Source organism: Brachyistius frenatus, unplaced genomic scaffold (assembly GCF_029030835.1).
Source record: "Brachyistius frenatus isolate BFR_SWC_R1_liver_20210118 unplaced genomic scaffold, ASM2903083v1 Contig_321, whole genome shotgun sequence".
NCBI classification, from domain to species: Eukaryota; Metazoa; Chordata; class Actinopteri; family Embiotocidae; genus Brachyistius; species Brachyistius frenatus.
In genome coordinates, this window is record NW_027210920.1 from 39,313 (window position 1) to 110,390 (window position 71,078).

The 71,078-nt window shown below is 44.8% G+C and overlaps 3 protein-coding genes across 7 annotated transcripts in view; 2 read left to right on the forward strand and 1 right to left on the reverse strand.

Annotated features, from left to right (window-relative positions):
- Window positions 1-3,684: 3,684 nt before the first annotated feature.
- Window positions 3,685-5,128, forward strand: LOC138635655 (histone H2A.Z). Its single transcript, XM_069723251.1, has 4 exons — window positions 3,685-3,849; window positions 3,928-4,041; window positions 4,170-4,299; window positions 4,922-5,128. The coding sequence occupies exons 1-4, from the start codon at window positions 3,751-3,753 to the stop codon at window positions 4,981-4,983; spliced, it is 405 nt and encodes a 134-aa protein (XP_069579352.1). The 5' UTR covers window positions 3,685-3,750; the 3' UTR covers window positions 4,984-5,128.
- A 13,619-nt stretch (window positions 5,129-18,747) lies between these two features.
- mllt3 (MLLT3 super elongation complex subunit) lies at window positions 18,748-45,768 on the reverse strand. 3 transcript variants are annotated; one of them, XM_069723224.1, is made up of 14 exons: window positions 45,650-45,768; window positions 44,625-44,805; window positions 32,810-32,892; window positions 32,135-32,278; window positions 31,118-31,156; window positions 30,033-30,161; window positions 27,209-27,775; window positions 25,361-25,430; window positions 24,136-24,189; window positions 23,610-23,742; window positions 22,632-22,728; window positions 22,464-22,532; window positions 21,091-21,162; window positions 18,748-19,949 (listed from the first exon to the last, which is right to left on the reverse strand). In XM_069723224.1, exons 1-14 carry the CDS (start codon window positions 45,659-45,661, stop codon window positions 19,818-19,820), a joined length of 1,782 nt encoding a protein of 593 aa, XP_069579325.1. In that variant the 5' UTR covers window positions 45,662-45,768; the 3' UTR covers window positions 18,748-19,817. The 3 variants fall into 3 exon arrangements, with proteins under 3 accessions (XP_069579325.1, XP_069579326.1, XP_069579327.1); XM_069723225.1 differs by lacking the exon at window positions 24,136-24,189; XM_069723226.1 differs by lacking the exons at window positions 44,625-44,805; window positions 45,650-45,768 and adding an exon at window positions 44,360-44,557.
- A 3,426-nt stretch (window positions 45,769-49,194) lies between these two features.
- Window positions 49,195-71,078, forward strand: part of focad (focadhesin) — a 27,211-nt gene continuing 5,327 nt past the window's right edge. For 2 of the 3 annotated variants that reach the window (XM_069723216.1, XM_069723219.1), the window contains exons 1-30: window positions 49,195-49,257; window positions 53,191-53,262; window positions 54,520-54,594; window positions 54,855-55,009; window positions 55,529-55,627; window positions 58,381-58,482; window positions 58,726-58,951; window positions 59,480-59,686; window positions 59,775-59,862; window positions 60,659-60,852; window positions 61,340-61,600; window positions 63,135-63,239; window positions 63,895-63,996; window positions 64,075-64,208; window positions 64,499-64,625; window positions 64,769-64,903; window positions 65,713-65,763; window positions 65,917-66,000; window positions 66,245-66,386; window positions 66,498-66,686; window positions 66,818-66,939; window positions 67,560-67,652; window positions 67,906-67,994; window positions 68,337-68,378; window positions 68,496-68,604; window positions 68,744-68,860; window positions 69,472-69,710; window positions 69,836-69,925; window positions 70,472-70,619; window positions 70,955-71,074. In XM_069723216.1, coding sequence (XP_069579317.1) covers window positions 53,206-53,262; window positions 54,520-54,594; window positions 54,855-55,009; window positions 55,529-55,627; window positions 58,381-58,482; window positions 58,726-58,951; window positions 59,480-59,686; window positions 59,775-59,862; window positions 60,659-60,852; window positions 61,340-61,600; window positions 63,135-63,239; window positions 63,895-63,996; window positions 64,075-64,208; window positions 64,499-64,625; window positions 64,769-64,903; window positions 65,713-65,763; window positions 65,917-66,000; window positions 66,245-66,386; window positions 66,498-66,686; window positions 66,818-66,939; window positions 67,560-67,652; window positions 67,906-67,994; window positions 68,337-68,378; window positions 68,496-68,604; window positions 68,744-68,860; window positions 69,472-69,710; window positions 69,836-69,925; window positions 70,472-70,619; window positions 70,955-71,074 — 3,702 coding nt within the window. In that variant the 5' untranslated portion in view covers window positions 49,195-49,257; window positions 53,191-53,205. Of the gene's footprint in view, window positions 49,258-49,591; window positions 49,756-53,190; window positions 53,263-54,519; window positions 54,595-54,854; window positions 55,010-55,528; window positions 55,628-58,380; window positions 58,483-58,725; window positions 58,952-59,479; window positions 59,687-59,774; window positions 59,863-60,658; window positions 60,853-61,339; window positions 61,601-63,134; window positions 63,240-63,894; window positions 63,997-64,074; window positions 64,209-64,498; window positions 64,626-64,768; window positions 64,904-65,712; window positions 65,764-65,916; window positions 66,001-66,244; window positions 66,387-66,497; window positions 66,687-66,817; window positions 66,940-67,559; window positions 67,653-67,905; window positions 67,995-68,336; window positions 68,379-68,495; window positions 68,605-68,743; window positions 68,861-69,471; window positions 69,711-69,835; window positions 69,926-70,471; window positions 70,620-70,954; window positions 71,075-71,078 lie in introns of those variants that run through there. The other variant, XM_069723218.1, reaches the window with a different exon arrangement.

Sequence of the window (71,078 nt, forward strand, 5' to 3'; positions counted from 1 at the left end):
CATAATACGCACGCACACGTACACACACAATACACACACACACACACACGTGTTTCCATCACTTCTGAGGACATTGCATTGACTTACATTCATTTCCTGGAGCTCATCACAAACACGAACACTTACCTTTATTTAAAACTATAAATTAAATGTTTTTACAATGAGGACTTTTATAATCTTCACAATGTGACATGAGTAAAACACACACATGTACACACACACATGTACACACACACATGTACACACATGTACACACATGTACACACACACGTACACACTTCTGCAGTCATAATTTTAAACTAAACTTTCACCATAAATGATTCACAACATGTAAACTTGTTTGTTTTTGTTCCCACACTGTAACTGTGTGAACTGCTCACAACATGAGTAACACATGTGCATACACACATACATGCACACACTTCTACATCCATTAGCAGGGTCCCCTCCCTCCTCCTCCCCTCCTCCCCATTCATCCCTCTGTGGGCCATGTTTCCTCCCTCCTCCCGCTGCACCGTCCCATTGGACCATCTGTCAAAGTCCTGTCAGACAAGATGCCTGCTGCGACCACGTCCATTGTGTGTGTGTGTGTGTGTGTGTGTTTTATTTTTAGGGAGGGGGGTGGGGGGGGGGTGTTAACTTTCACTATGTGCACTCTTGTAGATCCATTAGGGTCACTGTTTAAGTCAGCTCATTCTGTCCACTGTATTTCTATCAGATTATAATGAAAGCATATCACCCCCCCCCACACACACACACACACACACACACCACCACCAGGTCATGTATGTTTTGATGTCAGCTTTCCTTTGTTTGTTCCATCTCATGACTCTAAAGTCTACAGAGCAGCATCAGAAGAGAACCGACTGAAAAGATGTTTTTAATGGATCATTTATGAATTAAAAAAATTCACAGATCAATCAGAAAGAAAAGAAGTTCTTCCAGAAAAGAAAAGAAGTTCTGGTGATTTCGTGGAAACAGTTAATCGATAGTGTGCAGCAGAATATTCAGCTGAAGCCTCGGTGCAGAAATGTTTGCACTGCAGGAACTTGTGTGAGAAAGTTTTGAGGAAACATGACGATCAGCGGACGACAAACTTTTCTCAAGTTTAGGATGAAAATGAGCCGCTGGTTCAAATTCTTGAATCTCAGCGGCACAAAACCAGAAGAAAAGTTTTTGGTGACATGCAGCTGACAGTTAATCCATCAGCACGACCTCATCTTTACGTTCCTGTACAACCAAACTGCAGCAGGAGAATCATTTAAAACGTCTGTCATCATGATGAGGAAACACTGAGGAAGTGAGCAGCTTCACTGAACATCAGCTGTTTATAAAAACACAGAAACATGAACTCACTCATACGTGTGAATGTTCATCAGCCCACGTGCTTCAGGGATGATGACATCTGTTTACAGTGAAGAGCTGGATGTTGGTTATTTACTGAGATTAGAGCCACAGATCCGTTCGCTGCTTATGTTCTGGACTGATTACATGTTTTTATCTTCTTTAAGAAGACGTGTGTTGTTGTCTGAAGTCTTTTCAGACCGGCGACCCGGTCAGCTCGTCTCCAGCTGAACAGATCGACACTATTTCCCACCAAACTTTTATTTTTTCCTTTGAGTCCCAGCAGACAGACTGACATCACACTCTGCTTCTCACGCTCTCTGTCCGTCCCTCCTTCCTGTGTCCGTCCCTCCGTCCTGTGTCCATCCCTCCTTCCTGTGTCCGTCCCTCCTTCCTGTGTCCGTCCCTCCGTCCTCTGTCCGTCCCTCCTTCCTGTGTCCGTCCCTCTGTCCTCTGTCCGTCCCTCCTTCCTGTGTCCTCTGTCCGTCCCTCTGTCCGTCCCGTCCTCTCGTTTATCCCACGTTGGGCCGAGGAGACGTTTTTAGGTCCCCGTCTGTCTCAGGTAGAACATTTGTTCAACTTCTGCATGAATCGCTGTTATTAACGTATTTAAATCTATATCCTGTTTCTATATTTTTCCACCAAAGAGCAGATTGTTGCTCAAACTCTCAAAACTGACAGTTCAACTCTGACATGCTGTTATTTTTGCAGCGTGTCACTTTTCCTTTCTGGTTCACTTATATCTCCAAAAATGAAACCTAAAGAAAGGAAAGCTACCAGTGGAAGAAGTCACTGCAAGGACAGTAGAGAAAGACTCCCAAATGTCCAACAGTGGATCAGTAAGAGCTCGGAGCCTGAGAGGTGACGGACGATGACGCTCCTCTGAAGGAGGCGAGCAGCAGCGAGAGCTGGAGGTCAGAGCTGAAAGGAGAGTCGGCCTGAGAATGAACGGTATGTGATTTAGACGTGACCAGCCCACCACCAGCTGTGCATGTTGTCTGACACACACACACACACACACACACACACACACACACACACACACACACACACACACACACACACACACACACACACACACACAGCTTGTCTTATCACTCCCTGACTGCTGGAGCCTGTTCCACATTAACACTGCAGTCTGTTGACCGCTCAGTGTTCCTCCAGCTGCTGGTTAGTCCAACCTGTCCCGTCTGAGAGAGGACACGATAACTGGTGTAGGTGGTGCTCGTTAGATTATGAAAGTTAAAATGAGTCCCTTCACTGTCATGTTATGGTATGGTATGGTATTTACTTGATTGATGTTCACGGTTATAAACATTCACACGCAACTTTTGGTTCAAAGAAAATTAGATGATTCTCAATTTTGAAACGAGAAACAAGCAGCGGTCTCTTTATGTGACCTTCATCACTATAACGTGTTTGTAGTAAAGTAACTGTCACTGAGTGTATTTTGAGCACAGAAACTGCACGTGCAATCATCAGTTGCTACTGCCCTCACGTGGCCAGAAAGTGGAACTACAACAGTAAAATGTCAATAAATGGATGGATGGATCATAAATTAATCTAAATATTCCAGTTTAAGATGATAATGAGTAAACACAGATAATACAGAGATTCATCATACGGTCTCTTTCAGAAAAGGGAAGTCGACTGGAAAAATTACTTTTGAATGGAAGAAAATACCATGAAACAAAAACCAGCACTTCTCAGAGAAAATGTAAATTGTGTTGATATCATGTGCGGTGATAAATAGAGGCTCAAACAAACAAACAAACAAACAAACAAACAAACAAACGATGTCCATGTTCTTCTGTAAACATTTTAAATGTGTCTGATCATGTGACAACTTCATATATGATGCATATTTCCTTTTTCTAGATTAAATAATGGAATAAATCAAAAGAAACTACTTTTAAAATGATTTATAATAACCTCCTAACTTGATCTTTCATTATGAAAAAAACCCACAACGCCAGAGAGCCACCCGTTGGAACTACATTACCCACAATCCCCTTTACCGGAAATTGACCACACTTCCTGCAAAGAGGCATCTTTTCTTGTTAATTGGCTGAACGCCATGAAAGAGAAATACATGACGAAGCGTGATTGGCTGACGTGCACGCTGCAGTTACCCGGATGAAGATGGGCCATAAAGTGAAGATAATTGTGGGCGGAGCTTGTAGTTCAAAAACAGTCGTCGGAGCGAAGTGTTCTTGTGCTGCGACGTCAGAAACGGCTCGTAAAATGGTGAGTAGCTGCCAACAGTATGGCGGCTGTTGTTGGAAGAAGATCATCAGAAGAAAAACTGGTGTATTTCTTTCAATAGCTAACAGTTAGCCGCTAACATTAGCCGCTCCAGTAGCGTAGCATGCTGCGGGCTGATGGTGCTGATGGTGCTGATGGTGCATGTCGGTGTCGGTGTTGCAGGCTGGAGGGAAGGCTGGCAAGGACTCCGGGAAGACGAAAACCAAGGCTATTTCACGCTCGCAGCGGGCCGGACTGCAGGTTGGTGCCGCTGAGGTTTCATTCATCGCCTCGGTGCTGCTAACCCAGCTAACCCAGTCACCTGTCCTCGTCCTGCAGTTCCCCGTGGGTCGGATCCACAGACACCTGAAGTCCAGAACCACCAGCCACGGCAGGGTGGGCGCCACCGCAGCGGTGTACAGCGCGGCCATCCTGGAATACCTGACCGCCGAGGTACCGTCCCCCTCCGGCACCGGTACCGCCCGTCCCCCTCCGGCACCGGTACCGCCCGTCCCCCTCCGGCACCGGTACCAGCTGCTGTTGCTCCTGCTGGCGGATCTTAAAGCCTCGTTTCCTTCCAGGTTCTGGAGCTGGCAGGAAATGCATCAAAGGACCTGAAGGTGAAGCGCATCACCCCGCGCCACCTGCAGCTGGCCATCAGAGGGGACGAGGAGCTGGACTCGCTTATTAAGGCCACTATCGCTGGTGGAGGTGAGGATGCTCTGCACCTCCACGATCATCTGCACCTCCGCGGTCATCTGCACCTCCGCGATCATCTGCACCTCCGCGGTCATCTGCACCTCCGCGGTCATCTGAAACATCTGCAGTACATCCACTCTAGTGTTTATAATGCTGCACTTATCATCATGGAGGCTTCAACTTATTTAACTGAAGCTGCAACAAATCAATTCAAATCACAACGCAGGTTATTTAACACATTAAAGTCCTTTACAGCATCATTCAACTATTCACACGTACACTAGGAAGGAAAAACTCCTTTTAATGGAGAAAAAACTCCTTTTAATGGAGAAAAAACTCCTTTTAATGGAGAAAAAACTCCTTTTAATGGAGAAAAAACTCCTTTTAATGGAGAAAAAAACTCCTTTTAATGGAGAAAAAAACTCCTTTTAATGGAGAAAAAACCTCCTTTTAATGGAGAAAAAAACTCCTTTTAATGGAGAAAAACCTCCAACAGATGGAAGGAAAAACTCCCTTTAACAGGAAGAAACCAGGAAATGAATTCTGTTGCATTTAATTGAATAGATGTGAGACTGCGATGAGGATAAGTTGTGAGTTTGTGTTGCGGATGGTAACGCTGCCTCCTGTCCTGCAGGTGTGATCCCTCACATCCACAAGTCTCTGATTGGGAAGAAAGGCCAGCAGAAGACCGTTTAATCATCTCAGGACGAAGTCTGCATCAAGTGGTTCCATGTCTTTAGAGTAGAACACCTTTAGGAGTTGTTTTTACGGTTGAGCTTGCATTTACTCACCTGGGGTATTTTTTTAAAAGTGGCTTCAGAGAAGCTCTTTGTGTGTGTGTGTGTGTGTGTGTGTGTGTGTGTGTGTGTGTGTGTGTGTGTGTGTGTGTGTGTGTGTGTGTGTTTTGCCTTTATTTTTTCTGGTGCTACAGTTTTTGTGTTCGAACTTGCTTTTGTTCCACGTCTAAAGTGATGTTTTAATAAAGCTCTTATTGGGCATTTGCAGTTTGTTCTTTCAGTTCTTGCTTGTTCATGAGCTTCTTGTTGTATTCCAGTGTGGATGGTGTACATGTGTTTTAGCGTACGTGGTTTACTCTTCCCAGTTTGAAACACCCCCCCCCCCTCCCCCACCAGGCAACACAAAGCGAAGGACAACCACAGCGTGCACGTGGACAGCTGTGGCGTGCTTTGAGCACATCTGCAGCTCCAACCAACCGTTTGTCTTGTGTAGTTGCATGAATTGAAAAGCATGTGTGCCGTCAGTTTTACGCTGGACTGACATGAAATGGGAGAAAAATAAACCTTGTAGTTGTTTTTTTGGAGTCCTGAATAAAGACCGGACTGGCAGTCAGAACATTTTGCATATTGTGGTGTGTGAACGGATTATTCTGTTGAAACCAAGTCGGTCCTGAACTCGTGGAAATCTACAAATCAGTGTTTCTTTCATTTCTTTGCTTCAAAAACATGGAAGTTATGTGAAAAAGTCCAAAGACTGCATGTACACATTTGAAGGTGGCTTTTTGATTTATTTTTAAATCAATTTAAACGTCAGCTCTTTAAGTGTACGACCTGAAGTCATCCGGTGATTCTTTGGAACTGTTAGAGGACAAAATCTTAAAGTGCTTGTGTTTTTAAATTTTTTTTAAAAAGGAGCAAAACTGAACAAGTTTAGTGTTCAAATCTGAGTTAATTCTATATTTTGTTCAAAAGGAATTCAAGGAGCCGCATTTAACGTTCACCAGCTGACTTCCACAATTTAGGTTTTTATTGACGGATTATTCCAAATTTGTGATGTGACACATTTTAATCTCAATACTCGTATTTTCGTCCATCGACAGGAAATGTTTCAACCTACACACCACCTCTAGATGGCGCTACGACACCACAAGCCTCCAACTGTATGAGATGCCAAGTGATGAATTCTCATACAGGAACAAGTGATTTATTATCCGGGTGTTTCTCAGGATGAATGTCGTCAGCAGCAGTGACACTGCTAACAGGCAGAGTTCACAGACACATGGACATCCCATAATTCATGGCAATGAGGACGTATTGAACATGGTTGTCCTGCCTGGGTTACTCGTCCATAAACTCCTCTGACTCTTTTAAATTTAGATTTTGCCTGTCAGCAGTTTTTAATGAACCTAAATTATGGCCTGCTAAGAAATAAAAGTCTTCCTGATATTCAAATCACGACTCTCATGTCCTCAAATATATACATGAACTTATGTTGAGTCTTTTTGAACCCAAACAAACGACTCTAGTGAAAAAAACCTCAAACATAAATGCCTCAAAACGATGCTGTGAAACTGCATTCAGAAGAGTAAAATACATCACATGAAGCGAACGTACATCTTCATCAGATGTAGAGATTAAAACCCCAGAATAACACATTGAATGTCCAGAGTGATGGTTCCATCCTGCTCAATAAAGTTCTACAAATAAATAAATATATATATATATAGCAAATGTATGTATATATTTATTTATTTATACCTGCAATACAGTTACTTACTGGAAAAGGAGGTGGAGAGGAGGACACTGAACAAACTATTGTCCATATTGGATAATCCTGACCACCCTCTCCACCTGCTGCAGGGACAGAGGAGGACGTTCTTCAAAAGACTCCTCCAGCTGCTGTCACAAGGACAGATACAGGAGATCATTCCTGATACAGGAGATCATTCCTGATACAGGAGATCATTCCTGAATACAGGAGATCATTCCAGATACAGGAGATCATTCCAGATACAGGAGATCATTCCTGAATACAGGAGATCATTCCAGATACAGGAGATCATTCCAGATACAGGAGATCATTCCTGATACAGGAGATCATTCCTGATACAGGAGATCATTCCTGAATACAGGAGATCATTCCAGATACAGGAGATCATTCCAGATACAGGAGATCATTCCTGATACAGGAGATCATTCCAGATACAGGAGATCATTCCAGATACAGGAGATCATTCCTGATACGGGAGATCATTCCTGATACGGGAGATCATTCCTGATACAGGAGATCATTCCAGATACAGGAGATCATTCCTGATACAGGAGATCATTCCTGATACGGGAGATCATTCCTGATACAGGAGATCATTCCTGATACAGGAGATCATTCCAGATACAGGAGATCATTCCTGATACGGGAGATCATTCCAGATACGGGAGATCATTCCTGATACGGGAGATCATTCCAGATACAGGAGATCATTCCAGATACAGGAGATCATTCCTGATACAGGAGATCATTCCTGATACAGGAGATCATTCCTGATACAGGAGATCATTCCTGATACAGGAGATCATTCCAGATACAGGAGATCATTCCAGATACAGGAGATCATTCCTGATACAGGAGATCATTCCAGATACAGGAGATCATTCCTGATACAGGAGATCATTCCAGATACGGGAGATCATTCCTGATACAGGAGATCATTCCTGATACAGGAGATCATTCCAGATACAGGAGATCATTCCAGATACAGGAGATCATTCCAGATACAGGAGATCATTCCTGCCCACTGCAATAAGACTGTACAATAACTCACCTCTGACAAAATCCATCACAGTACAATAACACTGTTGACTGTGTTTCTTGGTTTGTTTGTATATAATATATATAGATATATAATGTACTGTATATACTGTGCATTTTATATTTTATATTTATATATTTTACTGCTATTTTATTTTATTGCTTTTCTATTATTATATTATTCTATTATATTCTATTATTTTATTCTATTATTTCTATTATTCTCTTATTGCTTCTGTATGCTGCTGTAGCGAAAAAAAATTCCCCTCTGGGATTAATAAAGTAAATACCTACCTACTTGCGACCTGGTGAAGAGATGTGATGATGAAGAGATGTGATGATGAAGAGATGTGATGATGAAGGGATGTGATGAAGAAGAGATGTGATGATGAAGGGATGTGATGAAGAAGGGATGTGATGAAGAAGGGATGTGATGATGAAGGGATGTGATGAAGAAGAGATGTGATGATGAAGGGATGTGATGAAGAAGGGATGTGATGAAGAAGGGATGTGATGATGAAGGGATGTGATGAAGAAGAGATGTGATGATGAAGGGATGTGATGAAGAAGGGATGTGATGAAGAAGAGATGTGATGAAGAAGGGATGTGATGAAGAAGGGATGTGATGAAGAAGAGATGTGATGAAGAAGAGATGTGATGAAGAAGGGATGTGATGAAGAAGAGATGTGATGAAGAAGGGATGTGATGAAGAAGGGATGTGATGAAGAAGAGATGTGATGAAGAGGGATGTGATGATGAAGGATGTGATGATGTGATGAAGGGATGATGATGAAGAAGATGTGATGAAGGGATGTGATGAAGAAGGGATGTGATGAAGAAGGGATGTGATGATGTGATGAAGAAGAGATGTGATGAAGAAGAGATGTGATGAAGGCCAGGTGAGGAGCGACGTCACGGAGCGTACAGATGGCGTCATCTCTCAGAAACATGAAAGTGGTCCTGTCTCACCAACAGTCCCCGGATGTTCTCCAATCTGTCCACAGAATCCATTAACTGTCACGTCCAGTGTGGACAAGCAGGTTATGTCAATAGCACGAGCTCACCTGCTAACATGTTACACAGGCAGCAAAGGGACGGGCTATGCTAACACAAACAAGCACCGAGTTAAATAAGTCACGTGTACAAACTACGGTTTCAGTTCATAAAACACAAACATGCCAGTTACCTTTACAAACGCACACAGGTCCATTCATGCTGCTTCACCTGTCCCTCATCTCCAGTTAGGACGTTTTTTCAAGTTGCATTTTGTCTCCCGACACACAAGGTGACTGTGCTCTACCTAGCTGATGTCACGTCCCTCACTGACCCGCCTCCTTTACGTTCTGATTGGTTGTTATAAATCATCCACCAATAGGCTGTTAGATCAATGCACCGGGTTGCATGTTGTTATTTGAGCCCACATTTGTCTCCCGGCGAAACATTTCGTATTCTGGAGTCGCGAGGGGGCGTGGCCAAATGGCTCGCGAGCGCCCCCTAAAGAGATGCCCCGGCGGCCACATTTACCTCCGTGCATGAAATCCGGTGGACACGTGTATTACACCGAGACGTACAAAAAAGTTAAATTGCACCATGACGTCAACTCGACAGGAAGTCCGCCATTTTGAATTTAGTCGCCATTTTTTGCGATTCGCACATGTTGTAACGAACTCCTCAGAGATTTTGTTGGACCGACTTGAAGTTTAGTCTGTGCACTCTTAACAATGAAAAGTTATCAAAATAATTTGTTTCGTCGATCGGTGAGCCCGTGGCGTGGTGGCCAAAAAGTGACCCAAAAAAGACTTTCGGGCGGACATGTTATAATGTTATTTTAAGTGGGGGATTCAAACCTCAGACCTTCTGGACAGAAGGCAACAGCACCAACCACTACACCACCAATCTTCACAGGGGGAGGTCTGCATAATGACACATCTTTGGCTCACTGCAACTGTCAGCACATTCATTGATTTGCAAAGAGAGTCCAGGAGAATTATTATTCCTCAGTTCAGCAATTTATTTAAGCATTAGAGAATCAAAATCAGCATGTACATGGATCTTTTCTGTTCAGAAAACCACAGACTGCAAGCAGTTAACTGTAGTCAACCTTCCAGAGAAGAGTCCCTACCTTAGGTTACACAGTTTTGAATGAGAATGTGCTTCTATCTGATTGGTCATAAAAAGGTGGGGAGGCGTGGTTTAGACTTAGCTCTCCCTTCATTGGTGCGTAGGCTGGTCTCACTTCTGAGCCGCTTCTCTTCGCTTCCACCAGTCACAGGAGACAGCGTCCTAAAGGGGAGGAAACCCTACACTGTCTGGTGCTGCACCTGTTGACTGCAAGGTTCCTCTTATCTGGTCAGTAGTCATAACTTTATCAGAGAGCACCGAATGTCCATGTCATGGTGTTCTCCTTGAGCTGCACCTGGTGTCACAGACAATAATAAGTCTTGTGAGAAACAGTAGGACAATGCCTTAATTTGTGCAAGCAATAAACTCTGTGTGCATCAGTAGTTTATTTGTAATAAGTAAAACCTTGGCTCATTGGTTTGTATAAAAGTATACAGATCTAACACAACCTATAACTCCCAACATCCACAAATATTCATTCAAATGCGACCAAAATTGCCACAGACATTTTTTGGATAGTAGATATACGTGTTTTCAAGGGGGTCTGCAGTGATATTAAATATCTTCTTCATCTAAAGGTCAACAACAATACAAAAACCCCTAATACAAAATATGTTTTGCAAAATAAAAATCATAAACCATTAAATAAAAAATGTACTTTTTTTTTTCATATTTCAGATGACTTACGTGTGTGTGACACATTGGTTAGAGCAGTTGCCTCAGTGAGAAGTAACTTGAGGTATGCATGCATGTCAGTTCAGAAAAAGGTCATACTCCAAAAAGTGATAAATAATTTATTTTTGTATATAGTATATAGTATAGAGTATAGAGTATAGAGTATATAGTATAGAGTATGTAGTATAGAGTATATAGCATAGCGTATATAGTATATAGTATAGAGTATATAGTATAGAATATAGAGTATATAGTATAGAGTATAGAGTATAGAGTATATAGTATATAATATAGAGTATAGAGTATATAGTATAGAGTATATAGTATATAGTATAGAGTAGTATATAGTCTGACCAGGGCGATGTGGTTAAGTTTGATGTTTTGCTGTGACACAGGAAGTTGATGTCTAAGGTCAAACGATGCTCCAAACCTCATGAAACTTTGCACATCGTCAGGCACCAACTTTCATGAGTTTTTGAAGATGTTAAAGCCGCCAAGAAAAGCCAATTTTTTTTTTAATAATGAATCAAGATCGAGAAAAAAAAACTTTGCAGTTTTTTATTTTTTTGGCTTCATTGGGCAAAAAAAAAAAAAAAAAAAATCCATAACAGCATATTTCTGCATGTCCTCCAGTCTCCATTCAGGCTGGAGAAAATCCAGCCTGTGACATTAGACCTTGGAGAGACCAGCTGCTGTGGGTGGAGGGACGGAGGCCAAACAGCTGGAGCAGCTCATGATGCTGCCTCCACCATGCTTCACTGTATTGGGATTTTATAAGCAGAACCTGGTGTTTGTCTCAGTGCTTGAAGATCTGCCCAAATAGTTGCTGAACTTTCCTCTAAAAAATATTTGACAAACTCCAAACAGGCCGTCACATTCAGTCTGTCCAACCGTGCGCTGCTCTCTTTTGGCCTGTTTCTTCTCTGCTAACTTTGTTCCCAGTTAAAAGGAGGGGAAAAGTATAAAACTGTCAAACTTATGATCAAAATAAAAAAAAGACCTCCCCTCTCAACTGTCGGGAGCCTGAAGAACCGTACAAAAGAAAACGGTTGTCTTTCCACCCTTTGTGTGCGTGAAATCAGATGTGACATTTAAAAATAATGAACACAACTTTTCAGTGAGCCACCGACTCAGCTGGCACGCAGCGCCGGAGCCGGACGTCCAAACCAATCAAACATGGAGAAGACCGACGTCTCTAACTGGACAAATGAGTCCAAACATACCTGGCAGCGTCAGTTATGAGGACATAACGAGAGAAATAATTAGTAAACTGATTCCATATGTCACCAAACAGTCTCAACTGGAGGCTGTTTTTAGACTGATGCAGATATTTTACTGTTTGGATCTGTGGTGTGAAACTATCTGGACTTATTATTTATTATAACCAAAAATAGCTGTTAGAAGTTAAGAGACACAGCTGCACATGAAACATCCACCAACACGACATTCAACTAATTTTATTCTCCGTACTGAAGCAACCTCACAACGAAGGACCTCATGACTGCTGCTATTAAACCACGGCTTCATATCTTAACATAACATCAGTTTAATAGAACATATGAGGAAGATCTTCATTTCAAAACTGATGATGACTGCTGGAAAGAAATGCGTGTCAGCAGTTAAAAGCTTCGAAACAATCATAAACAGATTTATAAAGTCTGTGGTATTTTTTCAGGCAGCTGATTCCCTGTACTTCCTGTCTTTAAGCATATGCTTAATTCTTTATATATATATATATATATTTTTTTTTTTATTTTTTTTTTTTTTTTATTTTATTTATTTATTTAATACAATTCAGTGAATTTTGAGCATTCATGACAGGAAGTCTGGGATTAAAATGTAAAAACGTTTCTCCAAATTTATCTCATTCTGCTCCTCTTTGACTTGTTTCAGCTGCTATTGGATAACGAGCCCCGGTGGACGGATGTGGACGGATGACGGATGTGGACGGATGTGAACGGAACTAGTTTTCAGGACCGGATCAGAAGTTTCTCGGATCAAAAGCTTCTCCTAAAGTCAGAACGGCTGCAGTGACCTTCTGATCCATAATCAACCTTTGGAGTCTTTAACGAGCTCATTCAGTCTGATGAGCTATTGATGATTTGATTTGTAAGTCTGGCGAAAAGCTCAGTGAAAATGAGAGGGAACCCCCCCCCACCCACCCACCCACCCACCCACACACACACACACACACACACACACACACACACACACATCATCTCCAGCCAGGCTGGCCAGCGCTCAACCATTAAGTCAATTAAGAGTAGACTGAAGAGGGAGGACGAGGGAGGAGGGTGAGGAGGAGGAGAGGGGGAGGGGGCATGAGGAGGGGGGCTCCTTTTCATTTGGTTCTAATTAAAGTGAATAAAGTGAAGCGGCAGCTCTCGCTCACCTTCCTTCCTCCCGACTGCACGAGCTCTGGAAGTCATTAGTACATCTGGGCCCAGTGGACCTTCAGCTTTCACTGCTTTTTACACAGAACTCAGAACAAGAAGTTCCCGTCGGTGCGGCGGACCGCTGCTGCAAACACTTCCTGTTGGTGTGTCTAGAACCGGGACTGTAAACATGAGCAGGAACACGACTTCAGCAGGTAGATGGACCGACTTTAACTTTAAATTCAGGTTGTAGCCTCGTCAACATGTAGCACGACAGACTGTGTAGTACACCCGTCGGTCCATTAGAGGGCGCTGTGTCAGAGCTACGGTTTGCATGTATGACCGGGGTGGAAGAAGGAGGTCATGTAAAAGTTACAGTCAGATATCTGTGTTGTTTTTTGGCCTCAGCACACAAAAAGCTCCAAGTATGAAATGTAACGTTCGCCAACTTCACCAGAAGCAGATGAAGTGTTGGTTGGATAAGAGACTCGGAGAGGACGGAGGCGCCGGGACGGCTGACAAACACATGGTTTTGTTCTTCCTCTTTCTTGTTTAAGTTTGCACTCGGGTCCATCTGGTGGCAGGTGGTTCAGAGCAGCTGAATAGGCGGCGGTCCAGACTCTCCTCCTCGCCCATCACACATGGCTAACTTATCAGAACAGACACAATGAAAGCAGCAGCAGCACTCAGCGGCTGTAATCTCTGTCGGGATGAGACTTCCATTCACAGACGTTTGCAGCACATTCGTCCACATTTTCTTTTTTAACCTCGGTTTTCCCCTCCTGTCCTGTTAGGGTCTGTGGAGGCTCGGCTTTGTCTTGATGTGTGTGTGTGTGTGTGTGTGTGTGTGTGTGTGTGTGTGTGTGTGTGTGTGTGTGTGTGTGTGTGTGTGTGTGTGTGTGTGTGTGTGCAGACGGGGTGGGCTGGCAGGGGTCACGGTTCGCCGGCCCGCCTAGATCCATCAAGAGGAACAAAGCAGGGGGAGAAGGAGCAGCGCCAAGCCCCCCAGAATCAAAGACCAGGTTTGGGATTGGGATTCACTCCAAAGGGCTGGACCCATTTTTCCCGGTGCAGCGGGTCTCAGGGAACCAGAGGGAGGAGGAGGACCGAAGACAATAATGTGAGGACGGGCCGGTTGAGAGCGCTAGCTGAAGCCTCGGCGTGCAGCATCCCTCCTCGTCACGCCCCCTTTGAAGTCTGCTTGCTTTTGTCCTTTACATAACTTGATCTGATTTTTGAAAGGCTAATTTGTATGCATTTTGTGAGCGGGTGGGGTGGGGTGGTGGTGGGGGGGGGGGGGGGCAGAACCTGCCCGCCACCCAGAATTCCACGGGGGAGCTGACAGGAAGGTCAACACGATTGGCCGCAGGGGGACACGGGAGACAGACACACGATAAGTGTCTTTGAATTATTGCAGCTCTGCAAATGTGATGACAACAGCTGAGTGTTTGGGGGGGGGGGGGGGGGGGGCTGCGTACGCTTTGGTGGTCTTCAGCTTCCCCATCGGAGGAGACAACGATCATCTGAGGAGCTAAACACTTCAGAGGAGCAGAGCTGGACCTCCATACCTGATTTTCATACCTTATTTTTAGATATTTCATTATTCACTGAATTCGTTTTGAAGAAGTTTCAAGATGAGAGACACATTCAGGATGTCCTCCTGTCAATTAGGAGCTGAATGACGGACAGAAACATGACGATGTCACAGTTGACCTTCGACCTTTTGGATTTAAAATGTCCATTATTCATGATTTTATCCCGAAACTTTTTCATAATTAACAACAAAACCAACATGTTTTGTGGAGGTTTCAGTGACCTTTGACCTTTGCTGTGTCCCTCCTCTGAGTTCACTCATACATGTTGGTGCTCTGATGTGTAATAACCAAACATATGAATAAATGACCTGCAGCTTTAAATAACCCAGAAACATTCACACAATAAACATGATGGCTTCCACACTGGACTTCTGAAAAAGCTGCAGCAGGTAGAAAACAACACGTCTGTGGCCCCTCCCCCTTCTGCTGACAGACAAGGTGAATGATGTCTCCCCCCCTCTCCCCCCGCCTCCCCTCATGCTTTAACTCCTGAAGGTTGTGTTTGAGATTTAACTCAATAACTGACACCAACAGGTGAAGACAGTTTGACAACATGAGTGTTTGCAGAAAGCAATTTGTCCAATAATAATAATAATAACAACAATAATAATGATGTATGAAGATGATGTTTCCTTCAGCTGCAGACGGCTCGGGGAGGTAGGAGAGACTTTTCATGAACCTTGAGCTCTAATGACTTCCTCGAGGTGGTTTTTGACTGCCATCCAGAGCTCGGTGGGGGGGGGGGGTGTCTTTCTGTTCATTCTTGGCCTCGTTCCAGGGTGACAATCAACGTCTCTGTGTCTTCGGTGGGAGATTACTTCCAAGGTCTCCCCCTTTTATTGGAGGAAATGCTATTTGGAAGCTCAAACAGGACGTCCTGCTGGCTGACTGGACCCTGAACCCCCCCCCCCCACACACACACACACACACACACACACACACACACACACACACACACACACACCCCGGCTCCATTCTTCCTCTGCCCCCCCCCCCCCGACCCCCACCTATTCTCTCAGAGGAAAATATCTTAAATTAATCCAGGGGTCTCAGCAGCTCCTTTTTCTTTCCTTGTGTGTGATGGAGGAATGTGAAGACGTGAAGGAAGTCCTCCACAAATAAACTTCCAGTTCGGACCGATGCCTCATGAACAAATTATTACAATTATTTCTATGACGGACCAGAAATAAATCTGGATTTGTTGGATTGTTTATTTCATGTTAAATTACAGTTCATTTTAATGTAATACATTCTGAAAAGTTAAATGTCATAATAATTTAAAGACTATTTAATCTGTGCAAAAGTGATTTTATGATTTTGCAGAAATTATTGTCAGAAAAGTTGTCTTGTGAAATTGTTTAAAATGTTCTTGTGTCCCCGCCTCCATCCTTCATCCAGCTCAGTGACACGCAATAGAAAAGTGGACGTAGCTATAACTATATTAACTATATTTATCATTTGATCAAAACTGAACCAAAATGAGGTTCATTGTGAATAAACAGTTGATTCTGAGTGAATATGTTCCAGATGTTTGTATTAAATCATCCACTCATCTTTTCAGGTTCAGAGTTCACACCAGGAAACTTTGACATGTTGTGGACAGGAGGAGATGGAGGCGGGGCCACAGGAGGAGCTGGAGGCGGGGCCACAGAAGAGGATGTGATGATGTCACAGAAGAGAATCTGATGATGTCACAGAAAAGAATCTGATGATGTCACAAGAGGATTTGATGATATCACAAGAGGATTTGATGATCCTGTTGCTTTTACCCAGATGAATCCGTCTCCGCCTCCGTCGTGCTTTGATTTGTTGTTGTTCATTGATGAAGGATGTTGAGTGAGAATCGTTTGAAATGAGATCTGTGATGATGAAGTGTTTTTCCTGCAGGATGACGTTCAACCTGCAGCGTAACATAAATGTGATTTCTCCCTTCAAACCTGTTTTGTCTGTAGCTCACTTCGTCCTTTGTTCTGCTGCCCCTAGAGGGCGCTGTTACAAGAATGTACACGTGCTTTTGGTGCACACGCTTTTGCAGAAGTGATTTAAGGAGTCATTTTTAAAGAGAGTTCTTTTTTTTCAGATTAAAAACAGATACATGTACTTTAGGAATTAACAGCAAACTGGCCTTAAGATTTAGATTTGTTTGTATTTGTCCATTCAAGTGGACATTTTATTAACAAATGAGACACGTGAGAACACAGACAGAGTCGGGACATTTGTCCAGATCTGTCCTGGTGTTCCCGATACACAGAATATCACAGCGTTGAAACCGACTACAGCAGCACAGATTTGCAGCGAGCCTAAATATAGGAGAATACCAATAAACACCTACTAACTCCTCCACACAGACATTTTTAACATTTATCCTCGACTCAGCAGGCAGGAACAGGTTGTTCCTGTAAGATGCATGACAGGAGGCTGATGAAAGCATGAGATCTGCTTAAAAAAACAGAACGGCACAATAAATGGAGAAACTGGATGACTTCCAGCTTTCCTTCTATCAGACCACCCACTTAGACGGACATAAAAAGAGCATAAATGGAAGTCTTTGTGATCATGAGGAGGCGGAGCAACATTTAGATCTCAGGATCCAATCATCGAACACACTTACTGTCGTCCTAAACCTTCAGCTGGGGTTTAACTACCAGACGAGACACATCATCCTCATATCTTCAGGTCTGGTCAGAACTTTCATTGCATATATGAAGACCCTGTTTGTGCTGTGGAGCAGTAAACTGTGTTTTTGATACGGCTGAGTTTCAGTATGAAAATATCTTCTCATTTTCAATCTGACGTCAGCAACACGTTTCTATAAGCTGTTCCAGGATCGTGTTCACCGCTGAGCTGCATCACCTCTTCTTTAACAACACTTTGGAAACGTTGGGGAACTGAAACATTTCACTGAGCGCCGATAACAAGCTGGATGGTCCCTCTCCTCTTCAGCTTTAAGGAAGCGACATTCATGATTTTCAATTTAAATTGCATTTAATGCAATGCAATTGATCCTTTTTTTTAATATATCCAATCATGTTACTGATCAGTTGCCATGGTAACTTGATTAGTTGTCAGATGTTCCGCTGGATGTTTTTTTACACAACTTTTCCAGTTGTGGGTTTTGTTGAACCCGTCACAACTTTTTAGAGATGTGTTGCTGCCTTCAAATTCAAAATGAGCAGATCTTTTTCATAAAACAATAATATTTCTCAGTTTTGTGCTATCTTTAGTATATTTTTTTATATTAAATATGGGTTTACATGATTTTTATTTACATTTGCATGAAATGAAAAGCTCATCACAAGTGTGTCATCTGTACATCATACAGAATATTTATTGAATGTCCTCAAAATACACAAGAAACCATTAGACAGAGCACAGGGCGAAAAAACCCCTCGAAGGTCACCATCAGAAGTTCATCAGACTGGCAGAGCTTTGATTTAACAATTCAAACTCCCACAAAATAAATAAAAGATCTTATTTTCTCAGACCCAGACCCCATAGCACAACACCCCCCCCTCCCCCCCACTAGATTTAACCCAAAACATTTCCTCACACATTTCCTCAGCGATGCAGAACACAGGTCTGCAGTCTGTTCTGCAAATCTAATTCCCCCGATGCAACGACATCATCGCTTCCTTTAAATCATATTCTGCAGACAAACGATAGTAGTGTCCTACGTCAACTGATCCTATCCACTATGCTTTTGGCATGTTCCATCGGCCCTGCAGCAGAAAACGAGCCGACACAACAAAGCTTTCTTTAAGGTGAGCAGGAGGCCGGAGCCGGTTTGGTAAAAACGCATGTTTACGATTCTCATGAGAACGTTCACCTCAGCGAGTTGTGCTCAGCTCAGTCCAGAACCACCGCTGATGCCCGACTGTGTACAGTGCTGAAGACAAAAAAAAAAAAAAAAAACACACTGGGAATCAAAAAACTGCCAAGTGTTGGTGCTCCTGAATGAAACTGTTCAACATTCATTTAGAAATCAACATTCAGCAGCTGATCTCTCGTTTCCCTTTAAAATGGATCGGTTCTGCACAAAACAGCAGACTTTAGCGGAGAGCTGCTGAAGAGGGTCATCGCTGAGGAGGAGGAAGATGCGGTCATGTGCTTTGCAGTGTGCCAGTTTTTTTAATTAATTAATTAATTAATTTTTAATTGCTACCACAGGAGGGCGCCAAACTGCATGAGTTTGCAAATTATACGTAAAGGTCACAAACCTACAAAAAGTTTTTAGCTCAAACTGAAACGCAGTCAAATGCTTCAGAAACTCGTCCAAACTGAAGACCTGAAACGCTTCAAACAGCAGACGGAGGCGCTGCGTCCCAAACAGACCACACGAAGAGCCGAGTGTCGGTGAGGAGCTCAGTCTGAACCAACACCTTCTGTTGTCTTGGAAAAGAAGCCTCCAAATGCTGCTGGTTCATTTCCACGATGCCAAAATGGGTCTGACACTGTCTGGAACCTAAAAGCTGGTTTTATTTTGAAACTCCAGCACATCTTCTCACCCACCTCCTCCACTCAGGCCTCCAGCTGGATTCCCGTAGACACAGACGGTCTCTGCTGAGAGCAGGTTTTTGGAGTTTCACAGTTACAAACAGGATTTATATTTTGAAACCAAACAGACTGGAAATGAATGAAACGGTTGTCAAACGAACACCTGATGACAGTTTTTAGTTCCCAGTAAAGTGATTCAGTCGCATCTTTGATTTCAGTTCCAATCAGTGATATCGAAACGCTCAGCTGTCTCACCTGCTGTGAAGTGCTTCAAAAAAGTCTCTGCTGTTTTTTTTTTTTTTTTGCCATTTCAAATACGCTCACACACACACACACACACACACACACACACACACACACACACACACACACACACACACCTGCAAATTAAATTCAATAAATAAGACTTACAATGTTGTAAGGTGATGCCGACCATGCATTTGTCACGATGAACAGAAAAAACAATATGCACATTCATTAAGAGCAACGAGGTGCCACTCCTCACTGTTGTTTTTTTTCAAGGCTTTGCGGGTGATCTCCTGATCCACAGGGCTCATCCCCTCGACACCGGCCTCCGCTTCCTGCAGCGGGACCGCCTCTTCATCCACGGAGCCTCGTCCCAGCAGCAGGCTGCACACGGCGGCTGAAGCCGGCCGCGGCGCCGCATCCCACCATTACCGAAGAGAAGCGGAGGCAGAGATCCAGCAGCCAGCTGCTCGCCGCCTCAGGAGAGCCCCGAGGTTTCCAGGTAGCTCTGCAGCTTCCTCACTGTGCTTCTGTCCAAGGAGCAAAGGTCAAAGTCAAAAGTAGTGTTTGTGATGTGGAAGTGTCCGGTCTCCTCGATGAGGTTCACGATCTGCAAAACAGAAGACACGACTGGTGAGAAACGGGCTTCTGTTCAGGACGTCTGACCTGACGGTCCAAATGCTTCAGTTTAGTTGGTTTTTTCAGTTTAGTCCATCTCCATCTTTACGTGACCAGAGAGTCACGAGCTGAGCTGCAGAATATGAAGGAAACGAGCAGAAAGAAAAGGAACCGGGTTGTGACGGGGTGAAGACGGTCGGAGGACCTTCTCGGAGGTTGTTTCCTCAGAACCTCTCCAGTCGTTGGGTCTCTGCTGCCGGCGTCGGTTTCCTCTTTAGGATTGTTTGAGTGGAAACTTCCCTCCTGTCTTCAATCAGAGTCTACAGACCGTCTGCATCACAGCTCTGCTCCTTAATCATTTCCATCTCTCGTCACAGGAAGTGGAGCCACTTGGTGAACTCTTGTAGATTAACCTGATTACTGCCGTTCGGACGGGAGTTCGTCTTTCCTCGGAGCCAGACGTCACGACAGCGAAGCACAACTTGGCAGCCGCCGCCGGGAAGATCTATTAATGCCGTCATATGATCGGCCTCCAGAATATGGAGCAGAAAAACGCAATCTCTTAGCAGGAGAGGTTAACCAAATAATTCATCGCTTCCAGATGAAGCTGCAGATTACAGAGGATCACATCACAGATCCTCTTCTGGTCCGAGGTTCCATTATCACCATCAGCACCGCCAGGATCTGAAATCTGGAGACTGATGGAGGAAAAGACCGATCGGTCTCGTCTGTCTGCAGCTCGGCCGGTCAAAGAAAAGAAGTCCAAATCTCAGCTGCGAGATCATTTAACATCTAACACATTAGATCCACTTCATGAAATCCTAAAAATATTGACTGATGACGACCCTGAACACATGACAGACGCTCATTCAAGAAAACCACGTTTTTCTGGAGGAACCAGCAAATCTGTTGATTTTAGATTCTTCGTTGTAGAATAATTTTTCTTTTCACTTTCTCTTCTTCGCTCCGACAGACTGAAAGCTGCCGATTTTAATTCCATCACTTTTCAGGAGGAATGAATCATTTTCTTCAGAGAACCAACTCGTTCATCCGACCGCGTTCAGCCGCGTCCTCCTGACAGACAGCTGTCAGTCACACGTCGTCCCGCCCTGCCGACACCGACGGCCGCTCACCTGTTGCAGGATGTGACCTTCTCGGAGCGTCATCAGTCGTTTGTGCAGCTCCACCAGCTCATCCAGGTACGCCTGGAAACAACAGGAAGGTTCATGTATCGGACCAACACACAACCCCGATGTCTGAATTCAACCATTTAGAAATCTATTCTGTTTCTTTATGTTGAGCAGAAATCTGCTTTCTGAATAACGCCGAGTTGACTCTTCTTCTTCTAACATGTAAAAACAGCTCTGCCGTGTTGACGAGGTTAAAACGTGACTTTCACTGCAGGTCTGAAGTCACGGATGAAATCCGGGTTTTATAAATACAGCATGAATGTCAATCAATCATGAATCAATGTCAATCAATCGATTCTAGAAGAAGTAACGTAACAAAACAAATGAACGTTGATGCTCTGAAGACGTTTTCAGAACAAACAGTTCAACACTTTTTTCTCTAATTGATGAAATACAGTTTTCAGTTTATTTGATCTGCTTGAAATTCATGTTCATATTTGACCTGTTTGAAGATCCAAAGTGTTTCATTCAATAAAAAAAAACATGGAACGGTTTAAATTGATCATAATTACATTTAAGATGTATGAAGGGATTCACTTGAAGCCTCGTTATGATCCGCTGTCAGTTACTGCTTCAAGTGTCAACACACACTCAACACTTCCTGTACGTTTTTCAAATTAAAAGCCCCATAACATTTTCTAAGAAAGAAACTCCCCATGAAAAGCTTTCATGGTGAAACATCTGCAGCGACGTGTCGTGCCTGAAGTCAGACGATCACACGGCTGAAATGATTTCCTCTGCTGTTTTAAACAGCTCTAGTTTACCGTTAGCTTACGGTTGTCTGTGCTCCTGTGTGTGTCAGACGTTCCTATGGTAACGGAGGAGAGTACCCAGGCAGAAGGAGGAGCTAAAAAAAGTCCCACAAAACGTAGTTATAGGAACGACAAAGCTTAGCTCCTAATGCTACCTGAGAAGTTGAATAACTCTGGAGATAAACGGATTACAATCGACTTCAGTGGTAGAGGGGCGGGGCTTAAAGGAGGCTTTACAAGATTGAATCCTCTGATGTAAGCTGCCACAAAGAAAGACAGTTGTGTCCCAAATCCAGCAGATTTATGGGAGAAGAGGGAACAAAGCAGGTTGGACACAATTAGATCGTGATTAAGAACAAATCCTGAAGAAGGAAAAACGTGATCACTACACGAGAAACTTCTTCTGGATGAAACAGCTCAGATTTTTTATTTCCTCAATTCATTGAGGCGTATTTTGGAATATTATGGCCATTGTTGCATAAATAAATAATACGAAATTTTATCGTTGACGTTTAAACAATCACATTTTTTGTGAGGCATATATACTGGAATGGTCTTTTGTACCTTGTCGCAGTCCATGTTTTTGTTCTTGTCCTGCTTGCTCTGCTTGGTGGGACTCTTCATGTCCAGGATCTGACAGAACCAGAACCAGAACCAGAGTCAGTGACCGACTCGGACCTCCACACAGTGAACAGCTGCACATCAACATAAGGCCGTGTGGTATCAGGTTACCTGGTTAGTAGTAGACTTTAACAAGGGCGGGGCCTCGTGACGGGAGGGGGCTGAGTGGGAGGAGTCATCGCTCTCGCTGCCATCACTTAAACTGACCCTGAAAAAAAAAAGACAAAGAACAGAGCCGTCAGAAACACACTTCAGTAAACTGATAAATGTTATTTACCATTTAATATTTGAATGTACTTAAAAATTTATGAGTTTAAGACTTTTGATGAACATCTGTATTTCTAGTCCTGACATTATGTAAGATATAGTGCGAAAATGAAGTGCAGTAAGCTGCAATACCAGCGAGTGCCACTAGAGGTCGGCTCCAAAAAGCCTCCGGCTCCATAGACTCCCATTCAACTTCTCTCATCAAATCCAAAGTGAATAAAATGTGTCCATCAGTTATCTCGGTGTTGTTAGCTAAAGTCACTCCTTCTTCTTAGTTTTCTGGAGGTCCATCTGAAAATAATCCCTCATTCATTAGAAAAGAAGATTCAAGAACACCTGTTTTTGGGGGCGTGTCTGTTTGATTGACAGGCCTGTGGTGCAGTCAGGTTACAGCTGTCGGTGGGCGGGACGTAGCATTGTCAGGTTTCCAATCAGATTAGTCAGATCCACTGCTGGCTCCTCCCCCAGCTCGTCCAAATATGGTCACGCTCACATTAAATCTTTAACACTTATTTTGTTGAAAAATTAATAACCAAATATTTTTTAGTATTTTTTCATATCATCAAGAATATTGTTATTGCAAACAGTGATATTATTTCCGGGACGTATCTCCCCACCCCGACTGTCCAGACTGAAAACATGTCTGTAGACGGGTACATTAAGGGTGTTATACCGTGAAGCACCTGTAGGGTTCAGTACAGAGAGGACGCTGAAGGAAACATGAGTCCTGCTCTCTCTGTGATTATAGCTCACTTCATTCTTCTGGTCTTCAGTGTTCGCTGTCTGCGTCCATATGAAACCTGAGCGTGAGCCGTGACTCACCTGCGCTGGTGGTGTGTGAGGTGTGTGTGCGCCGGCCGCTCCGAGTCAGAGTCCATGTCGTTGTCTTCGTCGTCCTCCGAGTCGTCGTCATCGGAGTGCAGGTCCTGCATCACCGACTGCAGCGGGCCGAGCACTGAGGGAGACACACAACATCACTCTGAAGTAAACACAAGTCAGGTGATGCTGTGTGTGTTTGGGGGGAGGGGGAGGGGGGCTGGACGATCCAGTGGAGCTTCAGGCTGCAGTAACACTGAGGTGAAGAACCGGTCTGGTTCTTTTTAAAAGAGACATCACACATTCACAGCTCTGCCTCTGACATGAAGATGAAGGTGAGCTGAGTCATGAACGTCGCGGGACCGACCGACCGTCACGGGACCGTCGGGACCGAGCGACCGTTGGGACCGACCGACCGACCGACTGTCGGGACGCAGCATCACATCCATCATATCTGACATGACTGGGAGGAGGTGCATGGAGATTCATGCAAACAGACAAGCAGTGAAGGGAGCGTCCATGCAGCGGTTACCTGTGTGGGTGGTGGCGGGAATAGCCACCCGTTTCCTGATGATGAAGTCCACCACTGCACCCAGAGACAATTACAAACACAACAAGCAGCACAGGTCACCCTCAAGGAAAGATGCTTCATCAGCCAAATGTCCGGACGGTACGCTGCAGACTCAACACACCTCATTCTAAACCGCTTTTTAATTCAGAGTTTGAACGTCATCACGTTGACTCTCATCAGTCCAGAAGGAAGCTGACAGCAGTCCAACAGGTTGAACTCTATTTTACACAGCGGAGACTAAGTTGGACGACAATGAAGCTCTACAGTCCGGAGGTGACAAACAGCTGAACATTATATTAATAATATTCATGTTTACCTTCGTTTACTCTCAGATACAACTGAGTCTCAACTACAGACTGGATATAAAAGAGTTCGTAGCTTCAGGTCTGTAAAATGGTTCCGATCCAGAAGTGTCTTCAGCTGCAATACCAGCGAGTGCCACTAGAGGTCGGCTCCAAAAAGCCTCCGGCTCCATAGACTCCCATTCAACTTCTCTCATCAAATCCAAAGTGAATAAAATGTGTCCATCAGTTATCTCGGTGTTGTTAGCTAAAGTCACTCCTTCTTCTTAGTTTTCTGGAGGTCCATCTGAAAATAATCCCTCATTCATTAGAAAAGAAGATTCAAGAAGACCTGTTTTTGGGGGCGTGTCTGTTTGATTGACAGGCCTGTGGTGCAGTCAGGTTACAGCTATCGGTGGGCGGGACGTAGTATCGTCAGGTTTCCAATCAGATCAGATTTCTGTTTTAATAATAAATTACAACTTTATCTCCTAAAATTTGACATTGCTTTTAACACATTTTAAAAAACATATTCAAATATTATGATTTACTTTTTAAAATCTCTTCAGCACTTTGATCAATAGATTTTCTGTAGATTTCATATTCTAAATGATCAGCCTGGAAGTATAATAATATGTTTAAATACAGATGTTAAGGATGCCAGTTTGTTTCATCAGATGTGTTCAGTGACATTAAGGGAAATTAAAAGTTTGACAATAAAAGGTTCTATTGAGGTGCTTTTTACAGGAAACTGGAGTTTGTTCTCATCCGAAAGCTGAAACGTCCTGAAGTGTGTGTGTGTGTGTGTGTGTGTGTGTGTGTGTGTGTGTGTGTGTGTGTGTGTGTGTGTGTGTGTGTGTGTGTGTGTGTGTGTGTGTGTGTGTGTGTGTGTGTGTGTGTATTACCTTGCCGTTTGTGGTGAGTGGGAGCGAAGCCTGAACTGGAGCTGGAACTGGCCGGACTGGGTTGTTCAGACTGGGAGGAAGAGGAGCAACAAAGAGATGAAGAAAGGAGACACGGAGGAGGCGTGTTGTCTGAATACAGATTTGAACACCATCCGTGTTTATGTCTCCACCACATTCACAAAATGATCCACGTCTGAAGTAACTCAGTTATTTCACCGCCTGCCAAACGAAGAGGGCCGAAGCCCAGAAGGGACGTCTGCCAGCAGGGGTTCCCAGACTGTTATGATGACGGCAGTGGTGCATGATGGGTAAATGCAGTGAAGCCAGGCAGCTCCAGGATTTCCCTCTTTCAGGATTATTCTCAGGCAAATTAAGAAGAAGCCTCGAAGCTCCTCCTTTATGAATAAAGTTATAAATGTTGAACAGGACGAAGTGATTCTGGTCCAACGTCAGAACAGAAGACACAACTCGACTTCCTCTGATGGAGGAGCATCACAACACACCTTTCTAGGAAATCATAAATAATAAAATAATAATAAAAGATTGTATCAGCTCCACGTAGAGCAGATTTAAGATGATTAAGATAACGGAGTTCTCTGGATTATGGCCGTGTTCTAGATTAGTGAATGTTTCCCCTTCAGGAGGTTTGAGATGTCACTCAGACGCCGTTTAACGGAGCTTTCAGAGATGCTGAAGGAAACTTGTTTTTCTTAAATAATCCACGTTTCTCTTTCTCGCCTGCGTCACGACGTCCCGCCGCCGACCGCAGGAAGACCGAGCGGTGAGAAGTGACCTCCGGCAGAAACACCAGAGGAGCAGAGAGCAGCGAAGACAAAAGGCTTCGATGGCCGCCGACAAACAGCTGGTCTGTTGTTTCTGGGAGATTCTTCAGAGACATGAATCGGTTTCAGGGCTTTGATCCCGTTTCACTCCGAAGAACCGAAGCAGCTCTTCAAAGACAATAAAGAGTCTTCATCTCATCTTCCTCCTCTCATCTTCCTCCCAGGCTGGACGGCCTTCAGCAGGATGCTTCTTGGTTGTGATTATTGGAACAATATTTACTGTTCTGGGATTTATTACCTTTTAGTTTTGACCTCAATTCAATCATTTGTAGTGAAGCAAAATGGGATGATCCCCAAAAAATATAGATAATGGCACCTCCTCCTGCTCTCCCCTCACGTTACCGCCTCCTCCTCCTGCTGCTCTCCCCTCATGTCACTACCTCCTCCTGCTCTCCCCTCATGTCACCTCCTCCTCCTCCTCCTGCTGCTACCCCCCTCAGGACGTTTTTCCCTCTTTCAAAAGCTAAAAGGATTAAAGGAGAACCATTCACGGCCGGTCTCTCCTTTCTCCTCAGGTGTTATAAAACCATAAATCTTTCTCGTCCACTATTTGGCTTTTAAACCAGCTCCTTCTTTATGGGGAGCTTCTCCAGTAAATGTGTGTGAACCAGGCAACCCAGTCGAATGTCAAACTATTCATGAACACAGCTGTAGTTTTTCCAGATGTGGAGATACAGAGATTCTCTACGTCCACATTTATGTTCCGTTATCTCCCATAAAAACATTCAGAGAATAAAATCATCATTTCCTGCCAGTAAAGCAGTTTAACTGAATCTTAACTCCAGTTTTGTCCACTTCCTGTTTGGCCACCCAGACCAATGCAGCTGAACTCCCACCTGGTTTATTGGTCTCCACCCCTTCTTCTAACACCCCCCCCCCCGCCCTCCCTCTCCCCCTCCCCCACCACCACCATTAAAGAAGACTGCCTCCCTGCTGCTTCTTTGATTTTACAGTTGAAGAAATGAGCACCAACTAACCCTCCTCCTTTAAAGCGATCTGTACTCACGTCTGACTTGGCGGACTGGTCGTCCATGTCCGAGTCGTTGGGGTCCGCCCGTCCCGGGAACGGCGGCAGCGTCGACACCTTCCTGCGCTCGGCCTCGTCACCGTCCGGACGTAATTTTCGCGATCTGTCCTTCAAGAGTTTCTTATCCAAATGTGGAGCTTCTGACACCGACGTCTGCTTTCCCGAAGAGTCCACGAATCCCTTTTTGCGTTTTTTGGTCATGTGATCGTCACCGTCGGGGGCGGACAGACGCTTGTGCAGCCCCGCCCCGTGGGTCACCCCCTCGGTCCGGTGCTCCTTGGACAAAGACTTGGGCTCCTTGAAGCCCATTTTAGGATTGAGATCTCGAAGTGGTTGGTTCTCTTTGGGTTTCCTGGAAGGTTCTTTGGGGACTTTGCTGGTTTCCCAGCCAGAGTCTCTGAAGGCACTTTTGGGCTCTTTCAAGTCTTTTGGAGGCTTGTCTTTGTGGTCCTTGGAGGGTTTGTGGAGTTTGGAGAAGCTGCTGCTGTTGGTGCTGGTGGTGGTGGTGGCAGTGGTGAGGAGGGTCGCTCCACCTTTGGATCCATCCTGGGAATCAAAAACAACAAATAAATGAATAAATGATGTCCCATCTCACGGACCGGCCACTTGTTTTGGATTTCAAGGTAACTGATGGTCCTAATTAATGTTTATGAAATATAGATATTAAACTGAATCAATGAATCTACAAGAAAACTCTGCTGTAATATCTAAAAAGTGAAGTGACGCCAGCAGTAACTCAGGCTTTTCTGTAAAAGCTTGTCGTGTCCAATAATGAAACTCTCCTGTTATTACGTTGTGTTGACTGAACTTTAGCCGACATGTCCAACACATGGAGCAGATTGATCTTTGGTTCCACCGTCTGAGAGGAGATCCATTCATAGAAAACATCTTGGTCCACATCGACGGGCTCAAAGAGCGACTCGGGACTCCTTCTGAGCCGGTTCAGTGGGGGTGAAGGGTAACGTGGACAAAGGAGGAAATGTATTGGCTCAAACAACAGGGGCCATTTGTCCCCCTCCCCCCCTCCAGACCCCTCGTCAATATTTTACCGATGCAGTAAACCCATTAAAGCAGTCTAGACGACGGGGTGTGTTACAGCTCTGCCTAACCACCTCTGAAGCCTTTCATGGGGTCTATCTGCTGCTGACCCCGGGGGCCTCAGGATGTAAAGCTGCTGGCACGTCCTAAACGTCAGCCTGATCCTCCGCGGCAGTAAAACCACTTCCCTCCCAGAGCGGGACAACACGGAAAACTGCTTTTCTGCTGCTTTTTGAAGAAACTCTTCCATTGTACAAAGGAGTTGTTGCATCAGCTGTCTGGGTGGCGGTCGCCAGACCATCAGACCTTTGGACCATCGGAGAGTCGGCCCATTGGTCCATCGGAACGTCGGCCCATCGGAGCGTCAGACCATCAGACCATCAGACCATCAGACCATCGGAGCGTCAGACCATCAGACCATCAGACCATCGGAGCGTCAGCCTGAGCTGGTGGGAATCTGAACTGAACTGATTATATCTTGACTGCGTATATTATCATTTTATCGTACTCTGTAACTGTGCTTTTAAAAGGTCCAGTACACAATGTTTATATATATATATATATATATATGTATATATAAACTTTTTCCACCTATAACATTACTACCATCTGTGTTGGACTGATGTGTCATTTATTTAAAAAAAAGATGCCAATGTTAAAAAAAGAAAGAAAAGATCCCAGCTATTCTGCATGACAGCACTTGGTCAGCATTTGCACATCTGACAGACAATATTATGGCTTATGCTTTCCAGATATGTTTCTGTACACTGATGTGCAAATCTGTACATTATTTCGTATAAATATGTTGTATAATAGCTCGTTTTCATTGACTTAAAATAAGTAACATAGTTTTTGTTGAAATGCCTATTTATATATATATATAAAATTGAGTCTAAGGTACTATAATCTATATCATGCACGCTAAAGCCATTTTTATCACTTTTTTTGTTTCATTTTTATTTCATACTTTTCTTATGTAGATACTTTAACCACGTCTTTACCTGGTAGTATAATAATAAATTTAAAAATAAAAACTTCGACTTTAATAATTACTTGAGGAAACTCCTTTTTTTTCATCAAATGGTCAACAGAAACAAATTATCCATGTGTTGTAATACTTGAGCAATAATTACAAAATGTGATGGAGAGAGGAGAGTGGTTGTGTGTGGTGTGTGTGTGTGTGTGTGTGTGTGTGTGTGTGTGTGTGTGTGTGTGTGTGTGTGTGTGTGTGTGTGTGTGTGACCCCTGCTCCACCAGTAATTCATCACACACTGTTTGGACTAGAAACTGTTTCCATGTGAAACGGGCCTCCTCCTAACCTGCCTGTTAAATGACACCATTTAAAAGGTCCTAAAAATAACACATAATGGAAACATCATGGCCGTTTATTGACACACATTTTACATTTCGTAATGTTTTAAATCTCACATGCAGCTTCTCAGGACCGCCGTCTTTACCTCCCGCCCTCCTCTTCATGTGTAAAATGTCCCTCCATGTGAGCTTTTAAAAGGACATTGGATTGACCTGCCGCACGGCTCAGAGTCAGTAGATTAGTTCTTACGGCCGCGCGGCAACCAACACGTAGTTTGTTGAAGCCAAAGTCTTTGAAATCCTGAGAGTCTAAATATATTAGACATCTTTGAACGTGCCAAATAAATGGTGGATTAAGGCTTGGAGACTTTAAGGGGTAAAAAGTCCCGGAGATGGATGTGGCCAAGAGGAGAAGGCCGCTCAGCTCTGAGACGAACCTGGAAACGACACTGACCTTCGATCCGTGGAAGCTTTTGCTCTTCTTGGAGTCGGAGAAGGAGGACGTAAGCGAGCTGTTGGGAAGTGTAGGCAGCTTGAGGTGCTGTCCAAACAGGGAGGTCGAGCCCTCCTGCATCACCATCACCTGAGAGAGGAAGAGCGACGAGCCATAATCAGGGCAGGCCTGTTTGCTTTACATATTTAATGAGTTTCATTTTTCTCGTAGTAAACATCAGAAGCATCAACCGAGAATCAAACTGTAGTAATTTATGAGTACCGACTAAAGAAAGTTGAATGCCTGAGTTCATTTATTCACAGCAGCAGAGCACGAAACACTGGAACAATTCAATCATCTGACCCGAACTGATCGGGTCCTGGCAGTTCAAGTTGTGAATTACAAAATCACTGAACTGTTCTCAGACATTTCCAAACATGAAATCTGTCATATATTTCTATAGACTTATGTAAGCTGGCCACTTCTGATCTGATCATCCACAACAGATTGATGATGCCAGGTGGGCCGCCCCTCTGTGACATCACAAAGTCAGTGAAGTCAAAACAGCTCATCCAAAAGGGACAATTGCTAAAAATGGGCTGTGTGCATTTCAACACTTTGACAGTATTTACTGTACACAGCGCCTCAATCTGCGTAGTAATAAAATGCAAGGAAATCTGAATTTATAAATATTGAGACCTTCACTCTCAAAACACACAACTTGTAACCAACGTAATCAATCTAGAATAGTTTAAAAAGTTACACCTGGTTGCTTCAGGTGGTCCAATATGAAGCAAGAGAAGACCTATATTAGACTTGAAAGTAATAAATTAGTGCTACCTTCAGCGCCAAGAGCAGCAAAGGTTGACAGAAGTCACATTCAAACACCTGAAGCAGCCTGTTGTTGCTGGAATCTCTCACATTAGAGCTGGAACCAAGTCCACAATACGCAAGTAAAAACAACACAGCGGTTTCAGTGTGTGTGTGCTGGATTACTGAGCTACATGTTGGTAAATCTCCTGAGAAAATAATGGCATCACTACAAGAAAAGCACTCAATAAAGGTGTTCAAATCTGAAGTGGTTTTAAAAAAGTTGGAAATCTTACTTGCGAGTCTTCTGAACTTCGTTTGTGAGGATCACGTTGCTGAGAAACACAACAAGAGAGAGACGATTACAATCTGAAGCTTAATTATACAAAACTAGCTTCATTTTTCAGTTTCCATGTCTGAGGACGGGTTTGTGTTCATCAACCGGTGACGACTCCAAACCTCTGATTCAAGTTTCCTTCTGACCAAAGTAAATTTGATTTCTGTCTGCCAACACTTGAACCCTCTTAGAGAGTAAGAAGGACAAAGTAAATAGAGAGCACTTAAGTCTAGTCATAAAACCTCCAGAGCACCGAGGCCTCTGGAGGGGTGTGTGGGGGAGGGAGGGGAGTCATCTACAGAACTGTAATGACAAACACCAGCTGAAAACCTGGAGAATCACTGACGTCTGTCTGCTATCTGTGACAGGAAGTCTCCGCTGGTCGGACAGGAAGCAGCTGAATCAGTCGCTTCACTACAACTCAAACATTCAACATTTACCGTCTCGTTCCTGTAAAGCAGCAGCTGGTGTGTCGGACCGTTTTTAACATCCTGAAGAAAACACTGGTCGTTAGTTCACTGAAATATTTAGAATTCCAGAATGAGGAAAGAAATATTTATGTAATATTAATATTTTTTGGGAGGAGTTTTTAAAGACTGGCTCTTCAGTATGAAGCAGTCTGACAGCCACAAACACTTTCTTGCTTTTTAGTCTTCTGTTAACGAAAAGATAAAAACATGAATCAGTGGCTTCCTTTGAACTTAAATCTGCTGAACAATAAGAGAGTGTGACGCTGGATCAATATGTACCAGCGCTGTAAATAAAGTCACACTGTCCAATGTCAGAAACACTTCATGCCAAGACTCAGATCTGTTTACTCTGAAGTATGAAATAAATAAATAATGCCCATTAAATAAAAACTCCAGCATATTCATAGTTATTATATATGTTATAGAGTGCAATTTCAGATATTGAATCAGGTAAATAAAATAGTCCAGATTTAAAGGTCCTGCTAAACAACGGGTGCAGTTCGTACCCCTCCAGCTTTCAGCAGCTTCCTCCGAAACTCCTCCGTCGGGTTGTTGAAGGTGAGCTTCTCGCAGCGGAGATGATTGACAGGCGGGTGACCGTCCAGGTGGAGGAACAGGTCGTAATCGAAGCGAACTTTCTTCGGTTCTTCCTGAGAAAAAGCGGTGAGCAACGAGGACGGAAAAAAAAAAAGAAAAAGAAAGAACGGACACGTTCAGTCCAGCAGAACCTCAACTTCACGTTGCTTTAGGAACCGTTGGAGCGGAACCAGAACTTTGACCTCCTGACCTCACTACGACCTTCATCCCGGTCACCAAAGTTTTACTTATTAAAGAAACAAGACAATTTGTACATTTATTCAATTTTTAACATTAACTTGTCTGTGTGGTGTTTTTTTCTTTTATCTGCTAGAAGTGTGTGATGAGCAAAATAAGCATTTTTACTTTGGAACTAAAATATATTATATATAAAAGTATATTTTTGTCATACACCAGGTTTTGTACCCCCCCCCCCATCCACCCTCCAACACAATTGTAGGAGAAACACAGAATAACTATGAGGTGTTTCTCCTCTTTGAAAAAACATTTGAGCAAATTACCTGCAAACAACTCAAATAAACCTGGTTCAACATAATAATAATAATAATATTTAAACAGGTGAATAATCTATAAAATGAAAGCACCTTGTTTTTGAAGTAAACTTCAATCGGCAGGATGAAGCCAGCGTATCCAGACTCCTCCACTTTGTACGGAGGATCTTTGATCACTGGAATGAAAGAGACATTTGATTTAAATAGAAGTCGTCAACCTTCAACCAACAGTCAGAAACTAGAAACGCTAGAAGTTCACTTAGTTCAATAAAAAGCAGCGCTGCAGAGTGTCCTGCAACCGTTGTTTCATTCATCTCATTGTCTGACATCCGCTGACAGACTGAATTAAAACATACGACTGTTGTTCTTTGCTTCATTTATTGAGTCCCTGAATGTTGTGAACCTGCAGCTCCGTTCTCAGGAGATCTCGTTAACTCCCATTTCCACAGACGGCTGTGATGTATCAATACAAAGAGCTGCAGTGTAAATTAGAAGCAGAGCCTTTAAAGCTGATGACGAGGTCGAGACTTCCCCAAACCTCCCCGCCCATTACCCCCCCACCCACTACCTCCCCACGGGACTTCATGAAGACAAACAAACCCAACTGGAGCACACATGTTCCTCCCTGGAGGTGTGTGTTTGTCAGACTTCATCCCTGTGGACTCTGCAGAGAAAGCACCAATTAAGTGTGTGTGTGTGTGTGTGTGTGTGTGTGTGTGTGTGTGTGTGTGTGTGTGTGTGTGTGTGTGTGTGTGTGTGTGTGTGTGTGTGTGTGTCTTTACTGGTAGAACAGATAAAAGAAGCTCTTAGCTTTGGTTCACTTTCTCATAATGTTGCTTCAATGAAAACTTCCAATCAAAACCCATCCTGCTTTTAAACAATGGAGATTAACAGCAACGATTATACAACCAGTAGCTCCGCCCCCGAGATCTGATTGATCAAATGAACATTTGAATCATGATGACATCACATCCTGCTCATCACTAGAAATATCACTCCACCTCCTCAATGGGAATATAGAATTAGAATTTAATATGACATGTAATATAATGTAGTTTCTACTTGTTATACTTCTATTAAATGACCCATTTGGTGAAGTTGGTCTCTTTTGGTCCTTTTTGGTCGCTCCGAGCACCCGTACCGTAACACCACGGATAGTCACGCACTTACAGTCCTAGCGGAGGCTAGCTGGACCGGTTTGGTTTGAACACATGACACGGAGCTAAAATGTTAAAAACACATGAGAACATGGATATCTTTGTTCATCAGATATCTTTGTTCATCAGATATCTTTGTTCATCAGATGTCTTTGTTCATCCGATATCTTTGTTCATCAGATGTCTTTGTTCCAACCAGACTGAACTAGCTGATCAGTTTAGTGTTTCTATGTTCTGTATTTATTCAGTTGGAGACTAGAAGTCCTCTCTGTTGCTAGGGTGGTTGCTAAGGGTCGGACTACTTCCTGGAGTAGGAAACATTACATACATTACATAAGAGTCTACTGACGTGACTGATTGTTTTCTAGTTCTTAGTCATACCCAATGCGTTGCCATGGAAACAGGGATCACAAACAACAAGTTAAATATTTAGAGAGTGAATTGCTCCACAATATGAACAAATTTAGATGACATGTTTTATTTAGATGGTAACTTGTTGAATAATTACACAAGAGGGTTTTTAACATCGACCACATCACTGTCATGCCAATAATGACGTTAAAGCATCAACCTTTAACAACATGAACTTCACTTCTCAGATGCGTTTGTGTCCACAGGACCGAAAGGAAACGCAAGCAACTGACAGAATAGATGTAAAAACCAGCAGCTTCCTGATTGTAATATTATTGAAACAAAACAACTACGTCACTAAGTTCCTACAACGTGCCGCGTCCAGTGTTTGGCATCAGTTGAGTCATTACTTCGCTCTCCGTTTCATTTTGAAGCCCCGCCCCCTTCAAGGGTGATCGATGGCTCCGCTGACAACGCCGAGGTTGACCTCACCGCCGGTGGCGGAGCCATCCAGAACCCAACATCACTGAGCAAACATGAGGGCTGAGAGTTAATGGTTCAATTAGAGGAGCTGAAAGAGCCCATTCACCGAGGTGCCGACACGCCAACACATGAACTTTATATTTGGATTATTTTCACGGATCACAGGGGAGACGTGATGTCATGCCGATGCCGTTTAAATGACGCTGATGGTTTTTCTTTCTTTTTCAGGAACCATCAAATGAGCAGACTCAAAAAGAACCAAAGAGTTCATGAGAAGTTGATTCATCTGGTCTGTTAATTAGCTTTTAATTAATCCCTCAGTTAAATATGACAAACATTTCCCGGTTGGAGCTTCTCATGAGGATTTGAGATCGTAAACTAAAATCACAAGATACACAAATTAATGTCAAAACTTTAACACTCAGGAAAAAATCTTATAAAAAAATAAAAGTGGATAAATGTGTTTGATGTCCTGCAGCCACCTCGTTTTAAAAGCAGATCTCTCCTGCTAATATCATCAAATGAACCAAATACTAGAGATGAAAGTTGTTTAATTGATTGACAGAAAATTTACTTCATATATTTCGTAAAAAAGTATTTTTTTAAGCATAAAAAAAAAAATCTGCATCCTGTTTTTGTGTGTGCAGATTTGGGGGGGCAGGTGAAAGTGAAGGAGAAGTCAGAGGAGAAACTCGGTCGTTCAGGTTGGAGGTTCCTAGAATGTGAAGCAGCGTCTGAGATGCACAAAGCGACCGCTGACCTGCGGCATGAAAACCTGCCAGCGGTCCCAGAAGCCTCCAGAGGGGCGGAGCCTCCGGTTGGAGCGGGATGCCAATCACAGAACAATGCCAGTCACTCTGTATTTGCCCTTTCTACACAGACTGCTTTGTAATGAGGCCGGCGAGACGGCCGTAAAGAAAAGGACAATACTGGAAATAAGGAATTCTTCAGGGAGGCTGGAGACACAAACATGAGCTCCTTCTGTTCCTGTTAATGTCTCGTTATTCTACCGGAGCCGGCGGTCGCAGCATCACCTGCCCAGTAGACGCAGCACGGGTCCACATGAGCACCGACAGCTTCACATTTCACATGGAAGGGGCTCAGTCTTTAGATTTCAATAATTGTTTTCTAAATCACACATTTTCCTGGAGTTGACGGAGACCAAACTGGAGCTAAAAAAGGACTTTGAATCGTGGACTCGGTCCGAGCGGTCGGTTGTTCAGCGTCTGTGGACACAACCGTCGCCAGCATCGATTAGTGCTGATGTAACAGAAGTGGGAAGTGATTCGCTGCTCAGCGGGGGGGAGAGTCGCCGGATGACTGAGCACAGACCTTTAAAAACAACCTCACACTGCGGTTTCCTCCGCCGTCCTGCAGGAACTCTGCCGACCCAGAAGACCTCACACTAATCCGCTAACAGCACGACCCGCCGACACAGACGGGTCGGACCTAATCTGACCAGAACACCAGACACTCGGCCCGGCTTCAGCTGGGAGGAGACGCAAACATCACATACTTCATCTGAAGGGTGAGACATGAAATATGTTTTCCACAAAGTGAGCTGAAGGTTCATTTGTAAGTTGAAGCCACGCGAGACGTCACAAACACTTTTATTAAAATCTAAATAAAACACTCTGAAGGCATTTTTGTGTCGTTATTATGCAGCAAAAAAAAATGTTTTGAAAGCAAATTTCTCTCACTGCAATCAAAAATCAGTTTGGAAGTAAAAATATATATAAAACTATTTGCATTGCAAACAAGTTGCTTTTACAAGTTTTGGTGACAGAATTAAGAATTTTTCTTATGAAACGAAACTTTTTGGCTGCAAATCAAATCATTTTATTCTCAGTTTATATTTTTACTTACGAACTTGATTTTTGATTGCAGTACCAGAAATGTGCTTTCAAAACTGTTATTTTTGCTGCATCATGAAGACACAAAAATACCTTGATAAAAGACTGAAACACATAAATGAATAATCATATAATATAAACAGCCTTTCAACAACATCTTGCAGCTCATGGTGTTGCTGTTCTGTCTCAAACTGGATTCATTTTATGTATCTTCATTACAGCAGCTGATAATCTGCTGAAACCTTCACAGCTCTCCTGTTTTTACAGACTTTTCCTTTAATCCCACAAGCGTGTAGAAGCTTGTCCGTCCGTCCGTCCGTCCGTCTAATATATATCTGTTATATCGTCTCGTCGTGTGGAGACAACCCTCCTCCATCAACAGCCGGACGGTCGATAAGACGAGAAGCTGCGTGATCAGAACTTGTCCATGAACAACTCCAAATACATCTAGTGAACAGCAACAGCTGCCTCAGGAGACGGAGCCAGACGGAGGAGGACTGTGGTGAGATGGGGGTTAAGTTCAGGTCCCAGACCAGCAGCACACACAGACCTCCTGGGAACCATTCAGTCACCTGATCAAACCTCAGTTGAACTTTCTCAGGATATCAATATCAAGTTTTTGTACACAGAGTTTGATTTGGGGAGTTTATTTTCCGAGTTAAAGTACAGCTCGTGTTCAGGGATCCCAGTTCTTCCACCTTTAAATAAATGCACCTCTGGGCGGTTGTACGCTGTGATGAGGGGGCGGAGCATGACCCGACTCAGCTGCGGCAGCTTTGGTGTGCGGAGGTGCTGTAAATAAAAGACAAATGTTTTATGGCAGGGCCGCGGAGAAAAGAGTGAAAGAGCTGCCGACAGACGCCCATATAAACCCGACTTCAGTAAACCACTTCCTGCAGCCTCCTTTCAGGGACTGAAGCGAGGCAGAGACGCCATTTACAGCTCAAGTCCTGTAATTCGGTGGCTGCCCTCCTCTCCCTCCCCGTCATTCTCATGCAGCAGCAGCGATGCAGCAGCACAGCAGCAGCTCCCCTCCTCCAGTTCACATCAGTGTACAGCAGGTTGTATTTCAGCATCACAGTTTAACTTTAACGTAGATGAAAGCTTCATCGTCTCAGGTCAGGCGGGAGTTTCTGTCCAAACTACATGACTCATAAGAACAAAGAAAGAAGACTGACAGCTTCCATGCTGATCAAATCAAAGAGTGTTAAAATAATGAAATCATAGCCTTGATGACAAAAAGAAAAACGTCCTCTTCTATTAAAACGTTGTATTCTACTGATGGATGATGATGACACCGTAAAACAAAAGCAACCCGACCACGCACCGGTGGAGGAGAGCGTCCTTCAGAGAGAAGGAATTCTCTGCAGCCTCCGAGTTCAGCCGGAGGATCTGAAAGTGATGAGCAGGTCGCTGCAGCGACTCCACTTACATGGTATGTGCACACAAGCCACAAATTAAGGTTGAGCGGAGTTAAAAGATTTTAACGGAGCCAGAGGCGAGCATGTCGTCCCGCTCATTAAGGACTGGATGTGGGTGTGTAGGCGCTGCGAGCGGCTCACGCTGTCGCCAATCCGGCCTCCACAACACAGGCCTCTTTCTTTAAGGAAAGGAGATACTCGGCCTCAACCGCTGTTGTCTAGTTGGACTCCAGTTAGTAATTTTCTCTGTCACCGAGGAGGTCTTTAGAAAAGCCGCAGATTGGCATTCAGACGCTGTAAATCAGTGATAAAAAGGTCCAGTTTCAGAAGCTTTGAGTCACACGAGCAGCGAACAGCTTTGAGGGCAGTAAGAGGACACTGGAGACACAGGGCCTCATGCAGAGAGGGCTTCACTGCTGTGGAGGAGGTTTTCCTGCTTCACAACTTACGTTTGTGTTATAACCTGAGGCTCATTTTTCCATGTAAAGAACTGCAGCACAGAGACACTCCAGGAACATACCAGGACGACATACATCAAACTGTAAAGGCAGCTTATAATGGGATCACATAAATACAATCGTTTCCACAGAAGTTGGGACGCTGTGTAAAATGTAATTGAAAACAAAATGCATTGATTTGCAGATCACATAAACTCCATATGTAATTAAAAACAGACCAAAGACAACATATCAGATGTTGATGCTTATTTTGATGGCAGCAACACGTCTCTAAAAAGTTGGAACAAGCTCAACAAAAGATTAGAAAAGTTGTATAAAGCTAAAAAAAAAAAAAAAAAAAAAAACACCCCTCTGAAACACTGGGCAAATAGTGCAACAATTAAAAAAAGATATAAAAAAAAGAGGTGAGGCAGCACAGTGGTAAACATGAATATCCCAAATTTTTCCAGATGTGTTGCTGCCATCAAACTCAAATAAAGCAGATATTTTTCATAAAACAATAACATTTCTCAGTTTTAACATTTTATGTTGTCTTTAGTCTATTTTCCATTAAATATGAGTTTATGTGATTTGCAAATCATTGCATTCTGTTTTTATTTACATTTTACACAGCGTCCCAACTTGTAGAAAGGTTGTAGATTAAAGTCAGAAATATAATAAGGCGACCGTGGAGTTAAACAGCAGAAGAAACATATCGTTCAACTGCAGCCGAGGAAGTTTGTAGGAACAAAAATAATCAAACATACCGACCATTTGCTTTATCAGCCTCACCTGAATGTGTCTGTATGTAAAAGCTACTTTCATAAGTGCCCTCTACACACAAGCTGCAGTCATACAGGAGTTACATGATGTCGCTGGATTCATATTCTCATCTTCTGACTAAGATCCACAGCAAACTGGATTCTGGGAGCTCTAATTTATAAAGCACAAACATGTTGATGCTGCATTTTTCTCATATCTAAACCGGCACAGTGTAATATTAAGATCAGGCTGACAACAGATTGTTGTAGGTTTGGTTAAACTGGCCACGATTAGAGTCGAAAAAAAGAAAGAAAAGAAAAAGCACCAAACACAAAACCACTCCAGCGCCTGTGGACCTTCGCTGCGCTGCACACATCACAAATCTCCAACCCTTTTCCCCGAGCTGGCCCATTTCTTTCCCATTACACCGTCTTACATCTTTCCATAAAAATGACAATCCTGTGAAATATCACAAACACCTTTGAAGAGATGCCATCTCCCGTGCAGATTAAATGGCCGCCCCGGCTCCAAATGAGGTGCTTAAGCAGCGTGAGCCGCTGCTGCCGATTGCCAAAATAACACCCCTTCACTGGTTCCAAAGAGCTTCTTTACCTCCATTTGTTCAAACCGCTTTGCCATTTGGCTGTCTCCATGGCGACGCCTCAACGCTGGCCCGTTAACCGCATGGCAATAATGAAGCGCGGTGGCAGCTTTACTGACTGATTCGTCATTAATCTTAATGTGTGTCTGGCAGCTCCTCTGAGCTGCACAACAAATCACTGCGAGCGTGGGAGGAAGTTACGCCTGCGCTCACTCATCGCTTTCTCATTCTCACTGCCCTCCATGTTTTGACTGCTACACCTCGTGTGTGTTAAAAAAAAACTAAGCAGAAAAGTGATGATTTATTGAGAAGAAAGTACCTTTGGAGCAACAGGGAAACCGCTGATGTGGAAAAGCTGTTTGAAACCTTATCAGCTGTCTGTAGGAGTCTACCGGTTCCAATATTTACCAGAGCAAACACAGCACAGCTGACAGAAATCTACACAACTGACACCTCTTAAACCTGCAAGAGGCAACGACGCATTGCACGGTTTTAAAAGGAGCAGTGAGCAGGATTTAGTGTCCTCTAGTGGACAGGCTGAACATTGCAAACACCTGAACACCCCTTCAAGTGTGTGAGATAAAACCTCAGACTGTTTCATAGCTTCAGGTCTGTAAAATGGTTCTGATGCAGAAGTGTCTTCAGCTGCAATCCCAGCGAGTGCCACTAGAGGTCGGCTCCAAAAAGCCTCCGGCTCCATAGACTCCCATTCAACTTCTGTCATCAAATCCAAAGTGAATAAAATGTGTCCATCAGTTCTCTCGGTGTTGTTAGCTAAAGTCACTCCTTCTTCTTAGTTTTCTGGAGGTCCATCTGAAAATAATCCCTCATTCATTAGAAAAGAAGATTCAAGAAGACCTGTTTTTGGGGGCGTGTCTGTTTGATTGACAGGCCTGCGGTGCAGTCAGGTTACAGCTATCGGTGGGCGGGACGTAGTATCGTCAGGTTTCCGATCAGATCGATCAGATCCACCGCTGGCTCCTCCCCCAGCTTGAACCATGATGCAAAGGTCACACACCAAACTTCCATTCATCTCGATGCTGGCAGTAATGGACAGGACCGATCCAGGTGGAAACGTCTCACACAGCTTGGATTCAACATGGGTTCAAATAATGACTCCATGTTTCAGTTTCTCATGAAAATGATGTTCAGGTCCATTTAGTCCTCCCAGGACCCTCTCCTCACGCTAAACATCCCGTTTCCAAGGCTACACAGCTTATAACCAATCAAAGCTACTCTCTCAGCGCTCCACAAATATTCCTCCCGTCCATAAAGGTCCTGACAGAGCAAACCTTTCTTTTTGGGTTTTTTGGGTAGTTTTCAGTGAAGAAAACCTGTAAAACTGAGTTTCTGTCTCCATCCTGCTCGACTGCTTCTCCGTATTCAAGAGCTGCAACATGAATATCAAAACAAAACAAAGGTGGGAAACATTTTTTATCATCAGATTTAATAGATAATAAAAACAGGAAAATGATCACAAATGGCTTCCTAAAGTTAATCTGGCCTCTGAAGAGCCCAGTTGGTTGGATGGGAACGGACTCCATTATTTGGGAATAATTAACAGCCTTTTTAAAATGTGTGTATTCATATAATCACTTAATCATTATGTTGATTAAATGTCTGATACCAACCATCATTTCCACATTCAATTAATTTGCCAATTATTTTCTCATTTGCAATTTCTCTCATTTTGCCCAACCAACACAGACGTTCAGTTTTAAATCATCTGGCAGAAAAAGAGCAGCAGATCCTGAGAGATGCTGCTTTCAGGGAACATGTGCTTTATTTCCCCTTTAAGGAGACTGAATGATTCAAAAAAACAGTTGCTGATTAATTTCATTTAAGATTCTCTGTAAATGTCAGAAATAAACGGTTCCTTAAAAAGTTGCATCAGTTCCACAGAAAGTTTGAGCTCAGCTTCTGCTAATAAAACCGATTCAAGAGTGTTTGTCTTTCAGGAAAAGGACAGTTTTTTAGAATTATTCATACATCTAATTATGGATTCATCTTTATCTTCAATTCATTGATGCATCAATAAAATTTACAAAAACGTGAGAAAGCAGGTGGCGAGAGCCTGAAGCCCAAAGATCTTCAATCTACTATCGATGATAAACAACATTTTACATCCGTCTTCAAATCTCTTGTTTTGTCTGATCAACACTCAAATATTATTTTCATGTTGTCACAAAAAAAATCTGCAGCAGCGAGAAGATTCACCTACTTGGTTAAACAATAATTAAAAACTTCACTGATTATGGAGGATTTTTTTTATTTTTTATCATTTAGCTGTAATTCATACCGAGCTTCTCCTTGAGGATTTAATTTTTTACCACGTCGACACCTGAACGAACACCCTGAACAGGTGCTTCCAAACCAGGAAGTCTTCGTCCTCATTATTTGCCGACAACCATGTTTACGAACAGAAAATGACTCAAAAGGCTTCGTGTTACAAAACGAGGAAAAAGTAGCAGGCAGAGACAGAAGGACAGAAACAACTCGGTAAATGAACATATTTCAGTACACGAGGGTGGACATCATCTTTAATATATTATATTCTATAACTGGAAATCAACAACCAGCACTTCTGATATTAATGCTATTTGAAAGTTATTTCCATCTAAATCTGCCCTGTGAAAGAGTCGACGCGTGTTCGGTGTTATTTTCTTCCTTCTACGGAGCAGTTTGAACTAATAAACCTTCAGTTGTTCTCTGAACCGTTTCAACTGGCAAAATCCATCACATAACAATAATACTGTTGACTGTGTTCCTTGGTTGTTTGTATATAATTTATATATACTGTATTGTATATACTATGCATTTTATATTTATATTTTTTACTGCTATTTTATTGCTTTTCTATTATTATCTTATTGCTTCTGTATGCTGCTGTAACGAAAAAAATGTTCCCTCGGGGATTAATAAAGTAACTACCTAACCTAACCTAACCTAGAGATCAGGAAGCACTTCGCTTCCAGATTTGTAAAAACGTGCCAGCTGCTGAGACGGGAACGCCACAGGAAGCATCTCACCGCGGGTCATCGTCAGAGACGTATTGAAGGGGAAGTATTCTGCCGGCCTTCAGCCACATGTCTCATTCATCAGGACTCGGAGCTAAAGAGACGCTGGAGACAACACCGGTCTGGTTTCCTTCTGGTGAAAGGCCGGTCCTCCCAGCCGCCGGGCTCTGAAGTTCTTCCACCTCTCTGCTCGGGACTCAGAGGACGCTGCTCAACACACCTCGGACCAAAACCGCTGACTGGAACCACTCGTGTCTTGTAGCAGTGCCGTCTATTCACAACTGGATATAAAGATATAAAGCTGTCTGCTGAAGTCCTCCAACATCAGCAATCAGGCCACCAATCATACGGCTGAACATTTCCAACGGGCTCTGATTTGGACACATGTTAATAAACTAAACTTTAATAAACAGGCGGCAGCAGCTTTACACTGCAGCGAGGGCGGAGCCACTCTGCAGCGAGGGCGGAGCCACTCTGCAGCGAGGGCGGAGCCACTCTGCAGCGAGGGCGGAGCCACTCTGCAGCGAGGGCGGAGCCACTCTGCAGCGGGGGCGGAGCCACAGTTCCAGAAAGAGTCTCGGTGGACTGGAGCGAACCCAAGAAATTATAATTTATTATAATTATATTTAAATACTCAGCAGAATCAGAACCCAGGAGTCCTACCGAGCTTTAAAGAACCGCAGTATCTGCACCTTTAAAGGTGAAAACAGTCTTCATCCAACATGCAGCTGCAGGAACCAGAACAGAGTTCACAGTAATCAACAGTCCAACGCTGACTTTTCCATTTTGAATATCTGTGTCCGACTCTCCAAATCCAATGAAACTCTCAGCTGCTTTACCGCCACTTACAGTGATACTCAGTTATTCTCATTTCAATAAATGTCGGTTGAGGCACGATCACGTACTGAGGTAACACACCTTTGCAGAAATATCACGAAGGCACTGAGTTCAGCATCTGTGGCGAAATCCTGGAGAAAAAAATAAAAATCAAACCCTGTTTTCCATCAACCAGCAGAGGTTGTTCCCTGAGTGGGCGGAGCTAATGACACTCCAGAGCACTTTGTGCAGCCTGGATGCCAACAGGGTCACACAGGCGACATGGTTCCGTCCTCTGGGAGGTGAAGTCCAAAAACACAAATGCAATTACCGTTTATCACCAGAGGTGTCGCCAAAGAGAACAAAATCAAGATCTTTGATATTGTAACTTTAAAGAGATGCTCCAGTGAAAATCCAGCAGTTAACGTGACCATGAGGTGTTTTTACTTGCTAGAAGACATCACGAGAGAAATAAGCAGCCAGCATCTTAGCTGAGCATTTCTGTTGTAAAGCATCTGAGTTTCATTCGTCACACTTGTTTTTCTTGGGAAAAAAAAAAAAAAGTCTAAACGTGTAATTGTGATGAGAAGAGATGAGGTTTGAACAATGCAGAGCTTTCACGACATCAGAAACTCTTGTTTGGAAAGCTTTCAATTTCAAATCAACACGTGGATGTGGAGTGAAACTTAGAAGAAACACTGACATTAAAGGCACCACAGAATCTACTCTGCTTCATGAATCTTACTTCATTTCCAACCTTTTCATTCTGTCCTCTGAGAACCACAAACATCTGGATGTGCACCACCAGAGACACGCATCGTTCTGCCTTTTCTCCACAACTCTGCTTCCTCCGCAGAGGTCAGGCAGCTCCACATCAGCTCTGACCGGGACACATGAGCAGCGTGCAGGATTCAAACGGGCCATTTGTCCGCTGGCCTCCCGCTCCTCGCACATCACTGGAAACATGGAGAATCAGAAGCACCGCAGCAGAGAGGAGCAGCTCTTCTTACCTCTTTTTGGTTTGGGGAAGCTTTCATGCAGGTGAAAAACAACTTTCTCCACAAAGTGCTGGATGTTGCTGTGCTCCGGTCCTCGGACAAACACCATCCAGTCGTGGGTGAAACCTTCCACGGTGGGTTTCTTCCTGACCTGGGCACGATGACCGAGTTCTAGTTTCACCTGAACAGCACCCTGACGGACAAAACGAGTCTGGGTTACTGCTCACGGTCAAAATAATACCAGAAATTAATTTCGGGGACTAAAAAAAAAATTATTTCTTAAACCAAGAATTCCAACAATGAAACAACGTGCAGCCTTTTCTCGTCTTTGATGCGCTGCTTTAACTTTCATTAGATCCATTATGTTTTCATTTCTCTTGCACGGAAAACAACGTGTCGAACTCCATTCAAAAATCGGAGCATTTAATGTGACACTGCACATGTACACAGCCACAAAGAACCAAGGCTGCTGTTTACAGGAATGGTTCAAACCTACAGGTTAATGCTTCATACATGACGCGTGCAGCTGCTCACATTTCCACCAACTTTAAACTACGAGCATTTGTTCTCTCGAGAGTTACAGTAAATACATGTTAAAAGATAACGCAATCAAAATAACCATAAAGTTCATATTTTCCCGATTTCTGAGCTGCTTTTTACTTCATGCATGGTGTATATCTTTATGCCGAATTTAAGAATGGATCGTAATCACGCTGAAATAGCCTGAAATATACACATGAACAAACGCGTTTTTGTGGGTAAAGAATAAACATTTCAGGTCCAAGGTCTTCGGGTGAAATGCGGCGTTACACGCTTCTTTCAGCCGGTAGCGGCACGCAGCGGCTCGAGCGGCGTGAAAATCCTCGTTTCGGAGTAAAAAAAAAAAAAAAAAAAAAAGAAAAAAAAAAAAGGAAAAAAACCACCGACTCCTCCGGTGTGGCTCCGGTGTGGCTCCGGTGTGGCAGCGCAGCAAACGGTCCACAGAGATCCTCCGTTTGAGCGGACGGGCTCTGCAGAGCTCCCGGTGGGCTACTCACCGAGCTGGCCATCCTTGAGGCCCGCCGTCCTGTTAGTTCATGGAGAAGGAGTTGTAAACGAGACTAGAGGGGAGGACAGTGTGCCTGTGACGGCGGACATGGTCTCTCCAGGGTTGAAGTCAGACTCAAGACTTTCAAAGGCTCGCCGGCCGTCAGAGATCCGTAATGACCCGAGGAACTTCCGGTACTGACTTTCAAAATAAAATAAACGTTTTATGGGTTCCAGACAGACCCTCCGACCTCATCACAGAAGATTTCATTTATATTATATCAACTGTGTGGCTCATTTGATCAGTGATGAGACTTCATTTTTTTTCTTTTTTCTGCAGATAATAATGTTTTCTGTATTTTTTAAAAAGGGTAGACATTCTCAGATCTAGACTCTCTGGCCCAATCATACAAATTTCATCCATTCAGCCTCAAAAATCATTTAAGAGTTTTGCCACATCATTATTTATATCCCCCAGCTGGAATGAAACTATGGAGGTGAAATATTTAATTAGGGCTATTTATTTACTTACTTTTACTGTAAAAGCAAGCCATCAAATATATATGTATATATTTTGCAATTTGGCTGAATAAGATTTGTGAGGTGAATATAGCTCCAATGGCTCAGAGTTGTTTTCCTCACATTTAACGTTCGTTTACCTTTTTAACAGACCTTGTAGCTGTGTTAAACACCTGCAATGTAACTGTTCTAATCAGTAAGAGTCAAAGTTCTCATATTTCTCAATACAAGTTAATTTGTATTCGACCTGATCCACATATAATGGTTCCTCAATGATCCTTTGTTTTCCATTTGTATCTTTAGCAACATAAATATGGCTAGTAACATTAATATGTGGGTTATAATTCATTTAGATTTAGTTTAAACACTGCCGAACTACTGAATTAAAAAATATATATATATATAGTTTATGGGTCTTTTATTTTGAAAGCGCAATCCTCTAATTTCCGCTACTTTTCTACCTCAAATTAACGAGCTTGACGGCTTTACGTAGTAAAGCGCACGCGCAGCTTGGTGTACCTACTGGGGCCGCAGACAGAGCACGAGATGCAAAGGACCAATAACAGGACAGCAGACACGCTGACCTTCCAATCAGGTGGCCGCAACCTTTCTGTAATTACGGTGCCTTCATGTCCCAGAGGAAACCCGAGCTCACTCAGTTTCTATGTTGGCTTGAAGTCCTTTAAAGCTTTTAGATCCTCCAATGAAAATCCAATTTTGTCCAATAATCTGAACATGTGTGGATTTTATGAATTTACCAGAAGACACATGACGAGAGGAAGAAGTAGAGAACACCAGAGACCAGGATTCAAACATTCAGGGTTTCATACATCACAGACCTAAACAACCAATCCGGTCAGAGCTTTCCATATCATGGAGCTGCAGGCAGTCTGTGGAGGAGTGGGTGGGTGGAGGAGTGGGTGGAGATGGAGGTGGGAACTATCTGCAGCAGAGATCTTCATGTAGCAGCGATCAACTGTAATGTCGCCCGTCGGTTTGTGAACCGTCTTTCTGAAACCTCGAGTTCAGCGTCTCAACCGTCATCGTCCTAAAACCTCGGAGACAGAAACTTCTGCACGAGCTTCGTTTCGTTACAAGAAGCTCCTCGTGTCCCTTTTTATATTCAGTCGTTGGTGTCCAGTTACATCTCGGTCACTTCAAGGCATCAGGAGAGTCTTCTCCTCCTCGGAAAAACTTTTAATGTGTCATGTAATGAGTTTTTAGAGGTTTAAACAAAGACGAGAGAAACTGGACCTCTGGACACACACACACTCACACACACACACACACACACACACACACACACACACACACACACACACACACACACACACACACACACACACACACACACACACACACACACACAGACACACACACACACACACACACACACAGACACAGACACACACTCACACACACACACACACACACACAGACACACACACTCACAGACACACACACTCACAGACACACACACTCACACACACACACAGACACACACACACAGACACACACTCACAGACACAGACACACACTCACACACACACACACACACACACACACACACACACACACACACACACACACACACAGACACACACACTCACACACACACACACACACACACACACAGACACACACTCACAGACACAGACACACACTCACACACACACACAGACACACACACACACACTCACAGACACACACACTCACAGACACACACACTCACACACACACACACACACACACACACACAGACACACACTCACAGACACAGACACACACTCACACACACACACATACACACACACACACACACACACAGACACACACACACACACACACACACACACACACAGACACAGACACACACTCACACACACACACACACACAGACACACACACACACACACACACACACACACACACACACACACACACACACAGACACACACACTCACAGACACACACACACTCACACACACACACACACACACAGACACACACTCACAGACACAGACACACACACACACACACACACACACACACACAGACACACACACACACACACACACACACACACACACACACAGACACACACACACACACACACACACACACACACACACACACACACACACACACACACACACACACACACACACACACACACACACACACACACACACACACACACACACACACACACACACACACACACACACACACACACACACACGATAAAATCTAAAAACTTTAGTCATAAACACATAAAAGTGTTCATATTTTAAAATAAAAGCAATTACCGGCAAAATAAAACTAAAATTGAAAATTCACTGAAATAATTTTCAGTTTTCTACAAATCATCAACATGAATCGTTATTGCGACACTTCATACTGTGTATATTGTTATTCCTCAGTATATTGTTATTCTTCAGTATATTGTTATTCCTCAGTATATTGTTATTCTTCAGTATATTGTTATTCTTCAGTATATTGTTATTCCTCAGTATATTGTTATTCTTCAGTATATTGTTATTCCTCAGTATATTGTTATTCTTCAGTATATTGTTATTCCTCAGTATATTGTTATTCCTCAGTATATTGTTATTCCTCAGTATATTGTTATTCCTCAGTATATTGTTATTCCTCAGTATATTGTTATTCCTCAGTATATTGTTATTCTTCAGTATATTGTTATTCCTCAGTATATTGTTATTCCTCAGTATATTGTTATTCCTCAGTATATTGTTATTCCTCAGTATATTGTTATTCCTCAGTATATTGTTATTCCTCAGTATATTGTTATTCCTCAGTATCTACACCACCTGATCAAATAAGGTTTGTAATAATAATAATACTTATTTTTAAAAAGCAGTTCCACAGAGTCCCCATGTCTCATTATTTGAGGCTTTAAAGCTGGTGTTTACATGTTTACATGCCTATATATGGTAATAAACAATGGTTACACTATTAATGCGTTAATTGTTGCAAAGAATTGTGACACGTCATGGTGCGCGACAGGCCGGGCTCCGTCAGGTTTGGTCCTCGGTACTCGCCGTAGCTCCATGCCGGTTGGAGGAGGCTGCATTTGAAGGTAAACTTTGCCCGGAAACATGTGAAACATGTAATAAATGTAAAGTGGGATTCTTCACATGTCGGCCAACCTGCTGCAGGAGCACGTGCAGTGTACCTGTAACTATTATAACGAGCCCACCGCCTGTTGAATAAAGTTAGCATTAGCTTCAGAGCTACTGCTAGCCTGCTATGATCATCACTAACCTGATTTCAGCTGAATTAACATTTTAAATGTCCATTTACGATCATTAGTAGCATTAGTAACTCCGGGTGTGGTGACGTAATGTTTGCGCCGAACTAGTCCGGATTTGCAGAAAACGCTCCCCAGCATCAGCACGAGCGAAGTCCGCTGAAAAATCGGTCAACTTTAACTTCACCTCCGTTTTATGTGAAGATGGTCCCATACTCAGAGACACCGGGAGCATGTTGAAGTGGGTGGAGGTGGACTGAGGCAAACGGCGTGGTTTAAAGGACGAGACAAACATCTGGCTGTTGAAGTGGAGTCTCATGTGTGGAAGTAAGGCCGCATGAAACATGAACTTTCATAGTTCATCATCGACTAACTTTGTAAATATCAGATGGTCTATTAAAAGCTCTGCCTGCTGGTGAAGATGATGTCTGGAGGCTCTTCTGAACCCATAAAGCTCAGTTCGTAGTTGTTGAACTGTTGTGACCAGTTCGTTTTGTTTAGAAGTTGTTGTGCTGCACGAGTTCAGTTCAACCAAAGTGAGACATCTGGTGTTGGACGGTGTACATCTGGATTGTGTATTATAATATCATATGGAAGATGATAAAAAATTACAATTAAAAAAAAAAAAGCTGCCAATTCCTATTTTCATTATCAGCTGTTATTTGATTAATATTGCTGAGAGGTTTCCCTGTAAACACACTGAGTTCATTCCTGGAGGAGTAATTAAAACCAACCAGCTGCTGATCAGTCTGAAACACAAACAGGAGTTTATATCATGACGCCAACATGCATGAAAATATTCCTCCATGCAGCCAAAATGTCACAGATGAACTTTCACTCGGTTAAAAACCCAGAAATATTCAGTTCATAATGAAGCAGCAGGTTTCAGATCTGAGGTGAAACTCAACCATGTTTGTTTGAAAAATATATCCCAAAAAATTATGCTTAAAAATTCCAACCAGAATTATTGTCCCTGTTATCGACTATAACCCTTAAATTATATGTTAAATAATAATAATAATGAACCCGAGATGTCTTGTCGCTTTAAAACAACCATTAGAGAGAATATTAACACTTTACCTTCATAAACAACAAAAACAATTAATTGATTATTAAATCCATTATTATAGTTAATGAGCTGACAGATTCATTGATAACATAATGATGAACAAAGCTTCCAGAAAGCTGTACCTAATAAAGTGATGAGTTATTAGTGAAGCTGATCAGTTGTATTGACAGCAGCTGTGAGCTGCTGAAGGCCGGTCATGTGGCTGTGATCTCGGCCTGCAGCTGACAGCCCTCAGAAATCCCATGTGGCCGTCCAGCATGTGCGGTTTCACCCAGTAAAGCCTCAGCGGAGTCATTTCTAAAGCGCTGTTGGCACAACCCTGCTCCGGCTTTGTCCTCGCTTGTATTGCTACTGCAGACCTAGCAGTACCGGCCCGCCTATATTGTTTGGCTGGAAGGTAAATATGCTGCAGAAACCGCTGGAACCGTTGTTGTACAAACTTTTTAAAGGTTCAGCTGATCACCGTCACGACAGCGTTTCAACTACTGAAGAAGCCACATTGAAATAATACAGACGTCAACTAAAACACAGCAAACAGGGACGATTGTACTTTGTCTTTGGAAAAGCTTCTCCTTAAAATCATTCACACATTTTCAAGCTTAAGAATCCTGAATATAAACATGATGAGCTGTGTATGTCGTTTCCATACGGACTGATTAAACAGCAGTAAGTGAGTGTCTGAAGTCCAGCTGTGTTCACAGGCGCTGCTCTCTTACCTGTCAATGTGGTGAAGCTGAACGCAGTGGGAGAGTGGTGGAGGTGGACAGCGTAGAACAGGCTGGCTTATTAGGGAGATAACGGGGAGGGAGGGGGAGGGGGGTGGGGTCATATTGCCTGTGTTTAAAGTACCGTTAGACCAATATGTCTGTTTACAGATGATGTTTAAGCAGAAGAAACTGCAGGAAAAGGAAAATAAATATTCCTGATTGGTCGTTCTGACGTGACGTCTCGCGTCTGAACTTTAAACAGCAGTTAGTCCGATAATGTCGAATATTTAAAACAGTTTTCAGGCAGAAATGTCAAAATTCTGTTTCAGTGTTTTCTAACCTGACATCATGTCGTCGTAGTAGAGTGACTATTTCTGGGTTTCTTGTTTATTATCATATACAGCTGATGGACAGCCAATCTTCATTAAGGGCCTAATCAATTATCAAAAGTTGTTGTTGATGGAAAGTGTCGTATTTTTTACCGCTAGTGGAGCAGAAGTTTGTATCTGAAGCAAACACATACGCACACATCCAAAAAATATCTATGGAAAAAAAAAATGCCAGAATTCATAATGTAATATTTTCTTTTATCTATGTATTGGAGTGCATTAGTTACATACTGGCTGACATGATGCTCTTATTTTGTGTTTGGTCTCACATTATTAACCTGGTGAGAATAAAAGGAAGCTGAAGTCTGACAGCAGATTGTTTTCTGTGGTTCAGCTCACCTGTTATGCAACTTTTCCAGTCTTTTGTTGAACCCATCCAAACTTTTTTGAAACATGTTGCTGGCATCAAATTCAAAATGAACACATTTTTAATGAAACAATAAAGTTATTTGTTTAATTAAATATGAGTTTACATGATTTGCAAATCATCACATTCTGTTATTTACATTTTACACAGCGTCCCAACATTTGTGGAAACGAGGTGTTGGCCCCCTTTTTCGGTTAAAATAAAAATGTTCTCTCGCTACAAGTCAGATAAGAAGATGGATGTTCAATCTCATGGATAGAGTCAGGATATGTTTAGCCTAGCTCAGCATAAAGACTGGAAGCAGAGGGAAACCGCTAGCCTCGGTCCAAAGTTCAGAAATACCTCCACCAACACCTCGAAGCTCGTTTGTGTGATCCAAACAGAAATGTAAAATTTACCATCAGATATTGCCAATCTATTGCGGAGCTTAGTCAGGAAATCAAATCCATACATTTAAACCAAAAACTCTATAAGACCTTTATTTTATAAGCCCTTTTGTTTGTAAAAGACTCAAATAATCAGCCGACAGTAGGAAGCACTTCATTTATTCTACAGGACACCAGTTTTGACCTCAAATATAGTTTTATTTTTAGTGGAACAACAGAAGTGTTGAATGTTGTCTATAAAACAACACCAGTTTATATAAAATATGATATAATAATAAATATTAAATCTTTAGTTGTAAGAATGAGTTCAGTTTCCAAGATTGGCTATTTGAGTGATTTACATTTAAAATAAACAAGAAAATCACATCGTGTGTACAATTTATTTTAGACACATATTTCAGCCAACATAGAAAAAGAATAAGTAGACCAGCTGCTAACAGCCTGACGTGGACCTGGAGGAGCCGGTGAGCAGCGGTGCGTTCAGGCCCCAGACAGCCGACGGTCACCTGGACGGCCGAGCCCGACGTCTGCTTAGCAACCGGACAGTTTTTGAGTGCGGTGGTACACTAATGACTTGTGAATAATTAACGCAAAATTATGTAATGGCTGCAGGCCAATAATTTGATAACGCTGCTGGGGATCAGGTTTCGAAGGGCCGGTGTCCCTGAATGCCTCCAAGCAGCGCCTCTCCCATCGGGGCTGTGAAGCGACAGGTGGCTGCATCGCTCAGCTGTTGTTTCACCGCTGCTGATACGTGATCTGGTTGAGTTCAGCAGGAGGGATCACAAGCTCTCAACGTTCTCTTGTGTTGCATTGTTCTGATGGAGGTTCCTTCTGCTCTCAGGTGGAACCTGCAGCCATGACGGAGAGTTTGAAGTCCCGGTTTGATTTTCCCAGCCCCGTCATTCAGGCCCAGGTAAGCTGCTGGACTGGTGTTCTACAATACCTCCACAGGTAGGATGGTTTCAGAGATACACTCATGGCCAGAAAACGTATAGAAGCATCAGACGGGACCGCACCTCAGGGGTCAGAGGTCAGGGAGGGCGGCAGGCTCATCTGTGCTCTGATAAAGTAACACCTCGAGGGACATCAGGAACAAAAGGATTCACAGAGTCACAGGCTTGTTTGTCATGTCAGCCGCTGAATGAGCAGCCTGGTGGTAACCAGGAACAGATGAAGACAGGTGTTCCCAGGTGTTCCCAGGTGTTCTCAGGTGTTCTCAGGTGTTCCCAGGTGTTCCCAGGTGTTCTCAGGTGTTCCCAGGTGTTCTCAGGTGTTCTCAGGTGTTCTCAGGTGTTCCCAGGTGTTCTCAGGTGTTCCCAGGTGTTCCCAGGTGTTCTCAGGTGTTCCTAGGTGTTCTCAGGTGTTCCCAGGTGTTCTCAGGTGTTCCTAGGTGTTCTCAGGTGTTCCCAGGTGTTCTCAGGTGTTCTCAGGTGTTCTCAGGTGTTCCCAGGTGTTCTCAGGTGTTCCTAGGTGTTCTCAGGTGTTCCCAGGTGTTCCCAGGTGTTCTCAGGTGTTCCCAGGTGTTCCCAGGTGTTCTCAGGTGTTCTCAGGTGTTCTCAGGTGTTCCCAGGTGTTCTCAGGTGTTCCTAGGTGTTCTCAGGTGTTCCCAGGTGTTCCCAGGTGTTCTCAGGTGTTCCCAGGTGTTCCCAGGTGTTCTCAGGTGTTCCCAGGTGTTCCCAGGTGTTCTCAGGTGTTCTCGGGTGTTCCCAGGTGTTTCCAGGTGTTCCCAGGTGTTCTCAGGTGTTCTCAGGTGTTCTCATGTGTTCCCAGGTGTTCTCAGGTGTTCTCAGGTGTTCTCATGTGTTCCCAGGTGTTCCCAGATGTTCTCAGGTGTTTCCAGGTGTTCCCAGATGTTTTCAGGTGTTCTCAGGTGTTCCCAGGTGTTCCCAGGTGTTTCCAGGTGTTCCCAGCTGTTCTCAGGTGTTCTCAGGTGTTCCCAGGTGGACCAACCAACACCGTGTCTGGAGCATTTCATTGGTTTGTGTTTGGGGTTCTTGTTGAGTTATGATGGCTCATTTAACCTTTATTTAATCAGGTAAATGATCAAATCCCTTTTTTCCTGACCTGCCGTGTGTTGTTTTAAAATGAATCTGATCAGAACAATCTAGAAACTGTTTACAACCACATTCGAGTCGTCTGACGTACGTTTGTGTCTGTTTCTGTTTTCCAGACGGTGAGACATCTTGTTGCTGCTGTGCTGAAGGAAAAAGGGTCAAATGGTCCAATCAGTGAGTCCACAGCTCAGGTGAGCTCCTTCACACTCGTGTTGTTATCGTGGCTGAAAGACTCTGTAATAAAAGTAGTTAATTTACTCAAGTATTTCCTGTTGAATCAGCATTTTTAAAACAGGACGTAACACAGTAGGAGTTGGGTCTGGGTTGGGTTTATGTTTGAATCTGGCCTGAATGTGTGTACGTTGTTGTGTGTTGTGTATTGTTGTGTGTTGTGTGTTGTGTATTGTTGTGTGTTGTGTGTTGTTGTGTGTTGTGTGTTGTTGTGTGTCAGGGCCCTGCGTTGGAGGCTCTGTGGCAGCAGTGCTGCGCTGACGGCGCTCTGGTGCGTTCAGCCTGCTGCGATGCCGTGGTGCTGCTGGTGGATCAGCACCACGCAGACCTGCACTACATCCTCAACAGTGTCCTCAACCTGCTGCCTTCTGCTGGGTACACACACACACACACACACACACACACACACACACACACACACACACACACACACACACACACACACACACACACACACACACACACACACACACACACACACACACACACACACTGATGTGTTTATCTTAGTTTAGCATGAAGACTGAGCAGAGCGGATCAGCTGGAAAAAAAACATTTAACCACATGTGAGATCTTTCCTGCAGCTTCCTGGAGTCGTGTCCTGACAGTAAGGTTGCCAGGTTTAGTAGCAGTAGGTCCAAACCCCCAAACTTGCAGGTACTGACCTTATCTGGCAACCCGCACTGTAGCTACAGACACATGGATGAACTGTCGTCCATAACTATCTGTAAAACCACAAACAGGCGTTTTCTTATTTTATTGTGAAGGTTTAGCACATGGATATGAAACGGAGGCCGTCACATAAGAACCACACAACCTTCACTGTTTCTCTGAACAGCCCTGAGCAGGAGTCGTGAGTTTTTCTGACCTCCTCTGTGCTCTCGCTATGAACAGAAACATCCAGGGGCTGATCAAAGTCATCAGACGGCTGCTGCAGATACAGGCCGACCAGAGAGACCAAGAAACCCCCTTCACCTGTCCTTATTCCATCAGGTGAGTCCGTCTCACTCATCCAGAGTCACGGTAGACGTACATCTGGTTTCAGAGGGTAACCATTAGTAACGAGGACCAGTTAATACCTGGTGAACAATGGGTATGAATGACATACCTGTGGCACCGTGCTTTATAATGACTTCCAGTTTCAATAGCATGTATACAGTAAATAAAATGGGGACCCACAATAGATCCCTGGGGAACCCCAGAAAAGAACATTTCTAGTTATTTTACACCTTTGTTTCTTTATTTTTCATCATTCCTGTCAGTAATGATTATATTTTACTCACCAACTTAATTTGTCAGATCTGGGAACATCTGGGTGACTAAAAATAAAGGCAGCTATAGAAATGATTAGGGAATCCCACAAGAGCCAAAAGAAAGAAAGAAAAAAACTAAATCATGACCCTTCTCCTCTTCCTCCCCCTCCTCCTTCTCCTCCTCTTCATCCTCCTCCTCCTTCTCTTCCTCGTCCTCCTCCTCCTCCTCTTCATCCTCCCTTTCTCCTCCTCCTCTTCCTCCCCCTCCACCTCTTCCTCCTCTTCATCCTCCCTTTCTCCTTTTCCTCCTTCTCTTCCTTGTCCTCCTCCTCCTCTTCATCCTCCCTTTCTCCTCCTCCTCCAGTATTAGATCGGTACCTCTGCCTCCTTAATCAGTTACAGCGGGTGATAAAAAGACTGAGCTGCTTTGTCCTTTTTCTTTCTCCCTTCCTCCTCGTGTCCTCGTGTTTCTCTCTTTATCTCTTATACCCTCACCTCCTTTTTTAAAAAAACATTTCTCCCTCTCTCCTTCTCCTCTTCCACATCTCTATCTCCGCCTCCTGTATTCCTTCCTTTCCATTGTCCCTCGCTCTCGCTCCGTCTTCATCCCTGTCTCTTCTGTCTGCGTCTTGTCTGGCGGCCGACCCTCCCCGGTGGGAAGATGAATGTGTTGAGGGCAGCAGGGTGGCGTCATTGGCCGGGCAGTCTGGCCCGCCATTGGTCGTCCGGCCTGGCACCGCTGGGTGACTGTAAATGCTGCGGGATTAATGGAGGATGCACACTGGTGCCCATTGTTGACCGTCTGCTCTCGGCGGCCCCGTGCAATCTGCCACCGAGGCTCCGAGCCCTTCAGCCCCCAGCGGGACCGAGGCTCCGTCCTCCTTTCTCATGTGATGCTGGTCCTGTCTGTCCTCAACGCCCCCTGCAGGCTTTCCCACACACTCATTTCATCTGGCCTGTCAGCTCCTCTACTGTCGACTGGTGATCTGAACATTCATACGGAAACACGTATTCTGAAGGAGATGGGGAGGGATGAAGCCCTTTCATGGATCCTGTTTCATTGGTCCTTGTAATTTGGTTTGTGTCTGGGTAGTTAGCATGATGAGCAGTGTCAGTCACAGCAAATATGAGGACCGATATCTCTTTGTACGTGTGTGTCCCTTAAATTTGAATCTAAATCTCAATCTAAGAAATCAGACCATGTAAAATGAGGTCTGTTGAACATGGAGGAGTGTTCTTCTGAAAGATTTAAGTAAAGGATAATGTTCATAATGTAAACTGGCCCAGAGGTTGAGGCCAGACGTCCCCTCAGAGAGGAGAAAGCTGTAGTCGTCGGAGGAAGCAAGGTGTTGCTGCAGACGGGTGTTAGACGGGTGTTAGACGGGTGTTAGACGGGTGTTAGACGGGTGTTAGACGGGTGTTAGACGGGTGTTACCTGCTCCGTCCGCCGGCGCTCCAATTTAACGGTGAACTTGGAGTCTTGGTCTTCTTCCTTTGTGCTGCTGTGGGCTGATGGATGGGAGCTGTAGAGAAGATGAGGCGACGGCCACGGGGAACCTGGGGGGAGGGGGGGGGTCGGAGAAGAGATGGCTAGACAGATTAGACCTTGTGAAGACAAGACACACAGAGGGGGGGGGGGGGGTCACAGCCGGTCACAGACACGCTCCATCAGTGAACCTACTTCCTCAACATGGAGACACAATGATTGATGGAACACACACACACACACACACACACACACACACACACACACACACACACACACACACACACACACACACACACACACACACACACACACACACACACACACACACACACACACCAGCCCTGTTGTGTTAACCTCTGGTCCTCTGTGGGCCTCAAGCTCAACGACACACACACTTCAGGATTTGACCCCAGTGTTTAGTCTCATGCTAATGCATCTGCAAGTTCAGGATGAATGGAGGCAGAGTGTTGTGTGGAGGACAGGAGGAGGACAGGAGGAGGACAGGAGGAGGACAGGTGGAGGACAGGAGGAGGACAGGTGGAGGACAGGAGGAGGGCAGGTGGAGGACAGGAGGAGGACAGGAGGCGGAGTGTTGTGTGGAGGACAGGAGGAGGACAGGAGGAGGACAGGAGGAGGACAGGTGGAGGACAGGAGGAGGACAGGAGGCGGAGTGTTGTGTGGAGGGAGGGCAGGAGCAGGAGGAGGACAGGTGGAGGACAGGAGGAGGACAGGAGGCGGAGTGTTGTGTGGAGGGCAGGAGGAGGACAGGTGGAGGACAGGAGGAGGACAGGAGGCAGAGTGTTGTGTGGAGGGCAGGAAGAGGACAGGAGGAGGACAGGTGGAAGACAGGAGGAGGACAGTGGAGGACAGTGGAGGACAGGAGGAGGACAGGAAGAGGACTCCATGACACTGAGATCAGGTCTCTGTGGAACCAGAATCCAGATCAGAACCTGGATTACTGGATCTGTGAACACGAGCTGTGCTTGGTTCTGTTTGTGTTGCAGGAGCAGCCCCCACCCGTTCATCAGCGCCCTGGAGAACCGGGCCGACTGCTGGCCGGCGCTGCTGCTGGAGATCGATGACTTCATCCGACAGGCTGCTGACAGGCGAGCACGGCCGCCACACGGGCCTTGAACGCACCATCCAATCACTCAACCCCTTTTACTGCATGACCCTTAAAGGCTGTGAAGACTCATCAGCTGTTGTTAGGCAGGAATGATTGATGTGTGCACGTTCCTCCAATCACACTTCTTGTTTAGTCTGAGGACGTTTTAGCTGAACTGATATGAACCAACCCGTCTCTGAGTTGGAGTCGGACTCTGCGGTTCTGATTTGCTGTCTCTGTGCAGAAATGAAGCGGCGTATGTGTCCATGCTGGCTCCCTTCCTGCGCTTCCTGTACTGTGAACCTCCGAGGCAGCCGCAACACGCCCTCCTCCGACACGCCCTCCTCAGGGTGCTGCTGCCCCTGCAGCCAGCAGCCGGGTCGGCGCCGCACAGCACCGACCCGGAGAAGACCTCCCCGGCGTCTGAGTGCCTGCTGCTCTGCCTCTGTCAGCTGGTTCCACACATGCAGGTGACTCGAGTTATGTAGCTGACATTAGTCAAATATATAACTATTATTATGTAGTTTTTAGCTACAAACATATTTTTTTAAAGTCAGAAGTGCTTTTTGGTCTCAGTCAGCTATTTTATAAAATTGAACAATTATGGATGATATTTTATTATTGATAATCAAAGATATTAAGACACAAACGGGACATTAGAAGTTAAATGTGCTTAGATTTTTAATCAATATGCAACTGTGTTTACATTATTTAATTTAGTATCACAGGTGCAATATTTTGTTTATTTTTCAAATTGTCTGACTGAAAATGAATCGGAAACTATTCTGATAATAATAATAAAAATACCAAACATCTGATGGTTCTTACTTTTTAAATGTGAAGACTTCCTGCTTCTCTTTGTCATGTTTGGTATTAAATCTTTCTGATGGTCAAACAAATAAATTTGGGCTCAGATAGCGTGGATATATTTGTCCACAGGATGTTGTGAGGTGAATATGCGGTCCAGTAAAGATCCGTTGGCCCGTCTGTGTCTGCAGGTGGACGGCGTGGAGGCGGTTCTGGAGCTGTGTGGGTTTGTGGACGCTCTGCTTCGAGCTCTCGGGGCCTCCGGAGAGTCCTGGAGGGCCGAGAGGGCCGAGCTGCTGCTGCAGCTGCTGTGTGCCTGTCAGCGCTGCCTCCAGTTAAACGGAGACTGCCGACCGCTCCTCAGCTTAATGCAGCAGCTGCTGCTCGTGAGCCATCAGGTGACTCATCGAGGTCCAGAAGATTGAGATCAGAACGGATATGGTGTATGAAGCCTGTCTGCTGACCGAAGCTGTGTGTGTTTGGTAGGAGCTGCCGGTGGAGGAGCTGATGGTGGGCGTGGCTCTGCTCCTGCTGGAGGCTCCTGCAGCTCAGCAGACCAGCCTGCTCCGTCTGGGTAAAACTAAACCTGCAGCACCACAAACGTTGTTTCTACACTCTGATTTATGTGCAAAAGGGTTGTAGAAGGTAACTGAAGAGGTCAGAACCAGGATCGCAACCCTGTTCTGGTCTTCTGCTCTCCAGAGAGGAGGTCCGTGCATCTCAGTCGAGTCACGCTCAGACTCTCTGCTCACCACAAATTCATTCGGACGTGCAGATGAAGCGATTTTAAATTAATTTGGCTCTGAACCGATCAAAGTCCTGCAGAAGGAAACAAACCCAAGGCCGGGCATCCCCCCCTCCCCCTCACTGACTCCTTCATCACATTTCATTTCTGTCATCATCATCATGTAGTTTCTGGATGATGTCTTCAGTCGGTAGTTTTCATGTCTACCTGTCCAGACTTTTCTAAATGAAGTCCTGTTTTTTAAAAGAAAAATAATCGACACCGCCGTCTGATTTCATGCTGCACACGCCTGCAGCTCTTCGTCCACCAGCTCGCCGCCGCCGCTGCTCACAGCCTGTAAAATCAGCTGCTACAGAATGAGCAGAATCCGGACATGTTCTTAGGAGCGTCGTTAACGGTGCTAACAATGTCGTTTTTCATGCAGCTTCTTCACAATAAAAGCCTTCCTGTGTTTCTCTCATTGGCTGATTTTTAATGTGAATCAGCAGCACTGAAATCAAATATGTAGAAAGAGAATTACACACAATAAATCAAATACAGACATGGAATTGTCATAAATAACTAGTTTTCCCACGTTGGTTCATTAACACTACGACTCCATTTCTACTGTTCCTGCTTGTTGCAGCACTGAGTTTAACCCCCGAACAGACTGAAGTGTGTCCCTGGTTGAGTCCAGTCCTGGTTCTGCCGGTGCTGCAGCTCCTCTCCTGCTCCGATATCACCGAGCCGCTGGCTGACCCGAAAACACACCGACTCAACACCAGCCTGGCCAGCAGCCTGCTGCGCTGCATCAGCAGGCCGACAGGTGAACCCCGACAGGTAGCTGCTCCACACCTCTCCTCCTCCTGCCTCCAAACTGTAGACTCTGATGATGTGATGCTGCCTTCCTCTTCACACAGATCAGTTAAATCCAATCAAACACTGGTATAGAAATAGAACACATAGAGATTTAACGTGGTTATTTCAGATGGAAAAAGCAGTCTGACAACAAAGATATTTATTTGGGATCAACCATAGACTGGATATAAAAGAGTTTGTAGCTTCAGGTCTGTAAAATGGTTCTGATCCAGAAGTGTCTTCAGCTGCAATACCAGCGAGTGCCACTAGAGGTCGGCTCCAAAAAGCCTCCGGCTCCATAGACTCCCATTCAACTTCTCTCATCAAATCCAAAGTGAATAAAATGTGTCCATCAGTTATCTCGGTGTTGTTTGCTCTTCGTTCTCTTTCCTAAGTTTAATGTTTTTATATTGTTATGAAGTGAAATCATGTTTTCTGATTTTATTCTTGAACACGTCTCCTCCTTCAGCCCACTCCTCCGCTGGTTCTCCCTCTCACCTCCTGGTACGGTGAGCTCAGCGTGGCCGTGTCTACGCTCCATACGGTCGCCGTCGATCCAGCGGCGGCCGCTGATTGGCTGCTGGCCGTCAGCTCCGCCCTGTCGTCCAGCCAGCGCCTGCCCTCCTCCCTCACCCTCATTGTGACCCACCTCATCATCACCGGCGAGGAGGACGTCTGCCAGCTGGCGCTGAAAGCCACTCAGGCTGTCGCTGCTGCCGACCCCTGCCAGGTACATCATCATCATCTTCATCATCATCATCATCATCTTCATCCTCACAGCTTCGTATCAGCTTTCAGTTTTTAAGGCCTCGTTGTGTGAGATCATAATCGTGCAGCAGCTTTAAGCAGTGAAAAGTGAGGCAGCCTCGTGTGGACCAGAACCCAATCTCACTGAATATCTGGGTCTGTCCACCCTCCATCCTACTGGGCGTAGACCTCAGGTTCATTTTAACCAATCAGCATGCTCCAAAACCGGCCGACCCTCTGCTGCCGCTGCAGCTACCAAAAAGTTGTTTCCTGAGTGCAGAATATTTATTAAGAGCTTTAATGAACAGCAGCAGCTTGATAAGGTTCAGTGATTCAGTCGTCCAATCGCAGTGAAGGAGAGGCGGGACAAACGCGGTTAACCACCGACACTGCTCTCTGATTGGTCAGCCCTTCAGAGTGGGTGTGGAAACGCTGATACCAGCCGAGTTACCAGATGTTTATTCACAGAGAAGAAAACTGGATCTGTGAGCGACAGACAGGCGACCTGTGAAGTCAAATAAGGCCCGTTTCTGCTCGGCTCAACAGAAACCTGTTTTCTGTTCATTACAGCTGATGGAGTTTCAGCCTTTTAGAGAAAGTCAGGGAGTTTGAACCCTGTTAACAGAAGATAGATATCTGCACTACGGATGTTCGGACTTTGAAATCAGCAGCATCAGCCTGTGTACAGCTCCTCACCTGCCTGCAGCTGTACAGATGTTTAAAGCTGACAGTCTCCCTCCGGATCCTCTGGGACCGTAAACGGAGTCGCCAGCTCCAGAAGATGATGTGAAATATCACACAGTGCTATCGGCTCCTCATTACTCCGGCTCCAGTATTCCCCCGCTGCCTTAATTGCTCCCAGAGTGCCTCTTGCGGCGCTGCTTTGATGCGTTGGTCGAGGGTTATTGGCAGATCTGAATCCACTGGATGTCCCTGCTCGCTGCAGCTCATCACCTCCATCTACCTGAGAAAACACCTCGCAGGTCTGCAGGAGCTGTTTGTTACCACAGAAGATGCAGTCGTTATTATTTATTATAGGAATGTCATTTATTGATTGAAGCTGATGGTTTAGGATCAGCAACAGACATTTTAGGGATTCAACTTGAAGGAAATGTTCCCTGGCGCCCCTCCCTCTCACTCTCAAGCCGTGCAGGTGAAGTAGTTGCTATGCAACGGCCAAGGTGCAGGGCAGCAGTAAGTGCTTTATGTTAATGAACAGACGTTTCTCTGCAGAGCTGCTGTGTGTCCAAGGACCCTGACGAGGGCTTATTTTTAACCTCAGCCCTGAAAATGTGTCCTTCGCTCCACACCAACTTCCAACTCCCTCCGTGGAGACGGAAGTGGGCGGAGTCACATGTCCATCAAATCCTGAATCTGTCCCTACAGCTCAACCTGCTGGAGGCGCTTCATAGTTACAGGACATGTCAGGTCTATTCATACAAATCAGCCTCGAGGCTTCAGAGCCAACAGTCCGACCTCCGAGAGGAAAACGAGCTGAGGTGTCTCTGTGTCCCCAGGTCCCCTCCATCCTCCCCGTCCTGCTGTTCAAACTGTCCCACGAGAAGAACCCCATCCTGGCTCACGCTGTGCTCAACGTCCTGCCGAACATGGGCACTCATAAGGTACGGATGACCTCTGACCTCCGTTACTATGATGCTGTACGAACCACCGCAGGTCGTCTCTGAATGTTTGTGAGTCTTATTTAAATATGAATTATAGCCTGAGTAGAGACGAAGGCCTGTCTCTGTGTCTCTGTGTCTCTGAGTCTCTGTGTCTCTGTGTCTCTGAGTCGCTGAGTCTCTGTGTCTCTGTGTCTCTGTGTCTCTGAGTCTCTGTGTCTCTGAGTCTCTGTGTCTCTGAGTCGCTGAGTCTCTGTCTGTCTGAGTCTCTGAGTCTCTGTGTCTCTGTGTCTCTGAGTCTCTCTGAGTCTCTGAGTCTCTGTGTCTCTGAGTCTCTGAGTCTCTCTGTGTCTATGAGTCTCTGTGTCTCTGAGTCTCTGTGTCTCTGTGTCTCTGAGTCTCTCTGTGTCTCTGAGTCTCTGTGTCTCTGTCTCTGAGTCTCTGAGTCTCTGAGTCTCTGTGTCTCTGTGTCTCTGAGTCTCTGAGTGTCTCTGTGTCTATGAGTCTCTGAGTCTCTGTGTCTCTGTGTCTCTGAGTCTCTGTGTCTCTGTGTCTCTGTGTCTCTGTGTCTCTGTGTCTCTGAGTGTCTCTGTGTCTATGAGTCTCTGAGTCTCTGTGTCTCTGAGTCTCTGAGTCTCTCTGTGCTCCGATCCTGCAGCTCTGTGTCCCCTTGGTGCTGCAGACTCTCCACATGCTCGCCAGCGCCCCCAAACTGAGAGCGGTGGTGATGCGCCTCATGACGGCTCTGTGGAAGAAACAGGTCTGTAGTAATAAACAATCATCATCATCATCATGTGATTTACAGCTGCTCTGACACTTCCTGTTTCCTCCCTGGAAGGACCGAGTGTACCCGGAGCTGCAGCGACTGCTGGGACAACAGGACAGCGGTGGGGCAGGGGTGGTGGGGAGGGACACCCAGTGGGAGCAGGTCCTGGCCAGGGCCGCCTGTATCAGGGACATCTGCAAGGAAAGGTCAGACACACACACACACACACACACACACACACACACACACACACACACACACACACACACACACACACACACACACACACACACACACACACACACACACACACACACACTATTAATTGTTATTTGTTATTTTTTCCAACCTGTGAACTGGATAAATTAATATAATAGAATACATACTGATCAGACTTGTGTGGGTGTGTCTCTCTCTCTCTCTCTCTCTCTCTCTCTCTGTGTGTGTCTGTTTGTGCGTGCGTGCGTGCGTGCGTGCATGTGTGTGTGTGTGTCAGGCCTTACCAGCATGGAGGAGACATGTTGTCTGCCGTCTCCGTCACCCTGCAGCGGTGCAGCCGATCCGACCTGGCGTCTCCGGCCTCTCTGGCCCTGCAGGGCCTCCAGGAACTGTGTCGAGCAGAGGTCGGTGTTGGACGGGACCGCGGGCCGTTTTCTGGGTCGTTGTAGAGTGAAACCCAGAATATTTAGTTTCTGTTGGTTGAACGTGCAGCAGACTGGACCTTAAAGTGTGGACGTCAATGTGCTGAACTCTTGTTGTCTCCCAGGTAGTGGACATGATCTCCACGTGGAGGACTCTCGGGCCGGTTCTGAGCTGCGACTCCCGTCCTGCGATGGTTAAAACCATCGCTGAGCTTCTGGCTCTGGTTCCACAGCTCACCGTCAAGTCCGAGGACTACGAGGTACTTTATTTCATTCATTAATGTGTTTGGAGCACAGTCGAAGCTTAAAAGTAGATTTACAGTCCAAACATAAAACCCATAATTTAGCAGAATATTTCAGGATTATATATATTATTTCATAAATGATTCTTATCAGCTAATGATCATTAATGCATTATTAGTAAAGGTGGGAACCAGAGTTTGTTTACATTAATTTACATCCTGCTGTGAAGTTTGTGGTAAAATAAAGTTTCCTCTCCAACGAGTTTTTTATTTTTTATGCATCAGTCTGAATCAGCAAAGTAACAAAAGTTGTCAAATAAATTAAAGCACAATATTTAAAGTAGCAGAAACTGTAAATACTGAAGTCGAAAAGCCTCCAAACTACAGGACAGAACAAGTAGATGTATTCAGAGCAGTTTATCCTCCAGTGGAACAGTGAATATACCGCCCCCCACAGGAAACACACAGTAACTACATGTCTGACTTTATGACATCTGTTTTACTGTATAGAAAATTATTATATTTATATATTTGAGTGATTGTTGTGTGTTTGTGATGGTGCGCATAAAGCTCAGTGAATGAGTAACTACACAGGGAGCAAAATACAACAAAGATGTTTTCTGATAAAGAATTAATAAAAACAATATGTAACAGCATGCATCATGTAAAAGTGTAATAATGTCAAGAATATGAATAATTGTGTTTATGTAATATGTCATGTTAAAAGTGATGAGTTCACAGAAAAATTCTACTTTTCTAACAACAATTAAAAGAAGAATTTAATTCTGTAACTCTAAAAGATTCTTTTTATCTGTTTGTTTCCTCAGAAACTGAAAGAAGAGGTGGTCAGCTTCCTCTGGAGCTACGCTGTGAGCAAGGTGTGTGTGTGTGTGTGTGTGTGTGTGTGTGTGTGTGTGTGTGTGTGTGTGTGTGTGTGTGTGTGTGTGTGTGTGTGTGTGTGTGTGTGTGTGTGTGTGTGTGTGTGTGTGTGTGTGTGTAAAACACTGACTCAGCTGTCTCCTCTCTAACAGGATCCAGAGGTGGCCAGCTGTGGCTACAAGGCTCTGTCAGAGTTTCCTGAAGCGGTCCACAACGTAACTCTGCTTCCTGATGCAGTAAGAGAAGCACACACACACACACACACACACACACACACACACACACACACACACACACACACACACACACACACACACACACACACACACACACACACACACACACACACACACACACACACACACACACACACACACACAGAGAGCCTTCTGTAGCTGTTTTTATATCAAAGATCACATGATGCAAAGAATCACGATCTGATCTGATTGATCTGATCTGATTGATCTGATTGATCTTCAGGCCCGACCAGCTTCAAAGCTCGCTGAAAAGGAGGATGACGATGACCAGAGTGAGGAGAAGGAGGAAGAGGAGAAGGATCTCTCCATCCCCGGCTCATCTTACATGAAGTTGATGGCTCTCACCTGCACGTCTGTTCTGCCAGGTAAACCACACCTGTGATGTCATCAGATGACATCGTTCACTCCTCTCCTCTGTAGATGACTCCTCCTCACAGACGCTCATCCTCCTGCTGCTTCTTCTTCTTTTGCTGCAGCCTTCGAGCTCTTCCTCACGTCGCTGGTGAAGCAGGAGATGAGCCAGATGCCTCGGGGGGTGTACTTCAGCGCCCTGAGGGGGGGCGGTCTGCGCTCGGGTCAGGGGAAGACGGTGGCAGGGATCCCAGCGTTCATGCTGAGGACGTATGAGAAGAACAAGCAGCCGGGCCTAAAGCCTGGTCTGGCAGGTGATGTCATTTCTACTGTTCCAACGATCTGATGTGTCAGCAGGAACGTTCCAATGATCTGATATCTCCTCTTCCTGCTCCTCCTGCTCCTGATCCTCCTCCTCTTTCTCCTCCTCCTCCGTGTGATGCAGCTGGACTCCTGCTGTGCTATGAGCTGCCGGTGCAGACGGACCGAGACGGCCGACCGATCGATCGCTTCCTCGTCAGCCGCAGCCGCAGCTTCCAGCAGACACTGACGGCGCTGGTTCATGAGGTACCGTCCTGGTTCATGAGGTACCGTCCTGGTTCATGAGGTACCGTCCTGGTTCATGAGGTACGGTGCCGGTTCATGAGGTACGGTGCCGGTTCATGAGGTACCGTCCTGGTTCACGAGGTACCGTTCATGAGGTACCGTCCTGGTTCATGAGGTACCGTCCTGGTTCATGAGGTACGGTGCCGGTTCATGGAGGTACTGGTTCGTCCTGAGGTACCGTCCTGGTTCATGAGGTACGGTGCTGGTTCATGAGGTACCGTCCTGGTTCATGAGGTACCGTCCTGGTTCATGAGGTACGGTGCCGGTTCATGAGGTACCGTCCTGGTTCATGAGGTACCGTCCTGGTTCATGAGGTACGGTGCCGGTTCATGAGGTACCGTCCTGGTTCATGAGGTACCGTTCATGAGGTACCGTCCTGGTTCATGAGGTACGGTTCATGAGGTACCGTCCTGGTTCATGAGGTACCGTCCTGGTTCATGAGGTACGGTGCTGGTTCATTAGGTACCGTCCTGGTTCATGTGGTACCGTTCATGAGGTACCGTCCTGGTTCATGAGGTACGGTGCTGGTTCATGAGGTAGCGCCGGTTCTTCCTCCTTCACTGTTTTGTTTGGTTGTGCAGGTGAACATTCAGCCCTCCGAGTGGCACCGTGCTCTCCTGCTGCCGCAGGCCTGGAGGGGCTTCATGAGCCGAGCCTTCCACGCCGTCCTGCAGGTTTGTGCTTCAGACCTGAACAACATTATAGAAAGGAAATGTTGATGACTTCACCCGTATTTAAGCTGCTTTAGAATCCATGAGAGGTTTGTAATATGTCTGGACCTTCGTTCCATGATGTGACAAATTTAGTTATCAGAGCAGCTTAAGAATACAGGAAGGAAAAAGATAAGTACACAAAAAGAAAATAAATGTGTATATATGCATAGAATATAATCATTTTTTTTGAAAGTGCCTTTTTATTTGTGTTCAGGGTCGACGTGCTGATTTGGAAATGCAGCAGAAACACGGCAAAGAAAATTCAGAGGAGCTGCAGTACCAACAGCACTGTGCCTGGCTGTGGTGACACACACACACACACACACACACACACACACACACACACACACACACACACACACACACACACACACAAACAAACCTGTTTAAATGTTTTATAAATGTACCAAAGAAGTATGAACAGTTCTTCAGAGACGCTGCAGTTTTCACTGCGTCGGCTTATTTATCTCAAAGGAAGGAAAAACAGGATTTAATCAACCTAAAGTCAGATTTTATGATGACTGATGAATGTTTAGATATTCATCAGCACAAAATATGAGCAACAAAAGAACACAGCAGAAGAAGAAGGTGACAGTTCCTCTGTTTCTTCCCCGTCATCCACCGGCCTCCTGTCCTGCGTCTCAGGGCCAGAGATCAGCTGGCCGACGTCCTCAGAGCGGCAACCAAGTGAGTTCAGATCCACAGGAGACGGAAGTGTTGAATGTGTTGATGTTCAGTGTTTGAATGAAAGCAGAAGTCGGTGGCCTCATGTCTCACTGCTGGATGCTTCTGTGTGGCCTTCAGGGACAGTCCCGTCGTTCAGGGGAACTCCATCCTGGCTCTGAGCGGCCTGGCTGCAGTCCTGGCTAAATATGAGAGCAACCTGCCGGCCGACGGCGACGGCAGCCTCGGGGTGAGACTTCTTCCTGAACACTGACGGGAGGGTTGTTGGTTTGTTCTGTGGACCTTCATCACCTTTTAAATCCAAGCCGTTAATCCACATTGAGATGACAGCGTGTGCAGAGATCCACAGGTGTGATTTGTCCCTGCAGGCGGGACCAGAGTTCGTGCCCACCGCCAGCTGGTTGTCCATGTTGCTGGACACCCTGCTCAGCATCAGCAGCAGCAGCTACAGACCCAGAGGACAGGTCTTCCCCTGGTTCCTGCACGTGAGTTTCAACCTCCTGGTTCGGGTCCGACTTAACTTTTACACTCCTCTGGTAGTCCTCTGTCTAGTAGATCAGTAAGTTCTGAGACTTCAGCTCGGACTACAGCAGGAAGATAAAACCCTGATGAGTAACTGGTGCAGATTTCATCTCTTGATCGTCATCACTTCCTGAGTTCCACACGTTTCTGTGAGAAGTGGAACTTGTTGATTTTCACCCTCGAACCTGCAGCCTGTTTGGACTGCAGTTCTCCGTTCAACCAGCAGGCGGCATCGAGTTACTTTATTGAGACTACAGATGTGAAGAGTGCAGACAGACATGTTGCTGAATCAGATGTGATGTTGGGTTGTTGAGATGAGCGCTGCCTGTCTGTAAAAGCAGATTCTGGTTCCTCGTCTACTTCCTGTAGGTGTGTTGATAACGTTGTTTTATACCTGAGGACGTGAACACCTGTCTGCTGGCTTCCTCTCTCACCTCCACAAAACATCACAGCGTGTCCACGTCTCAGAAGAACAGACCACAACCCATCATGACACCTCCTTCCCCCTTCCCCCCCTCCTCTTCCTCCTCCTTCTCCTTCTCTTCTTCTTCTTCTTCCTCCTCCTCCTCCTCAGCGCTCCTACTCCGGGGAGAACACGGCGAGTGCCATCGCCCGCTCCTGTGCCAGCCTGGCGTTGTCCCTGCTGGTTCCGGTTCTGACGGTGTGGCAGCGTGACAGTCTGCCTCAGGTGGTCTCGGCGCTGCAGGCCGGTCTGCCGGGCTCCTCCACCGCCGACGACTCCCAGGCGGTCCAGTTCCACTCGGGGCTGGCGCTGGGCATGGTGCTGTCCGGTCTGCAGCACCAGCGCCTCAGGTACACACACACACACACACACACACACACACACACACACACACACACACACACACACACACACACACACACACACACACACAGTCCTGTCTCTGAGCCTCTGTCTGTCTGTCTCTGCTGTCCAGTGACGTCTCGGCCCAGAAGGACACCGACCTCCTCGTCAGCTCTCTGGAGGCTTTAGAAAGCTGCTCCTTCAACCCCGACCTGGAATACAAGTCAGTGCTCAGAGTTCAGACACGACTTCCACACCATGTTTATGTACACACACACACACAGGTGCATGTTTATGTACACACACACACACACACACACACACACACACACACACACACACACACACACACACACACACACACACACACACACACACACACACACACACAGGTGCATGTGTGTAACTACCATGCAGACCTGTTGACACTTGTTGTCTTCATATTAAATGACAGCGGAGTGTCGTACAGCAGCTGAGAGCCTGAAGGAGCTGCAGAGATCAATACCAAATATAATATGTCCTTTAATTTGCTTCTTTATAGTTTCACTATTTAAACAATTTAAATATAACAGAAAATATGAATATTAAATTGTTAGTGCAGCTTGATTAGAATATATAAATACAGGATGATGAGTGACGGTACAGTTGGAGTTTGTGAATCTGTCCTCTGAATGTGTCGGTGCACCTGCTCAGGTGAGCTTCTAGACATTTACTCGCCCCTTTTCTTCCTCCTCCTCCTCCTCCTCCCCCTCCTCCTCCTCCTCCTCAGCACCGGCTGCATGCTGGGTCTAGGGATGGTTCTGGCGGCTATCTGCAGCAGTGGACAGGCGGACCAACACGTCCATGTCAGGCAAACTCTGGACAGACTGCTGTCCAACCTGCAGGACAGCGGCGGACGGGGACGCATGGTGCAGGAGGTACCAAGTTCCCTCCATGTTGTCGGTAACAGAATTATGTTCACCGTTACAGAACAGCAGCATTAGATCACCATGTGGTTCGGTTGAGTTCATGAATCTGGATTTGACAGCGGTTCTTATTTCACTACATTGTGTGCTGACATGCTGCAGACTCCTCAACAAAGTGTCTGATCAGGAACATTAAGTGTTCTTTGAAGGGAAAAATAGTAAACGTGTAAAAAGCAGTGAAGATAGCAGAAAGTAAAAGACAGAACAGCGAATGTGCCGAACACCGTGACCGTCGTCGTGTTGGCACACTTGGATTTATTTTTTTAACACCATGTTCACCTGTGCAGGTGTTGGCGTACTCTGTGGCGTGTGTGGGCGTCTCCGCCTTCAGCGGAGGTCTCATCGATGCTGCCAAGGCGGAGGAGGTGATGAACACCCTGCGCACCCTGACGGAGGAGAGCCAGCAGGTCA

Bases quoted from the DNA above. Each gene is read 5' to 3' on its own strand.
- LOC138635655 (XM_069723251.1), top strand. From the start codon at position 3,751: ATGTCGGTGTCGGTGTTGCAGGCTGGAGGGAAGGCTGGCAAGGACTCC. The intron at 3,850-3,927 runs GTTGGTGCCGCT...CTCGTCCTGCAG, and splicing joins CGCAGCGGGCCGGACTGCAG to TTCCCCGTGGGTCGGATCCA. The intron at 4,300-4,921 runs GTGAGGATGCTC...CCTGTCCTGCAG, and splicing joins GGCCACTATCGCTGGTGGAG to GTGTGATCCCTCACATCCAC.
- mllt3 (XM_069723224.1), bottom strand. The intron at 31,157-32,134 runs GTACGAACTGCA...TGTGTTTCTCAG, and splicing joins AGCTGCTGAAAGCTGGAGGG to CAACGTGATCCTCACAAACG. The intron at 25,431-27,208 runs GTGAGTACAGAT...TCTTCCTCCCAG, and splicing joins ACCAGTCCGCCAAGTCAGAC to TCTGAACAACCCAGTCCGGC.